Source organism: Juglans regia, chromosome 15, assembly GCF_001411555.2.
Source record: "Juglans regia cultivar Chandler chromosome 15, Walnut 2.0, whole genome shotgun sequence".
Classification (NCBI taxonomy): Eukaryota; Viridiplantae; Streptophyta; class Magnoliopsida; order Fagales; family Juglandaceae; genus Juglans; species Juglans regia.
In genome coordinates, this window is record NC_049915.1 from 11,801,626 (window position 1) to 11,862,573 (window position 60,948).

The following is a 60,948-nucleotide window of genomic DNA, read 5'->3' on the forward strand; positions in this document are numbered from 1 at the left end:
GCATGATGGTGTAGTGGTGCAAGTGGGCTGCAAATAATCCCTAAGAGTGTGTGGTGCAGGTGCAGCCATGGTTTGTTCAATTTCAATGTCCTCGTCTGTAGAAAAAATAGAAGAGCTATCTATCTCTAGACTGTATATACTACTCTCAGTGCTCAATGTAACTCCAACCAACCTATTTGAATTGTCCCTCATCCATAACATGAAACATGAGTCCAAATAACATAAGTAAGGTTCAAGTGACTGAGTAGTAGGTGACAAATGAAATGTGTAATCAGAGATAAGATAATGAAAGAAACATTTGAGATAAAAATAAAAATGTAAATAACGAGTCTAAATTTACGTCAAGCAACTATCCCCGACAATGGTGGCAAAAACTTGACTCACTCAAAAATAAGTAATACAAAGGCTATCCCAAGTGCAGGAGAATGTCGCGTAATAATTAAGAATAAATTCCTAAATCGTTTCCTCAGGAAAAGTTACTTAAAATCAAACTCGTTTAAAATAGTGAAAATATTCACAAAGAGAAAATAAAAATGATGGTATGTGCAATGGATGGAAGAGTGCAACAAGAATGAAAAGGGCAATGGTCATGGACTAGATTCATATTTTTTTATTTTTGAGTGTCAAAATGAAATGTAAAAGATTAACAAATTGAAATTAACAATCAAAGAATCAACTAAACTGAACAATCTTAATTAATCTAAAAATTAAACAATAAAACAGAAATTATTTAAGTCCTAATTAAGTTTTAATCGATCTAATATGCAATGAAACTGAGAGATTAATAAAACTAATCTAAGAATTAAACTACATTAGAAAGTAATTGACAAAATACGAACTGAAAATTGAAAAGCCCCAAAATCAAGATTCTGGGGTTCATCCTTGTATTCAAATCACAAATTCTCAAAATTAATCCATAGTAATTGTAATCACTGTTAAATGAAAGTTTAAAGAAGCGAGAAAAATAAATAACACGAAGTAAATAAACTACAAATAAAATGAACCAAAATCTAAGCCAAATATCTCAAAAATACATCACAAACTTTAAACTAAAATTAAATAAATAGTAGAGAGTGAAAAGAGCAAGCTAAATGAATGGAAATGGAGGTGGTAGGCAATGGAGGAGACGGCTGTAGCAGCAATTGGACCCTGGAAGAGTTCTTCAATTGTGCGGCACTGCTCTGCAAAAAGTCTCCAATTTCGTGCTAATGATCTGCTTAAATAGGGTAGGAAAGAAACCCTAATGTCTTCATATTCCCGCACACAAAATTGCTTAACTTTTTGGACTCAACTTGTCAGCCATGTACGTGCTTCAGGAGTTCGATTTGGAAATCCTTATTAGTTTGTAACCCTTTAAGATAGCTTTCCAACACATCAATAATTGTATCAATTCGATATTTGAGCGGAAAGTTATGATTAAAATACTAAAGTATGTCCATTCTGTCTCCTAACGCATTTTGGACTCTGATCTGAATTAATCTCAAACTCTATCATTATCTTTATTTGAAGAGTCGTACACTTGTTGAAAGTTCTTAGGTTATTCTAACGTCTTCCCCACTTGAAAGTCCTTTGAATTTGAATGGGTTAGACTTGCTCTTTTTTAGACTCTGAAATTAAACATAAAAATCTACTCAAGAGTATCCCAAAGTAAATAGAAACTTAATTCAAGAATACACATTAATTTCAATGATTTCTATTAATATTTTAACATTTTAGTCTAATAATAGGGTATTTAGAATGTACTTTTGTACACTCATCACACCCATCAACTTGCTTATTGCTAGTTCCTAGCAATTTCTATGCTAAAGAGATGAAAGAGATGATAATCACTAAACTAGGCCACCAACTCATGCCTTTTCATTTCTTGATCTATAAAAATAATAGAAATTAGAAATAATATAAAATAAGAATAATAGAATATCAAAAATATATTGGTTCTAAATGTATAAAATATGCAATAATTCAGCTCAATCAAATTCCCTCCTCCATGGTTCTGGAGATGCCACGGAGTGAAAACGCAGTGAGCTCCGATGGCACTACGTCGAGGGTCGCTCTCTTTCAACTCATGTTCGCCAAGAGCCTTTGCCTCTCGTTCTACAGCCCTGTTCGAGAAGTCTTGTACTTCCTTGGGTTGGCCCTGGCATAGCTCCATCCGAATGTGTGGTGCCTCTTGATTTTCAGTTGCATTATCTACATGATGGTTCTACACAAGACCCCCGAAGAGTATCCCGACCTGACGCCGGCAACATTTTTAGCTTCCAAGCCCGATCCTCTGCTCGCAAGTTCTTCTTCGTGTCCGGCCCGGGTTGGTTATACCCAGAAGGGGAGGCCCCCCACAAAGAGTTCCCCGTTTTGGCATGTTGGGGGTACCCTCCATCAGCCGAGAGTTTCGAGCTTACCCTCAACCGAAGGGAGGAGGCTCGATATGAGTTGGTTATGGCCTGGGCGAGGGCTCACTCGGGAGAGTCGAATACCGACGTTATACTTTCAGATGAAAACATCTGCAACTACTTGTCAACTCTTGACCGCTTGTACGCCGTGGGTAGTGTCACCCTCCCGAAGTTCGCCCCCTTGTCGAAAGAGAGCTGCTCACCCTTCCAATGGTCAGGCCAAGCGACTGAGGGTGCGCCACGACTCTCCCTTGCTGAACAGTGTCGCCAGGGGTTCTACCCCTTCCAAGGGTCGGGTTGGAGAGTTCGAAGTGCGCTCCTGCTCATCTCATGGCCAGGGATCCGTCCGAGCGGATGTTCCAACACCCTCATCATGGGGGACCACATCCTTTCTGAGGGGTCCCAGTCCTGCTGATGGCCCCTCCGCTCCAACCAGTTCCCGTGCTGCTGAATCCTCCCAAAGCCCGTTGCCTCGCTTCGAAGAAGACTTGGAGGCTTGCGATCTCCAGGCAGCGTTCTTCGCCTCTCTGGCGCACCCCTTTCCCCAAGAGCCTAGCTCGTTTACAACCTTCTCCTCCTTTGAGGATACTCTTCAAGAGGAGACCGCCACCGAGTCCCTTCGGGCAGATTCGCCGACTTGGCTATGAACTGTAGAGATGCCTCCCTCTGGAGATCTAGCCCTTGGAGAAATCAAAGATGAGGGAGACGAGATGTTCTTGGGGTCCAGGCCTCATGAGGGGGAGTGGAGCTCTTCGCTAGCCTCTAGTTCTAAGGGCAGCAAGTCGACCCCTGCGCCAAGCCCCTCCTGAGTCCCTGCTGAGACAAATATTCCCAAGGGTTAAATGGGAGACGAAGGTGTCTCGATTCCTGAACCAGGGTCTCGGGAGACAGAGCCTGGCCCCTCCGGGGCCGGAAGCCCTGAAGTTGGGCCAGGCAGGTTCCCTTTTCAGGAGGAAGAAGGATGGATTGCAGGAGGTGGCGATGGTGAGGATTCGGTTCCCGACGCCTCTCTAGCTACGATCTAGAGCTTGGTGGATGATCCTCCCCAAGTTATTGACCTGAGCGACGACGACGATTCCCGAGCTTCAACTCCCGTGGCACCCTGACCGTGTGACCAGACTTGGGAGTCTCCCCAATTTTTCTTGGCAGTTGGTGACTGTTGGTCCCTCGTCCTCCTTAGGAGCAGAGGGTTTCCTACCTCCGACCTCGGGTCTGGATAAAGCTCGGGCCGATGCTTTCGAGCGCCTAGGCCGCCTGTTGAGGCCCCTATTCGCCCAGGTATGCTTAGCTTTCCTAGACTTGTTTCTTTCTTGTTTGCGGCTAATATCGTTCCTCACCGAACCCCTTTTTTTCCTGTTTTTTGACTTTATAGGTTGTAAACCAACTAGCCGGGATGACAGGGAACAAACTGGGGGAGCTGGAGGAGACCAACAGGGGGCTCGGTTCCTTGGGAACAGAAGACCGAGCAGAAAGAACTAGTGAAGGAGGTAATGCTCCTGAAGGACCAAAACTGAGACTTGGAGGTTACCGTCGTGAGGCAAAAGGAGAAAAAGAAGAGGCTCAAAGGCCTTCTGCACGATGTTGAGTAGGACCTATCCAACCTGGTGTCGGAGAAGAAGGGGCTCGAGGAGGTCCACATTTCCTCCTAGCAGAACTTGATCACTTGGGAGGCTTAGCTAAGTGCCACCCTGGCACAGTTGGAGTCGGCTCAGGAGGAGTTGCTGAAGTCCCAGGAGGAGACGGAATCTCTCCAGAAGGAGGTTGAAGAGTTTTGCCAAGGTCGTGCTTCAGCAACAGGGCAGCATTCAAAGTTTCTGTTTGAGACTTTTAGGCATTCTCACGAAGCTCGACACTTAAGAGATTAGTTATGACGGGCGACTGTACGCCTCAGCGAGCTCACGCAGTCGGGGATCCAAAAGAATCTCGATCTCCTGTCTCATGACTGGGAGACTGCCAACTTGAAGTCTCAACTGGGCGATGTTGACAGGTTCGCCAAAGAGATCCGGTCCCAGATCGCGAATACTAATGCCACCGGGACACCGCTTGGTCATATGGCTATAGTGATGGCCTGAAGAGAATGCAACAACATCTGCTACAGCATCCCGAGCTGGACTTGTGGACCTTGTCCTTAGCGTCTCTACCTCCCTGTCCTATGGAGCAGGCCTTTGTTAGAAACTTCGAGAAGCCTAGATATCCTCCGTTCCTTCCGGGCACTTCTTTAGCTCCTACGTCCCAGTGATAGGCTTTTTTGTGCACTTCTTGTAATAATTTGTTTTTTGGTGGGCACAACCCCTTGTACTTTGTATGCTTTGATAATGTTAATGATGGCATGTTTTCGATTCCTTTCGCATTCCTTTGCCTTGTACTTTTGGTGCTTTCACAATTTGAATAAAACCTTGTTTTTGTTTCCTATGAATTCTTGATGGGGCTCGAGCTAGGCCTCGAGATACGGGATCCCCTTGGGAGTGTTCAGACTCGACTTAGTTGGGGCAGGGGCTGGTTCCGAGTCCTGGGACTAGGAACAAACCCTGCAGCGAGTCAAGGGACCCATCTTCTTACAAGTGTTTGGACTCGACTTTTATCGAGTCAAGAGACTCATCTTCTTGCAAGTGTAGGGACTCGACTTTTATCGAGTCAAGGGACCTGTCTTCTTGCGAATGTTCAGACTCGACTTTTATCGAGTCAAGGGACTCGTCTTCTTGTGAGTGTTTGTACTCGACTTTTATCGAGTCAAGGGACCCGTCTTCTTGCGAGTGTAGTGACTCGGCTTAGTTGGGACGAGGGCCAGTTTCGAGTCTTGGGACATGCAACAGACCCGGCAGCGAGTCAAGGCACCCGTCTTCTTACGAGTGTAAGAAATCGACTTTTATCCAGTCAACGGACCCGTCTTCTTGCGAGTGTAGGGACTTGACTTTTATCGAGTCAAAGGACCTATCTTCTTGCGAGTGTAGGGACTCGACTTAGTTGAGGCAGGGGCCGATTCCCAGTCCTGGGACAAGGAACAGACCGCACAGCAAGTCAATGGACGTCTTCTTGTGAGTGTAAGGACTCGACTTTTATCGAGGCAAGGGACCCATCTTCTTGCGAGTGTAGGGACCTGACTGAGTTGGGGCATGGGCCGGTTTTGAGTCTTAGGACTAGAAACAGACCCCACTGCGGGTCAGAGGACCGTCCCCTTGCGAGTCAAGGGACTCGACTTAGTTTTGTTTGTACAATAGGAGATCTGTAAAAGAAACATCTTGTTGTTCTCATTCATTGATAATTGGTCATACATGCTGTTGCCATACATTCATCTCCATTCATCTCTGTACATAGAACCTTTTCAAGTGTTGAGCGATCTAGGGGTGAGGTAGTTTGCGCCCTTGGCTATCTTTGAGGCGGTATGAGCTGGGTCGGTTGCTTGCGGTGACCACTTAAGGCCCCTCCCATCGTGACCCCAACTTTCCTTCTTCTGGGGTGGTTACTCCCGCTTCTCGTAACACCATGTCGCCCACTCTAAAGGACAATGGCCTGACTCGTTTGTTGAAGTATTGCTCTGTCTTTCACTTGTTATTCGCCGTTCGGATGGCTGCTTCCTCCCTTCTCTCTTCCAGGGCATCCAGGTTCTCAGTTAGCCTCTCGTTGTTCATTTCTGGGTCAAAGTGTTGGATATGGAAGGTGGGCATTCCGACTTCCATTGGAATTACAACTTCACTCCCATAAGTGAGAGCGAAGGGCGTTTCGCCGATGGGGGTTCGGACAGTAGTTCGATATGCCCAAAGCACGCTCTGGAGCTCTTCAGCTCATGCTCCTTTGTGTGCCCCGATCCTTTTCTTGAGGGTGGAGAAAAGAGTCTTATTAGTTAGCTCGACCTGCCCGTTGGCCTGGGGGTGGCCCTGTGAGGAGTACTTTACCTTAATCCTGAGTTCTGTACACCATTTTCGGTAGAGTGAGCAATCAAACTGTTTCCTGTTGTCTAAAACAAAGCTCTGCGGTATGCCAAATCGACAGACTACCGACTTCCACAAGAACTTCGTCCTGTATTGTCGGAGGACAGAGAACGCTTCTCGTAGGTTTGCTAAATGCTTCTGGGTTTCTTTGCTCTTTACTAACAGGTTGTCTACATTCACTTCCATGTTGCGGCCAATCTGCTGTTTAAGCATTCGGTTGACCAACCGTTGTTAGGTGGCCCCTGTGTTTTTCAGTCCAAAGGGCATTGCTATGTAGCAGTAGAGCCCTCGGTCGGTAATGAACGTCGTTTTCTCTTCATCATCAGGATTCATCCTTATCTAGTTGTACCCAAAATAAGCCTCCGTAAAGCTAAGGAGGGAATGTCCCGATTTTGAATCCACTGTCAGGTCGATGCTCAGTAGATGGAAGCTATCTTTTGGGCAGGCCTTGTTCAGGTCGGTGAAGTCTACACACATTCGCCACTTGCCACTAGGCTTCTTCACCAAAACTACATTTGAGAGCCATTCAGGATACTGGACTTCTCGGATAAACCCCGCAACAAGGACTCGATCCACTTCTTCAACTATTGCCCTGTAGTTCTCAGCGCTGAAGCTGCATCGTTTCTACTTGACTTTCTGTGCTGTCGGGTCGACGCAGAGCCAGTGCTCAATAATGGAGTTGTCAATCCCGGGCATGTCTTCATGGCTCTAGGCGAACACATCTCGATGTTTGATAAGGAGAGATATCAGCACTGCTCTCATATCCGGGTCCAATCTAGTGTCGATCTGAACTTGCCGTCCGGGCTCCTGCTGGTCTACTATCACGAGCTCCAGGGGTTTGTTAAGCACAGCCTATCCGAGGGCCTGTTCATCATAGACTTCCCCGTCCCACTCGATCAAGACTGGGGGTGATATGGGCTCGAGAGTTTCTTCTAGTACATCAATGGCCGCCACGACCCTTGCCTCATGTCTCATTTCCTTGTCATAGCATTCCCGAGCTAGGACCTATTCGCCGCAGATTTCGCCGACTCTCAAGTTGGTGGGAAACTTCACCTTAAGGTGAAAGATAGACGTCACTGTCTTCAAGCTGTTCAGGGTTGGGCATCCTAGAATGGAATTGTGCGAGGATGGGGCCTTGACAACCAAGAAGTTGGTCATAGTGGTTGCGGTTCTAGGTGCCCTTCCCGCCAAGATTGAGAGAGTAATGACCCCAAGTAGAAGAACGACGTCCCCTGTGAAGCCCTTGAGAGGCATTGGGGCCTGGCGTAACTGATCCGGGTTAATGCCCATTTTGATAAAAGCGTCCTAAAATAGGATATCGATCAAACTGCCGTTGTTAATCAGGATCCTCCAGGTCTTGAAGTTCGCCACTTGCATCGTTACCACCAATGCATCATCATGCGGGTGGAGGATGCCTTCTTTATCTGTTTCTTCAAAGGTTATCGCAACTCCTCCAACACGTCGTTGCAGTCTGCTTACACCCCTTTCTGTACTGAAGACTTCTTTGTAACGTGCCTTTTGGGCCGACGATGTGGCTCCACCTCCCGCAAACCCTCCTATGATAGTGTTGATTTCTCTGAGTGGCCCATCCTCCAAGGTGGGGCTTCTTCGCCTGCCGTCCCTGACCTCTATTCTTCTTAGGACTTCTTCCAGCCGGAAGTTCAGACTCCTACCTCCAGACCGGTCTGTTGTATTCCCTGACCGACGTGCTCGGTTCTTTTGTTCTTCTTCTTTAATTTTCTTCAGGGCGTAGCAGTTGCCCGTGCTGTGTCGGTTATTCATGTGATACTCACAAAACGGGCAGCTCTCCACCTCCCGAGGGTGCTCTCCTTTGGGACCCACACGATGGTTCCCTTCTACTGCCAAGTTGGTGTGGGCACGGCTCTGTCCATGGGTCCGAGCTGGTGCCTCTCTCTTCCTCTTCACATCCGATGCTCTTCCCCTCTCTCCTCCATGGTTGTCATGGTTGGGTCATTGTCCTTATGCCTTTATGTCGACCCGCTCTAGCTCAAACCCTCGAAGGGCGCTCAGGGCCTCCAGGGTGTTTTCTGCATTAATGAACTCATCTACCCTGTCCATGAATTCTCTCAGCGAGGTGGGGGTCTTCCATGCTATTTTGTACATGAACGGATTCAGTGGCCAGATACCCGCTAGGAGCACTACTAACGTGATCATCTCATCTTGATTGTTCGTGGTCATGCGTTCCCAATTGAACCAGAGAGGTACAACTTCAGATTTTCACTGTCCTGCTGCTTGACCGTTAGGTGGTAAAGCCGCGGGGCGTCTCTTCTTATGGTTGGCTAGGAATTACATCATGAAGAGACGAGCAAGCTACTCGAGGCTTCCTATCGTTCCTCCAAACCAACTTCGGGCTACTCTTTTCAGAGTTAGGGGGAAGGCCCGATAGGAGACCTCTCTAGGGAAGCCGTGTAAGATCATGTTGGCCTTGAAAGTTTCCAGGTGCTCCAGCGGGTCTTTGGACCTGTCGTACACTTCCTTCTTGGAAACCTTGAACTTGGGAGGAAGGGGCATAGCCAATATTTCTTCACTGTATGGGAGGTCAGAGCTGACTAGCATCTGGTCTACAGTTGACGGGGGTGTCTATCTTCTTCTCCATTTCCGCACATTTGTCCCTTAGCTCTTGGATTTTGAGGTGCATTTCGCGACTTTCTTCTTCCTCCACAGTGTCCGCCGGAACCTTTCGTGAACCCTCCTGCTCGTTTCCACTTGGTTCTACCCCTCCCACCAGCTCCTTATTTGTGAACTTGAGGGTTGCGTTCTCCTGGCGGAGCGTCCCAACTTCCTCCGTTAGTTTCCTAATGGTCTCCTCCATGCTTGCGAGTCACGCTTCCATCATTTCTGCCTCGCGATCTTCCCTTCTTGTAGCCTGGGATCGCGTCGCTGCCGGCATGCGAAATACACGTTTTATGGAAAAATCTATCTCATAGACAGCACCACAGTTGATGTTGTGTTTCGCAGCCCGAATTGTTCTGCAAAGCCCAAGCTCTTTGGTGCCTGCAAATAAGAAGAAAGAGAGGCTCCCATAGTCTCCGAGGTCACTCCGATGCCTAAGTCAGTGGATAGGTCTCTGGTGAAGAAGAAGGAAATATAGAACAAGGTCGAATTGTTATGCAGATTGAGTCGAGAGTCTCTCGTAGGAGGGTTCTCCCTTATTTATACCTGATTCGGGCTTTTCTGTAGAGGGAGATCATGGCGTGTCAGACGTCAGGCTTGCCACCATTCGTTCTCTATTGCTTTAGTGGGTGTCAATCCGTGGCCTAGCGGGAGATTGCATCGTGCCAGTCGTCCTACGACTGTTTGGCCACCACTTCACTGCCATGCCAGTAGGTGTTAGATCATGGGCGAGCAGTCCTTGGCTCATGGGACGTGCCATCGCGCGCCGGATTCCCTAACACTAACTCGGGTTGGCTCGTGCCTTGGGTCTGTGACTCTGGGAACCGGGTGCATGCCGATGTAGTGCTCATCCGGCCTGGTGATTAGGCTTGTTAATTCGTCGACCCTCGAAGCATTCCTCCTGATCCTCCCGAGCCTTGAGTCAACAGGCCAATCCTGATTGGGTTTGTGCTCACTTCCTGATCCTCTCGCCCCAGGCTCCCAACTTCCTCCCTTGGACGTATAATTTTGTATCTTGGGCCCTTCTGCAAGGTGTTGCACACTCGGTCTTTTGATTCTGTGCCCCAGAGTCTTTTAGCTCCCCCCTCTTCTGGCCCAAGCTTCGTGGTTGGGCTTTCCTAGGCTCGGGCCCTTCCGAGATGGGCCTCCCCTTACAATAGGTTTTAACTCTATATTGTTTTGATTATCAAGCATGAATCGATTTTAAGCATATTGGTGATTAAGGATTTCTTAGCTTTGATTAAGTGTTGGGATAAACTTGATTACTCAAGAATTAGACTTCATAATGTCCCTAAAGATTCTAGTGATCATTAATGATTAAAAAAAATCTCATATGCATGCATTCATAGGGATCAATAGTTGAAATACACAGGCATCAAATAGGATGCATGCCACGGGTTGGGACTAATTGGAAAAGTTCCACTTTAAAATTTGAAAATCTAAAGGCATAGATAGTTTTAGAATTCCAAAAATATGAATTCCACGAAATTTGGTTAAATTTGGAGTTCGTTTGCAATTGGTGAAAACTTAGGGCATAAATGGTAATTTTTGAAAGTCTAGGGATGTTTTTGTAAATATCCATTTTTTGAAGCTTTTGATTTTGAACCTATCCATAAGAGTATTAACCCTAACTTAGTATACACGATTTACGTAGCTACACGCTAATTTTGAATTTCCTCGAAAATTTGTAAGTTGGCCTCTAACTTACACTTAGATAAATTTCTTATGAATTATTGATAAATGCTTCATTTATTCTTCAATTATCATTTTGGGTATAATTTATCATGCTATATGACACATTGAGTGCATACTTACATAACATATGAAATTTTCACCACTTTTGCATATTACATTTATAAAAGTCATTTTTTTTACATGAAATTTACTACATTTGCACATGTCATGAAAAATATTTTTTTTAAAGCATAACATAAAAATCATTTTGTCACGACCCCAAAGGCCAAGAGGTAGGCCGCTCGGCATCTCCTCTTACGACTGGCCAGGAATTGCGTCATGAAGAGATGAGCGAGCTCCTTGAAGCTTCCTATCATTCCTGATGACAACCCCCCAAACCAGCTTCGGGCCGCTCCTTTCAAAGTTAGCGGGAAGGCCCGACGGCAATCTCTCCCGGGAAGCCTTGTAAGGTCATGTGGGCCTTGAAAGTTTCCAAGTGCTCCAGCGGGTCTTTGGACCCATCGTACACTTCTATCTGGGGAACTTTGAACTTAGGAGGAAGGGGCATGGCCAAGATTTCTTCACTGTATGGGAGGTCGGAGCTGACCAGCAACTGCTCTATGGTTGACAGGGTGTCTATCTTCTTCTCCATTTCTGCACATTTGTCCCCCAACTCTCGAATTTTGAGGTGCATTTTGCACCTTTCTTCTTCTACCGCAGTGTTCCCTAAAACCTTTCGTGAACCCTCTTGCTCATTGCCACCTGGCTCCGCCCCTCTCACCAGCTCCTCATTTGCGAACTTGAGGGTTGCGTTCTCTTGGCGGAGCATCCCGGCTTCCTCCGTCAGTTTCCTAATGGTCTCCTCCATTCTTGCAAGTCGTGCTTCCATCGTTTCTTCTTCGCGATCTTCCTTTCTCGTAGCCTAGGATTGCATCGCTGCTGGCATGCGAAGTACACATTTTTATGGAAAAATTGATCCCACAGATGGTGCCATTGTTGATGTCGAGCTTCACATCCCAAATAGTTTCGCAAAGTCCAAGCTCCTTGGTGCCTGCAACTAAGAAGAAAGAGAGGCTCCTGTGGCCTCCGAGGTCACTCCGATTCCTAAGTCAGTTGATAGTTCTCTGGTGAAGAAGAAGGAAATATAGAACAAGGTTGAATTGTTATACAGATTGAATCGAGAGTCTCCTGTATGAGGGTTCTCCCTTATTTATACCTGATTTGGGCCCTTCTATTGAGAGAGATCGTGGCGTGTCAGACGTAGGCCTGCCACCACTCATTCTCTATTGCTTTAGTGGGTGTCAGTTTGAGGTCTAGTGGGAGATCATGCAGTGCCAGTAGTCCTATGTCTGTCTGGCCCCACTTCCCTGCCATGCCAGAAGGTGTCTAATAGTAGGCAAGCTGTCCTTGGCTCGTGGGACGTGCCATCTTGCACCGAATTCCCTGACACTGACTCGGGTTGGCTCGTGCCTTGGGTCCGTGACTCTGGTACCGGGTGCATGCTGAAGTAGTGCTCGTCCAGCTTGGTGATTAGGCATGTTAATTCGTCGACCTCCGAAGTGTTCCTCTTGATCCTCCCAAGCCTTGAGTCGACAGGCCAATCCTGATTGGGTCTAAGCTCACTTCCCGATCCTCTCGCCGCGGCTCCCAACTTCCTCCCTTAGACATATAATTTCGTATATTTGGCCCTTCTGCAAGGTGTTGCACACTTGGTCTTTGATTTTGCAGACCAGAGTCTTTAGGTCCCCTCTTCCAGCCCGAGCTTCGTGGTTGGGCTTTCCTAGGCTCAGGCCCTTTTGGCTCCCACTTATCCTACACATCTCAAGTCATTCCACAAAGTCGGACTAGAGTCAAGCTCAACAGGGTCTTCTTTCTCCACTGATTCTGCCAAGCCTGTTCCCTTGGTTGTGGTTTTGTTGGATAGTAGACAGGGACAGTGGGAATCTCATTAATCCATTCATGCGCGTCACAAATTAGATGACGAGGCATTTGGCTACCTTAAGAAAGTCATAGTTACTCCCGCCGTTTACCCGCGCTTAGTTGAATTTCTTCACTTTGACATTCAGAGCACTAGGCAGAAATCACATTGCATGAGCATCTGCAGGGACCATTGCAATGCTGTGTTTTAATTAAACAATCAGATTCGCCCTGTCCGTACTAGTTCTTAGTCGACTATTCAACTTCTGGGAAAGATCGCCGAAGCGATCGGGAGCAAAACCACAAGGGAGGCCAATGTTTGCCCCGCACCCCACACAGCATAAGAAGTTTTTGGGGTTGGGGCAACGATGTGTGATACCCAGGCATACGTGCCCTCAGCCAAATGACTTCGGGGCCAACTTGCGTTCAAAGACTCGATGATTCACGAGATTCTGAAATTCACACCAAGTATCGCATTTCGCTACGTTCTTCATCGATGCGAGAGCCGAGATATCCGTTGCCGAGAGTCGTTATGTATCATGGTAAAGATGTCACCAACAACATGCACACCATTTCCAGGGTGCCCGTGGTTACTCCTTGTTTAATTTCCTTGGCGCAGACCGTGCCGAGAAGATTGACCAACCACACACGAGGAGCAGTGGGCAAATTTCAACGTGCCCTCCAAATTTTTTTTGGGAGGGGGCATTACACCCCCACCCAGAAGATTATTACATGTTCACAGATCGTTCTGCTAGGCACGACAATGATCCTTCCACAGGTTTACCTACGAAAACCTTGTTACGACTTATCCTTCCTCTAAATGATAAGGTTCAGTGGACTTCTTGCTTCGTTGCCGGCCGCGAACCAGTCAAGACCACCATCAAAAACCGCCCTAGGATATGGTCCTAGGCATGCATCGACAACCAAGATTAGGCCACTTCCGGAGTCAAGCCCAACATTAGAGGACTTCTCGAGGGATCTAGTGTATTCCCTAGGAAGATTGCAAGAATGGCACGGGTCAATTAGAACATGGCTTACATTTTCCACCGTGATCGTGCCGTGGTTCAGCCTTGACGCCCCTTGACACAGCCACTGACATGCCATGACAACCCCTTGACACTGATGTTGACATGCCTTGACAGCCCCATGGCACATGCTTTGACGCTGTCCCTGACATGCCTTGGCATTCCCAACAGAGTGCCCAGTTGTAGCCTAGTGCCTATCAGCAAGCCCAGCAGCCTATCAATATGACCAGCAGTCTGCCCCAATGCCCACCAGCCTGCCCAGCAGCATCAGCAGGCCATCTGCATGCCCAGAGGCATGCCATGGCCCCTGCCATGCATGCCCTTGATAGCCAAGGGTGAGGCTAGTGACATGCCTCAGCGCGCACCAGCAGCACATGGCTTGGCCATCAACACGCCAAGGCTATGTCAAGACAAGCCCGCGCACAGCACAACACACGCATGCCCTGCGCACGCAGCAGCCCTATTAGACCCTCACGTTGAGTTGCCTCTACAGATGCCGCACATGCCTTAGTCATGGTGGGGACATTTCCCTTGGCTCGTGAAGTGACAAGCACGAGGCTCCCAGCATGCATGCATACCTTGGCCCGCGCGATGACACACACGAGGAGCCCAACATGTAGGCCGGCAAGGTTAGTGGGCGCAGGCATGCGCCGTGCACTCATGTGCACAGCACTGTGTCGCTCACCCATGCTCGTGGCATTGCAAGCAGCACTCTGCAGCGCTCATGTGCGCAGCATTGCACAGGCCCCTGCACCTTCCTATGCACCGCGTGGCCTTACATGCGCCCATGTGCTGCACAACCCCACGCGCAATGCAGCGCAGCACTACTAGCCTACCTACCGCAAATCAGCAAGGTTAGTGGCATGCCTCACAAGCATGCCATCCAGTGCATGGCTCCAGCCCATGCCTTGCAGGCTAGGCCAGTGGCATGCCATCTAGTGCATGGCTCCAACCCATGTCTTGCAGCCTCAACGTCCAAGACATCAGCTTGGGCCATGCAGAGCTAGCGCCCAAGCCACCAACCTAGGCCATGCAGCACACACATGGCTCACCATTAGCAAGCCATGCCGCACCACTTAGCCATGGATCATCCCGAAGACCACCATGCATGCCACGGCCAAGCTTGGTCCATGCCACTATCCTTTTTGTTATTATTTATTTATTTTAATTATTTATTTTCAAGGGACTTATTGGAAATTTCCAAATTGTATTGCTTATAAATAGGACATCATTCACTTGCTTTAGAATCTTTTGGAAAAATTCGTAGAGGGAAAACTATTGTTTGAGAGATCATAAATAATGCCTTTGCACTTGGGCTTTTTGAGTGAAATTCGTGAATCTCAAGTGTTGAATAAATCTCATATATTAATCAAAAGATAATAACAATGATAATGCAACTTGGATTCACGAATTGCACTAAATTACAAGAACAAGATAAATGAGTCACACATATTCAAAGAATTGCAAGGTGTGATCCTCTCTTTGGGATTCAATAATTTCACCCAAAAAGTCCAAGTGCAATGGCACCGGTTTGTGATCTCTCAAACAATAATCCTCCCTCTAGGTTATTTGTCAAAAGATTCTAAAGTAAATGAAAGATGTCCTATTTATAAGCAATACAAATTGGAAACTCCCAATAGGTCCCTTAGAAATAAATAATTAAAAATAAAATAAATAAAAGAAATAGTCATAGTGGCATGGGCCATGTTGGTCGTGGCATGCATGAGCTCATGGTGGGCTAGGATGGTGCATGGTGGCCTTCGGTCTGGTCCATGGCTAGTTGGCTTGGCATGGCTTGCTGATGGCCTGAGCCAAGGTCCATGTGTGCTTGCTGCATGGCCTAGGCAGGTGGCCTGGGCGTTGAGCTACAAAGCATGGGCTGGAGCCATGCGCTGGATGGCATGCCTGGTGGGCATGCTATTGGCCTTGCTTGCAAGGCACAAGCTGGAGCCGTGCACTGGATGGCATGCCACTAACCTCGCTAGTGTGCGGTAGGTGGGCTGGGACATGAATGTTGTGCGGCGTTGGGGCACGCGCATGAGTGATGTGAGACGCATGGCCTTGCGGCACCTGGGCGCGCGCAGGGCCACGCGGCTCAAGGGAATGCACAAGGGCATGTGCATTCCTCGTGCATGGGCACCTGGTACAGTGTTGCCCGCATGGGCTTGAGCATGCCAGGGTCACTAACCTCGCTGGCTCTAATGTTGGGCGTCCTGTGCATGTCAACACATGAGCCAAGGCATGCATGCATGTTGGGCGTCCCGTGCATGTCACTACACGGGCCAAGGCATGCTTGTGGGCTGGCCAAGGCATATGTCCCCACCATGACTAAGGCATGTGCGGCATCTCTAGAGGCAACTTTACGTGCGGGTCTAACAGAACCGCCCACATCGCCTCGATCCAAACACTTCATCGGACCATTCAATCAGTAGGACCGACGGGCGATGTGTACAAAGGGCAGGGACGTAGTCAACGCGAGCTGATGACTCGCACTTACTAGGAATTCCTCATTGAAGACCAACAATTGCAATGATCTATCTCCATCATGATGAAATTTCAAATATTACCAGGGCCTGTCGGCCAAGGCTATAAACTCGTTGAGTATATCAGTGTAACGCACGTGCGGCCCAGAACATCTAAGGGCATCACAGACATGTTATTGCCTCAAACTTCCTTGGCCTAAGCGGCCATAGTCCCTCTAAGAAGCTGGCCGCGGAAGGTCACCTCCTCATAGCTAGTTGGCAAGCTGAGGTCTCGTTTGTTAACATAATTAACCAGACAAATCGCTCCACCAACTAAGAACGGTCATGCATCACCACCTATAGAATCAAGAAAGAGCTCTCATTCTGTCAATCCTTACTATGTTTGGACCCAGTAAGTTTTCCCATGTTGAGTCAAATTAAGCCGTAGGTTCCACTCCTAGTGGTGCCCTTCCATCAATTCCTTTAAGTTTCAGCCTTGCGACCAAACTCCCCCCGAAACCCAAAATCTTTGATTTCTCATAAGGTGTCGGCGGAGTCCTTAAAGCAACAACCGCCAATCCCTGGTCAGCATCGTTTATGGTTGAGACTAGGACAGTATCTTATCGTCTTCGAGCCCCTAACTTTCGTTCTTGATTAATGAAAACATCCTTGGCAAATGCTTTCGCAGTTGTTCGTCTTTCATAAATCCAAGAATTTCACCTCTGACTATGAAATACGAATGCCCCTGACTATTCCTATTAATCATTACTCTGATCCCAAAGGCCAACACAATAGGACCGAAATCCTATGATGTTATCCCATGCTAATGTATACAAAGTGTAGGCTTGCTTTGAACACTCTAATTTCTTTAAAGTAACAGCATCGGAGGCACGACCTAAGGCCAGGAGTGCATCGCCGGTAAAAGGGATGAGCAGACCGGTGCACACCAGGGGCGGACCGCTCTGCCCAACCCAAGATCCAACTACGAGCTTTTTAACTACAATCACTTAAATATACGCTATTGGAGCTGGAATTACCGCGGCTGCTGGCACCAAACTTGTTGTCCAATGGATTGTAACACCCCACTTAATTAACTTTTGATTAACCCTTAATTACTCTAGATTTGGCTTTTAATTATGGCTTAATCACTTTCATTAAGGTTGAAAGTGGGATTAGCATTAATGTTGGTACTTAGTGTTAATGAGCTAAGGATTAGAGAGGCAAGCCCATTAGTAATTTTGGTGAGGCTTTTTAGGACCCAAGTACATTCATGGGCCTAGCCCAAGAAAAAAAACTTGAACCAAGCCCTTAGGAAATGAAGGCTGGTCTTGGTCCAAGTATAGGAAGGCATAAGGCTTTTGGTGTAGATTGGACCATTGGCCCTTTTCAAGCTCATATGGCCCATAGCCATTTTGGACTCATTTTACCATTCAAAAACCAAAGGCCCACTACACCATACCCTTGGTTTTCTTAAACCCAAATCACACTCAAAGTACCCAAATTAAGTTTTGAAAATTTGCTAAGGCCATTAACCATCATACTTGAGGTTAGTGCACTTTAAGCTATGCTTTGAAGCTTAATCATGCTTAATCTTTTCTTAAACTTTTTAATTCAAATTTTCTTAAATTAATACTCCCTTAAACCATGATTAGAACATGTTAATACTCTAGCTAAACCATTCCACATGTCATTAAGAAAAAATGACATAACAAGCCCAAACCATGCTTCAATCGGTTTTGTGCATTGCCCTTTGTAATGCTTGGACTGTTTTGCCCTTGGATTCAACATTTTTGTGGTTTATCCTCAAGGATAATATGGTCTTTAAACACCTTATGAGAGCCTCCAAAACTCAGTTTGAGCCTTGGACGAAATTGGTTGCATCAACCAACTCAAAGAACCAAACCGGGTGCACCTTGGTCTAGTTTGTGTAGGAACCAATTGGATTGAGTTTGAACCAGCCTCTTGCCATGGTTTGCTCCACCGCCCCTCACCACCTCCTTCTCCACCCAATCACCAAGAAGTCCCATGACCATCATGAAGGATTTTGACTCATTTTTGCTATCCAAAAAGATCCAAAACAGAACTGATTTTTTGCCACCACAAAACCACCTTCATCCACCTGTTTTCAAAAGTGGTTTGAGAGATCTTCTGCCATCCAAATGATGCCCCACAACCTGGAGTCATCTACAAGACCCTTGCAGCTACTGTGGTGAGGAAATGATAGTGGTTTAGGGCACTATTCCATTCTGCACAAGTGACCTAAGCTCATGCAAGCAAATCTGGAAATTTTCCAGATTTAAGCACCTCCCACTTCACCCAATCACCAAGCACCCAAGCCAACGTCCCTCACCCCTTGGCCACCTATAAATACTTCCCTTCCCTTCTCATTTCACCCACACCACAGCTCCAAGCATCATCTTGAGCCTTGAGAGCATTTCCCCCTCTTTGCGATCAAAAGAGTGCAAACCAAGTGAGTTTTGGTGAGTTCTTGAGTGTTCTTGTGTAAGGCAGTCTAGAGAGCTTGGAAGGCCATGAAATTTGTAAGTTTTCTTCCTTTTGATCTTAGCTAGCATGTCAAGATTTTTTTCCAAGTGTTAGTACGAAATTTGATTGAGTTTTGAGAAGGTTATGATGCTTAATGCAAAACCGGGTCAATTAAAGGAATGTTTGAATGATTGAATGTTTTTAATTGGAAGTTTAGCTATGGCATGTCCTAAGTATGATTTTATATGATCTATAAATATCCTAACATGATTATGGAAGGTTAAATTTGTGATTAGAAGCATGTCATGATAGATTTTAAATCTATCTTGTTTTGATCATCAAGCATGAATCGGTTTTAAGCATATTGGTGATTAAGGATTTCTTAGCTTTGATTAATTGTTGGAATGAACTTGATTACTCAAGGATTATACTTCATAATTTCCCTAAAGATGTTAATGATCATTAATGATTAAAGAAAATCTCACATGCATGCATTCATAGGGATCAATAGTTGAAAATACACATAGGTATCAACTAGGATGCATGCCACGGGTTAGGAGTAATTGGAAAAGTTCCACTTTGAATCTTGGAAATCTAAGGGCATAGATAGTTTTAGAATGCCAAAAATATGAAATCCGTGAAATTTGGTTAAATTTGAAATTCGTTTGCAATTAGTGAAAATTTAGGGCCTAAATGGTAATTTTTGAAAGTCTATGGGTATTTTTGTAAATATTCAATTTTTGAAGCCTTTGATTTTGAACCTATCCATAAGAGTATTAATCCTAACTTAGTATACACACGATTTACGCAGCTACGACGCTAATTTCAAATTTCTCTGGAAGTTTGTAAGTTGGCCTCTAACTTACACCTTGATAAATTTCTTATGAATTATTGATAAATGCTTCATTTATTCTTCAATTATCATTTTGAGCATAAATTATCATGTTATATGAAATATTGAGTGCATACTTACATAACATATGAAATTTTCACCATTTTTGAATATTATATTTATAAATATCATTTTTTGCATGAAATTTACTACATATGCACATGTCATGAAAAATATTTTTTAAAAAGCATAGCATGAAAATCATTTTTTTCACGACCCCAAAGGCTGGGATGGGGAATTATCCTGGTGGAACTCCTCCGTCCACTTTGGAGTGTTTAATAATGGAGTGGTAACCCCTGGGTTGACAAAGAACAGTAAATAGGTTTCGAATTGGTTCTTTTTAAAGAACGCCGAAGTAAAGTCAATATGTTATGACACCTAACGTTGGTGGGTGTACACGTTATAATTTTTATGATGTTATGTTATTTACCAATGCATTGAGAACGAGTCTATAGACAACGTAGTTTCGTATATACTACAGTCACCGGCAGGTTTTCATAGTGCATATGGGGAACTGTGACATTACCACACATTATGTTATTAATTAAGATAATTATGTAAGTCTATGATGATGAAAGTTTATGATGAAATTTTTATGAAAAAGTTATGTCTTATCAAAATGATAACGAAATTACTTATTGAGTAAAATCCCGTGTCTCCATATTTTAAAACAAAAAAGATGTTGAGAATCTAGATGGGAGATATGCATTCTAATTTTTCCACATCTCATGCATTGCATATCTATCATTTTTTCATGATTGATTTATCTTTGTGTCAGTTAGTTGTTTGACTTATTGAGATTTCGAGTAAATCTCACCCTTTTATAGGTCCACTATCATTCTACTCAGAATGATAGAAGTTGTGGCAGGAATTGACCAGGACGAGATTGATGGAGCACTGGATTCGCATGATTGAGGAGGAGTTGGATCTGGAGAGGAAGCTGGACTTAATTTTGATGTTCATAGCACAAGTCCTTTATGCTTTAGATCACATTAAGAGAATAAAATGACTTTATATATAAGTCTATGCTACTTTAGAATTTCGAACATGATGATTATCTAATGAATTCGGGATGCTTTAGTTATTCTGGCATATTTTTCACCTTAACCTTTTTTATTTCTTCTGCGATTATTGCATACTGCTAGTTGCATACTATGATGCATTGCATATTAACTGTCATGAACGGGAGTTATGTAACCTTGTGTTGCATGTCCCGATGCTCTAAATCTTCATTCTATCTTTAGCGGGGATTGGGGGTGTCATAATGGATCCTCATTAAGGAATTTAGATTGTACTCATTCCAATAACCAGACTCGTAAGAGCCCAATATTGTTATTTATTGTCACTACCTCCCCGTGTCAGGATTGGGTAATTTGCGCGCCCGCTACCTTCCTTGGATGTGGTAGCTGTTTCTCAGGCTCCCTCTCCAGAATCGAACCCTAATTCTCTGTTACCCGTCACCACCATTGTAGGCCTCTATCCTACAATTGAAAGTTGATAAGGCAGAAATTTGAATGATGCATCGTCGGCACAATGGTCGTGCAATCCATCGAGTTATCATGAATCTACAGAGCAACGCGGCAAAGCCCATGTGGACCTTTTATCTATTAAATGCATCCCTTCTAGAAGTCGGGGTTTGTTGCACGTATTAGCTCTAGAATTACTACGGTTATCAGACTAACAGATACCATCAAACAAACTTTTACTAATTTAATGAGTCATTCGCAGTTTCGCAGTCTGAATTATTTCATACTTACACATACATGGCTTAATCTTTGAGACAAGCATATGACTACTGGCAGGATCAACCAGGTAGCATTCATTCTTGATGCCGACACTGCACGTAAACCTACCACTCCAGAAGGAGGATAACATTAAGAGGCGAGCACAACAATCGTTCGTGTCAAACAAGAACGCTTGGTTTGGGATAAAGAGGCCGAAGACCCCCATGTCGCAGCAAAATATCATGGGTCTAATATTGTTTGGGTGCAAAATCTATGTCGGCATTTAAGGTCGTCGCTTCTATATTTTGCTTGTTGATTTGTTTCAGGGTTATGATTTTCGGTAAGCTCTTGTTGATTCTTTGGTAGTACACTGCATCTCCAATACCTTGTTTCTATCATGTTTTTGGTTCTCTTTGTATTCTCATCGATTCTTTGGCTTGGTTGCTTGGTTATCTTCTCCTTATTTTTCTTCTTTTTACGGCCTCGAGACTTTGCGATCAGACGAGTTTGCTCGAAACCATATCTTTCCTCATTGCCACCATTTCCCTTAGAAATCGAGTTTGGGGTTAGTTTTCGAGGTATTGTTTTCTATCCTCTCACTAAGGCAATTGATATAATTACGAGGAGATCCGTATTCTCATCTGCTTTGAGTGAATCTCAAGTTCATTAATGGCAGTTTTAGATATTTGTACATGGGAATTGGCGGGCGAGGGGTCATTCATTGTTTTAATTGATATTGTTAATGCTTGAAGTGGTTTGCTGGATTCTGAGGTCATCTTTGTTGTTGATTCTCGAAATATGTATCGAAACTCTAGTGGTGCATGTAAGAGTAACATGTACACATGTTAATAATTAGTAAATTCTTTCAAGTTAAGGTTTATAGATCATTCTTATTTTGTTAATTAAAAAATTATTTGATACAAAGTAAAGGTTTCATGTATTTTTTTTACTTGATAAATTTCTTTAAACCCATGATGAACAAACTTCGTAAAATGATCGATGACAAAGATCGCAGAATTAAATTACCAAACTGAAAATTTGATTTTTAGTACCATCATTTATTATTGTTAATTTGTCTGTCTATCAAGTGTGAAAATCTTCCTTTTTAAATTATTGTTGTTTCATACGTGAGATCCGTTGTCTAGGTGGGTATTGTCAAATTTCATGTAGACTATGTCATTGTCTTTTACTTAAAACTACTTTTCATGCCAGGATAATAGTTTCACCATTTTGGATGTAGTTAAATTTTGGAAAGTGGTTCTTTGGCTGTGCGAACTGTTAGGCACAACCAGTAGCGAAGCATTCAAAATAAGGCTTGAAGTTCTAGTATGGATTTTTGGTAAAAAATTTTAGAAAATAGTGAAGTGGGTATAGAATATTTTTGCTAACAGGTGTTGGACGAAAAATACTAGTGAACTTACCTCAAACTTACAGTTCAAACTTACCACTTGATTATTTTAGTTTTATTTATTTATTTATTTTACTTAATTATTAAGAAAGTGACTAATAGTGAAGTTGTGTATTTTTTTTCTTAATAACTAAAGATGTTAAAATAATGCTGAAAAAAAAGGAAGTAAAAAAAGAAAAACTAATTACCCACTAGAAGGCTGAGTAGCATTTTCCTATTAGTAATATTCTTTTACCGATAAATAATAAAAAATATATATGATCATAAGCAAACTTGTTAGAAGAACAAAAAATGATTAGAACATGGTAGAATAATTTATAAAAGTGATCAATTGTAATTGGTGTGTTACTTGGGCACGTGTCTTTCGCAAAAGTAATGCATTTGTTTCTGTACAAAAATGCAAAACAATGGTTAATGCATATCTTGAAAAATAAGATGTTGTCGAATAAGTTAAAACAAGGAGTTGTAGAGGTTTTTTAGAATTAGTTCAATACCTTTGATGTACAATTTTGTTTTTTTGTTTTATTTCAAGTCATATAATCATGTTTACTAAATGCGTATAGAATATAGAAGATCAAGACGTCCCTAATAATGATCATGTGAAGTTTAAACCACCCACACATCAAGACATTCCTAATAATGATCATGTGTAGTTCAAAATCGTCATGGAGAAGGCTATTTCTGACGATATATTACTGCCACAAATAATATCACCAAAAAAGACCATAAATTTTATATTGTTTGGGTGTAAAATTTTTGTCGACATTTAAAGTCACCGTTAAAAAGAGGTTTTACAGCTATACATTACCGTCGCAAATAATATCGCCGAAAAAGACCATAAATTTACTACTGTTTGGGTGTAAAATTTTCGTCAGCATTTAAGATCGCCGCGAAAAAGAATCTTTCCGGCGACATATTGTCACCGAAAGTAATATTGCAGGAAAATATCATGGGTCTAATACTGTTTGGGTGCAAAATTTCTATTGGCATTTAAAGTCGCCACTTCTGTATTTCGCTTGTTGATACGTTTCGGTGTTGCGATTTTCGGTAAGCTCTCGTTCATTCTTTGATAGTACATTGCATCTCCAAAGCCTTGTTTATATCGTGTTCTTGGTTTTCTTTTTTTATTCTCATCGATTCTTTGGATTGGTTGTCTTCTCCTTATTCTTCTTCTTTTTCAATACGACCCCAAGACTTTTTTGTGATCAGACCGGTCCACCTCGAAACCATCCCTTTCATCATTTTCACCATCTCCCTTTGAAATCGAGTTTGGAGTTAGTTTTTGGGGTATTGTTTCATCTCCTCTCACTGAGGTAATTGCTATAATTGCGAGAAGGTTCGCATTCTCATCTACTTTGAGTGAATCTCAAGTTCATTAGTGGCTGTTTTAGATATTTCCAGATTGGAATTTGCAACTAAAGGGTCTTTCATTGTTTTAATTGTTGTTGCTAACGCTTGAAGTGGCTTGCTGGATTCTGAGCTCATCTTTGTTGTTGATTCTCAAATTCTGTATCAAAATTCTAGTGGTGCCAGCAAGAGTAACATGTACACATGTTAATAATCAGTAAATTCTTACAAGTTAATATTTATATATAATTCTTAATTTGTTAATTAAAAAATCATTTGATACAAAGTAAAGGTTTCGTGTACTTTTTTTACATGATATATTTCTTTAAACCCATGATCAACAAGCTTCGTAAAATGATTGATGACAAAGATCGGAGAATTAAATTAACAAACTGAAAATTTGAATTTTAGCACCATCATTGATTAGTTTTAATTTGTACATCTATCAAGTGTGAAAATCTTCCTTTTAAAATTATTATTGTTTCATACGTGAGATCCATTGTGTAGGCAGGTTTTGCCAAATTTCATGTAAACTCTATCCTTGTCTTTTATTAAAAGTAATTTTCATGCTAGGATAATAGTTTCACCATTTTAGATGTAGTTAATTTAGTAAAGTGGTCCTTTGGCTGTGCGAACTGTTAAGCACAACTAGTAGCAATCCATTCAATGCATTCATAATGAGGCTTGAAGTTCTAGTATGGATTTTTTGTAGAAAATGGTAGAAAATGATGAAGTAGGTATAGAATTTTTTTGTAATAGAATGTCGCCGACTTCTTTTTCTTGGGTTTTTTCTTTTGTTGGTGTTAGTTTTCTTGGAAGAAAAATGCTAGCGATCATAAGCATTTTCCTATTAGTAATATTCTTTTACCGATAAACAATAAAAAATATATATGATCAGAAGCAAACATCTCAACAGAATAAAAAATAAATAAAAAAAAAGAGATTAGAACATGGTAGAATAATATATAAAAGTGATCAATTGTAGTTGGTGTGTTACTTTAGTCGTTCCTTTGGCAAAAGTAGTGCATGTATTTCTGCACAAAAATGTAAAACAATAGTTAATACACACCTTGGGAATTAAGATGATGTCAAATAAGCTAAAACAAGGAGTTGGAGAGATTTTTCATAATTAGTTCAATACCTTTGATTTTTTTTGGTCGGTTCTTTTTAGTTTTCTGAAAAAAATATGACTTTAATTCTTTTGGTTTGTATGTCATCATGTTAGTGTGTTGATCTGTGTGTTTTTCCTTTTGGAACTATTTCTTTTCCCCCGCCCTTTTGTGTCGATCGTTTTTATGTGGGTTCTATTTTTGTATTTCTATGGATATTTTATCATAGCTATCTTATCATTCTTCTTAAAAAAAATCTTAAGAATTGGACTTAACCAAACATGACTAAATTTGTTTATACTATTTGGGTTGATGAACCTATCATTTTTATTTATTTTTTGGTTTGTCAAAATTGTGAAAGTATTTGCAACCCATGATGGTAAAATCTTATTCTTAGTAATAAATCACAATACTTTCTAATGTTAACATGGCATCTTATTAATAAAATCCTATTCTTCTTGAAACCTACACTTATTGGCATATTTCATGACTGGTCAAGACACCTTATGATGACACTCTCTGGTTAATAACAGATTTTTATGGCCACCCTAACACTGTCAAAAGAGTGCAACCTGGCATCTCCTTAAAACTCTAACCCCTTCAAGGAATGCGCCTTGGTTGTGTTTCAGGGAGTTCAATGAGATCATAAGTCTTGATGCAAAATTTGATGCAACTTTTCAACCCTATAGAGAGATATCATATGTCAAGAAGACTTTAGAACATTGTGACCTGAATGACCTTGGTTATGATGGAGACAGATATACATGGGCTAATAATAGAGAGTAGGGGCGTAACCGGTCCGGTCCGGTCCAGTTTTGGATAAAATCTAGGACCGAACCGGTATGTACCGGTTTTGTATTTTTCAAAACCGATTACGCACCGGTTACCCTCCTAAACCAGTACTTCCGGTTTCCGGTCCGGTCTAGTCCGGTTTTCCGATTTTTTTAAAATGTAAATTTCACAATTTGTCATTAAAAATTTGTTTATAAAAAAAAAATTGATTTAAAAAAAACTGTTTTATACTTTTATTAATATATTAGACTATATAATAGTATTAATATTAGACTATTGATATAGTTATAAGTTATATATTAGTATTAGTTATAAACTTTTAGTGATTTAGTATTAACATTTTATGTAATAATTTATAAATTATAATAAGAAATTATTTCATAAATGAATATATATGTTATATATAAAATTTCACATAAAAATTTATAATTATACATTATATATAAAACTTATATATATTAATATTTAATATATATAAAATATTTTGTATAAAACTTATATATAAAAATATTATTTTTTATTTTTTTTAATCAACCGGTCAGGTCCGGTCCGGTTCCGGTTCCGGAACCGGACCGGAACCGGCCGGTTTTTACGTTTTAAAAATCGGTTCCGGACCAGACCGGTTCAAAACCAGTAAAACCGGTCCGGTTCGGTCCAGTCCGGTCCGGTTTTCCGATTTGAGTTTACACCCCTAATAGAGAGAGAGAGAGAGAGAGAGAGAGAGAGAGAGAGAGAGAGAGAGTCTTTCACAAAAGAAAGATTAGATAGAGCTCTAAGAAACTCTATTTGGGTTGAAAAGTTTGAAGACCAATTTGTACATTGAAGACCAATCTGTACATCATCTAGCAGTAGCCACCTCAGACCACAGGCCCATCTTGATCCAAATCCAAAAACAATTTATTAGGGAGAAAAAAGGAAGAGTTTTCAAGCATGAAGCCAATTGGAGTAACAAGGAGGGTTGTGAAGCTTTGATCAAAGAGGCCTGGGATTGCCATCTTGGACAGTTAGACTCTTTACACAACACCCTTCTTAGCTTAAGAAATTGCCAAGAGGGTCTGAAAAAATGGAGCAGGGATCTCAACAGAAACCAAGGGGAAATCTTGAAAGCCAAATCTGATCTGCTTCACCAACTGAAAGATTCAAATGAGGGTCAATTATATGATGAGATTCGAGTCCTAGAAAGAGAAGTGGATCTTCTACTTGAAGTAGAAAACACAAAATGGCAACAAAGAGCAAAACAAATCTGGCTAGGGGAGGGAGACAAGAATACAGCTTTCTTCCACAATTATGCAAGTCAAAGAACGAAACGTAATACCATCACTAAGATCAGAGGTGAATCTGCACATGAGTTTACAAGTCAGAAAGAAATAAGCCAACTCTTCCAAAAAAATTTCCAAGACCTTTTCACCTCATCGAGTCCCACTGGCATTGCAGAATGCATATCACCCTTGCCCAGAAAACTCACCACAAAAATGAACCTCACCCTCTCCAAACCCTTTACAGAACTTGAAGTAAAAGAGGTTTTGTTTAGTATGAATCCACTGGGTTCTCCTGGCCCAGATGGATTCCCTGCTGTGTTTTACCAAAAACATTAGTCCATAGTGAGGATCAGAGTCACTCAAGCAGCACTTGATGCACTAAATGGTGGAAAATGGACTAGTGCCCTGAATGAAACCAACATTGCTTTGATTCCCAAAAAATTCTCCCCCTCACAGGTGACTGACTTTAGGCCCATTAGCCTCTACAATGTTCTTTACAAAATCATTGCAAAGACCTTGGCCAATCGACTAAAGAGTGTCCTGACAGAGATTATATCCCCCACTCAAACAACTTTTGTCCTTGGCAGGATGATAACAGACAACATCATAGCTGCTTTTGAGTCTCTACACACTATGAAGACCAGACTAAAGGAAAGGGATGGCTTCATGGCTCTTAAACTTGACATGAGTAAGGCCTATGATAAGATAGAATGGCCTTTTTTGAAATCTGTCTTGTAGCAGTTTGGTTTTGATCACAAGTGGGTGGAATTGATCATGAAATGTGTAGGGACAATTTCCTATTCTATTCTCCTGAATGGTGCTCCTCAAGATAGATTTCATCCCACGAGAGGGCTGAGGCAAGGGGATCCACTATCCCCCTATTTGTTCATAATGAGCACAGAGGTCCTCAGTTGCATGCTTAATAAGGCTGAAAGGTCTGGGATCATCACTGGGTTACCCATAAGAAGAAAGAAACTTTCAATTAACCAATTTTTTTTTTTTTGCAGATGACAGCCTTCTATTTTGCAAAGCTAACTCAATTGAATGGAGCAGACTATACTACCTACTTGAAGCCTATGAACTTGCCTCAGGTCAGAGACTTAACAAGGAGAAAACTTCAATTTATTTAAGCAAAAATACCAGTGAGGAGTCCAAATGAATCATAACCAGTATTGCAGGGATACGGGGCACAAACTCATATGAAAAATACCTATGGCTACCAGCACTCATTGGGAGATCTAAAGCCAACTCCTTCAAGTGCATTCTGGACAAGGTGCAGGTAAGAATCTCAAATTGGAAGAATGAATTCCTCTCTCAAGTAGGCAAAGAAGTACTCATCAAGGCCATCATTCAGGCCATTCCAACTATAGCGTGGGGATCTTTAAGTTACCAAGACAACTTGTCCATGAATTGAATAAAATGGTAAGGAATTTTTGGTGGGAGCAGCAATCTCAGGAAAAAAAAAGATCCATTGGGTCCATTGGAATCAATTGAAGAGGGCTAAATGCCAAGGTGGTCTAGGACTAAGGGACTTTGCCAACTTTAATTTAGCTCTCCTAGCTAAACAAGGGTGGAGAATAGTCTCCAACCTGACTCCCTTGCTGCCCAGGTGCTTAAGGAAAAGTATTTTCACCTGGGATCTTTTCTTTCAGCTAAACTAGTACATAATACTTCCTTCCTATGGCAGAGCTTCTTAGCAGCTAGATCTTTGCTTACTGAAGGACTAGTTTGGAGGATAGGAGATGGTGAAACAACTGAGATATGGAATGACAAATGGCTCCCAAGAAAGACCACCTTTGAACCTTAGAGATCACTTAGTTTTCTGTCAGTCAACACAAAAGTCTCCATTCTCATTGACAGAACAGTAAACCAATGGAGAGAGGACTTTGTCACAATTATGTTCACTAAGGAGGATGCAGACGTAATTAAAGCCATACCCTCAGTCCTTATCCAAAATCTGACAAATTGTATTGGAGGTGCACCACCTTAGGACACTTTAGTGTTAAAACTGCCTACCACTTGCTCACTGACATGAAGAATCAAAAACTGGGACAACCCTCTAATCCTAGCACTTCTCAGAACCTTTGGAAAAAACTTTGGAACCTCAATATCCCAAATGCAGCTAAAACTTTTCTTTGGAGAGCCTGCCTCAATGCCTTGCCAACCCGAGATAACCTCATGAAGAGAAAGGTCACTGCATACCCTAACTGCCCAATATGCAAGCAACAGGCTGAATCCATTGAACATATTCTTTGGGACTGCCCCTTAGCAAGAGACATATGGGCGCAGAGCACTAGGAAACTACAAAAAGCAAGCCCCATCTACCTTCATTTTGCTGAATTAGTAGAAAGCTTTTATAGAGAGCCTGGACTTGGAGGAATTGATGACATCTGCAATCACCTCGTGGCTAATTTGGAAAAGGAGGAATGAACTGGTGTTTAGGGGACTCTTTTCCCACCCAACCAGGATTGTCCAGCAGTCAAGCCAATTGGTGGAGGAACTATCACAGTTCACCGAACAGAAGAAATCAGAGTTTTACATCAACAAACAACACACTCACTAGAAAGCCCCACCTCAGGGACATCTAAAGTTGAATTGGGATGCGGCTCTAGACAAAGTTTCATGTAAAGTAGAAGTGGGAGCAGTAATAAAATATTGGGAAGGAAGAGTGCACTACAGGCATCTATGTTCTACAAAGCTTCTGGTTTTCAAAATTTTATCTTGGAGGGGACTCTTTGTAGGAGGTTTCAGGCCTCAACTCAACTTCAGAGTCCATCACATATGTAGGATAGTTTATAGCAGACACGAAGGAAACTTTAAATTCATTTATCTTTTGGTCAACAAGGCATACCGTTAGAGCAAATAATTGTATTGCTCATGCCTTAAGCAAGGATGCTCTTAGCATCAGTGGTTATACCACTACATTTTCATCAATTCCTACTTGTATTCAGACTCTGGTTTAAGTTTATTAATAGAGAAGTTGTTACTCTAAAAAAAAAATGAATGTAACCACTTTGTCTAAATATTTGTCTCTAATTGAATGTAGAAAGTAAAATTTTGGATAAAATGCAAGATAATTATGGTTGACTTGTGCCAAATATTTTTTTACATGTCATCATGCATTGACTGTAACAAAGGAACGGGCTATGAACATAATGAAACCTTTTTTTCTTACCATTGCAAACACAAGCATTTCGCAAGCATTACCATTCTTCAAATTTTCAATCTTACTCATTTACGTAACAAATTTAATATATAGTTTCTATTAGTTCTAACACAAAATCATATTTTCATCACTTATAGTTATCGAACATATGTTGAAGTTGATGATGGTATAGGACAACTAGCTACAATTTTGTTTGGTCAAATTGTAGAAGAAGCATTAGGGTGCTTAGCAATTGACTTCATGAATCACACTAGCGAGGTATTTATCTTCTAAAATCCTTATTTTCATATTTATTCTAATTTTAAGAATTTTTAGATTTTACACTATTTTATGATTTGAAATAAAAACATTCTATTAACAAAAACCTCATATAGAATTATTTTCTTTTGAGGCAAATATAAATCATTATCTAAAATCAAATTTCAATATTCGCATCTTCTTCTATTTGGAAACAATAATTATCACAACAAAATATCTTATTTTTATCTACAACATGTATAATAACCTGACTATAAGCCTTCTATTACAACATTTGTATTAATTTAGACTATTTTGAATTTTCTTTATATAGATTCTTTATTTTCCTATTAATCATACCGAATTGTGAAATTTTTATCATGTAGGAACATTTACCATATTTGAAGAATATTGCAACACAAGCTTCACAAAAAAATTAGATAATTCAACTTGGTACGGAGCCTAATCAACTCAATCAACAATAACAATACAAAACTCTTTTCTCCCTCTGCGCTCTCTCTCGGTTTGCCGAAAAAAAACTCGGTCATAGATCCGGCGTGAGGGGTGGGAGCTTCGGCTCCCTTCCCCTCCCTTCCTCCTCCTCCTCCTCCTTCCCTTATCTTCTTTGTAGTTTTTGTTTTGTGTTTTGTGTTTTTTCAGGAGAAATAAGTGTGAACCGCCGATCTAGATCTTCCCGCCGCCACAAGCCAACACGCGCCCCGCCATGGTGATGCCCTGCCGCCGATCTTAAAGACCACCGAATACGGCACCGAACGGAGCGGCGAGTAGCCCGCACGCGCGGCTCGAAGTTACGGCGTCGGTCGACGCGTGGCCTCCACGCACCACCCAGGAGCCCTCCGCCAACACCACGTGCGGCGTTTCTGGAGTCTGTGAGTCCGAGACCTCCAAGGTCGACTGGCGGTTCCCCCCCAGAGTGGCGCGTGCACTGCACGCGCCACAGCAGCTCCTGTGTTCTGTTTTGTTGCAGTGTTTTTTCTTTGTAGTTTTCTTTGTGTAATGTAGTCTCTAGGATAAATAAAAATTCAAAAAATTAGTACCTTCGGATTTTGGTCCGAATGGAGTATTAGTCCCCCCTCCGCGTTGACGGAGTTGTTGGGGTTTGGGATACCCTACCCTGCTTAGTCAGGGTATGGGGCTTTGTAATCTCTGTCCTGGACAGAGAAGGTATTCTCTCTGAAGATTTAGGTCTTTAGAGATTTACTGTCTGGACTAGACCATGTCAGTCACGAAAGTGTACTGGGGAGTTAGTAACGTTTGTAATTGATTTGTTTTTCAAATCAACTTTGTAAGTCCTCTCTTAATGAAGGTTGACACCTGTTTACTCAAAAAAAAAAAACAAAAACAATACAAAAACTTCAATGTCCTCTCAATTGATCCCGTACAAAATGATGCAGAATGATCAATTGCGCAGCAAACCAACCACTTAGCATTTTGGACTAATCTATTTGTTAAACTTGCATTAAACAAACTTAGCAAAATGATTAATTTGCAAAACTTGTATTAAACTATGATATATTTTGAACTTATCTTTTTGTTTTCTAATATATCCAAAGATTCCAAACATGTAATTATTATATTTTACTAACTTATCATTATCTAAAGATATATGCTAAAATTTATTTTTTAGACATTAAATTATTCAATAATCAAAATTTTTTTACAAAACCATATAATTTTTGTTACAAAAAAAATTCACCCAACTAGGCTACCCTTTTTTTTTATTACCCAACTAGGCTACCTGCTTTGCACATTGCTACCGGCCTGGTATTAAAAAAAATAAAAATAAAAATAAAAAATTCTATATACCACATTGACACGTTGTTATTATATTTTTATTTTATTACTATTATTAATATTATTCATCAATTCTTTAATGATTTTTTTAAAATTAAATTATGATATAAGGATGATGTAAATTGGGACACGTTTATAAAATGAAATGAAAATATGCATAAAAAGAGGAGGAAAAATAAGAAAAAAAAAACAAAAACTCTATCGTACTGTGCGTGGACGTGGTGGATCTTCGCGACTGGAATACTGCAGACCTGTACCTCCAGGGCGAGAGACACATATGGAGGGTGGCCTGAGTCTGCTTCGCAACGCCCGACCTTCCCTCCCCTCCGCTTCTTCCGAGATTCAACCGATACGGCATCGTATCAAGGCGGAAATCCAAGAAATCCGGGTTTGCACGAACCGGACATGTCGCAGGCAAGGATCCTTGCAGACCTTACAAACTCTCTCCGCTCTGGCTCCTCCCAACGTCTCCGTCAATTCCTGCGGCTGCCTCGGCCGCTGTGGCGCCGGCCCCAACCTCGCCGCCATCCCGGAAGACGGCGGCAGGGTCATTCTAGTCGGCCACTGTGGGACGCCGTCCCGAGCGGCCCAGGTATTGGTGGGATTATTATCTTTCGGTCTTGATTCGGACGACGGTGATGCCAAGACTGGCTTGGAAGCGCTTGCGCTGAGGAAGAGAGCAGAGAACGAGTCAGATATGGGAAATTTGTCCCTGGCAGAGCAACTGCTCTCGCAGGTACAGTCATTCCCTTCGACACGTAGAATCGAGAGTTGCGATTTTTCCGGTGGAATGGTCTTGTTGCTGAATGCATTTTTTAGCACGATTGGCGAATTTACATTCTTCTTGTTCATATTGATGCAGGCTATACAATTAAAACCGTTTGGTGGCATCCATGTATTATATAAAGACAGGTTCGTTCAACTATATCTTATCCGCTACGGGTGGTTAGTCGTTTGAGTTGTTGTTTTGTTTGGTGGAATCATGGATGTCTACTGTAGTTAGCTCTCCAGTAGTTACCCCACCACAATTGTGTCTTCATATACGTGAGTGGCGTGTATTCTGTCTTGTCTCCCGGTGGAAGTTGAAGGTGTGCATGAAAAAGAAGTATTATGTTTTCAACTGCATGTCCCAGTCCTTGTAAATGGTCCGCTATGCTATCTAACAACTATTGCCTTCTACATAGTGCCTGTTCTGCTATCAACGTGTGCCTATCGTGATACAAACGAATTGTTTATGAAATTCTTTTCCTCTCCAACATCCAGGTCTATTGCACGGTTGGCATTGGGAAATTATTCTGGGGCTCTTGAAGATGCCAGAGAAGCTTTGACACTTGCTCCACGGTACCCCGAGGTGAGCAAAATGCCAACTATTGTAGTCACCAAATAAATGGGCCCTACTTCTGTTGCTCTTGAATCTGGCTATGTGAGATTTATGGTTTTGGTTTCAACACCAAACAACTTTTTATATACCATTAGACTCCCAGAACCCTCAGTACAGAAACCGTTACAATTTAAAACCTGGAAGAAGGAAATATAAAATGAACTACAATTGAGGCTAGCTATGACATTAGTCCAATGATTCAAGGGTCTTAAAAGATTTTAGCGAATTGCAATGAGCTTAATACCATTAGTGTTCGATCATTACACAATAACCATGGAATCTGCATGACAAAGAATAATGTCGCACTCATAGTTTATTGGTTGCATTACAACTAAATTGCCTTTTGAGCATCTCCGCAAATTGAATTACATACATGTCTAAATGCTTATTCTATCAAGTATGGAGTAATTAGAAGTCCTGACTTCCATTTGTTGTTTTTTTAATAAGTACACGGTTAAATTATATTAATACGAATAGGTATAGCCCAAGTACACAGGGGTTATATACACAAGAGATAACACCTATTTAAGAGAAAGAAATAGAAACAAGAAAATCATAAAAAGCAAGGCTATTGAAATCTACAGCTTTGGCTCAAAGAAAAAAAGTTCTAACAAATAATAATCTAATCTCCTCCAATGAATGCTCCTTGTCTTCAAAGGTCTTGTCATTGTGTTCCTCCAAATGCACCATAGAAAACATATAGGAAGCACCTTCCACACGACTGAAATTTGTGGGATGCTGCTGAGATTTGCCCAACATGCCAAAAGCTCGACCACTGTAGCAGGCATAACCTAGGCTAGTTCTACCCTTCTGAATACATTGAACCATAATGCTCTAGCGATCTCGCAATGGAGTATAAGATGGTCCACAGTCTCCCCACTTTGTTTACACATACAACACCATTCCACCACTATCACCCCCCATTTCCATAAGTTATCCGTTTTCAGAATTTTCCCCAGAGACGTTGTCCAGTCAAAAAATGCCGCCCTGGGGGGGGCCTTGTTTCTCCAAATTCTTCTCCATGGAAAGTCATTATTCTGTGGTTGTGTCAAAGCCTTATAGAAAGAACGAACTGAAAATGTACCTTTCCTGGTAGGTGTCCACCACAAACTATTAGCTCTTTGAGTGCGCAGTCTCATAGAGTACCAAAGCTGAAAAAAATTCTCAAAATTGATGACTTCCCAATCTTGGGCCACCCTGGTGAAGTTCACATTCCACTGCAATAAATCCCCAACCCTCTCCATGAGCTCTGCCACTGAAGATCTTTTTCACGTGCAAGTATGAACACTGCAAGAAATAAGTCCCTGAGAGCTCTATGTCCACACCATATGTCATGCCAAAATTTAGTTCTTGAGCCATCTCCCATCGCGATTCTAGCATGACGAGCAAAGACTCCCCACCCTCACCTAATGTGCTTCCATAAACTCACACCATAAAACTCGCTTACCTTCTTAGAGCACCATCTCCCCCCCCAATCCTCCATATCTATAATTTTTTTTATAAGTCCTCCATATCTATAATTAATCACCAACTTCCATAAAGCTTTGATTTCTATATTATAGGTCAGAGCCATTTCCCAAGTAAAGCCCTGTTGAACACCCTCAGGTTTCTAACTCCCAAACCACCAAAAGAGATTGGGGAGCATATCGTTTCCCACTTGACCAAATGAAATTTAAATTCATCGCCAAGTCCACTCCAATGGAAGCTACGATGCAGTTTCTCAATACGTGCCGCCACACTTGCAGGAATTGGGAACAATAGGTAGGTAGATTGGAAATAGTGCTTTTAATTAGAGTAATCCTACCACGTTTCGACAAATACAATCTCTTCCAACCTACCAATTTTCGTTCAATCTTCTCAATTATTGTATCTCAAATAGATTTAGCCCTGGAGTTGGCCCCCAGAGGAAGCCGAAGGTAATTCATAGGGAAAGAATAGATCTTACAACCGTGGGTGTTGGCCAATAACTGGATATTACGAACGTTGCCAACTTGAACCAGTTCTGACTTGGATAAATTAACTTTCAACCTAGAGACCGTCTCAAAGAAAAGTAGGAGTGCCCTTAGTGCCTGAATTTGGTTTAGATCTACCTCGCAAAAAACAAGTGTATCATCTGCAGATAACAAATGAGAAATGTGGATAGTACCTCGATGTGTGTCACCGACCAAAAAACCAGCCAAAAACCCACTGTTAACCATCGCTGAGATCATTCTGCTAAGTGCCTCCATGACTATGACAAAAAGAAGTGGGGACAAGGGATCCCCTTGCCTTAAGCCTCAGAAACTGTTAAAAAAGCCAACTGGGCAGCCATTCACCAAAACTGAGAATCGCGCCGTCAATATGCACTATCTAATTCATATGCACCATCTCTCCCCAAAACCACATCTCCCCAGCAAATGCAACGAAAAATCTTAGTTGGCATGATCGTAAGCCTTCTCCATATCTAACTTGCACAAGAGACCCAGCTTACCTGCTTTTATTCTACTATCAAGGCATTCGTTGGCGATGAGAACTGAATCCAGGATCTGTCTTCCACGTACAAATGCATTTTGAGGTTTCGTAATTATCTGACCCAACACTCCTCCTAGTCGATTTGCGAGTATCTTGGAAATGATCTTATACACTCCATTCACAAGGCTAATGAGCCTACAATCCTTAACCTTCAATGCCCCAATCTTCTTGGGAATAAGTGTAATAAAAGTGGCATTGAGGCTTTTCTCAAATTTTCCCACCAAGAAGAATTCATGAAATACCTTCATTAAGTCCTACTTCACCACTTCCCAGCAGGTTTGGAAGAAACCCATAGAAAATCCATCAAGCTCTGGTGCTTTATCTTTTACCATCTTTCTTATCACTTCATGAACCTCGGCCTCCTCAAACGGCCTCTCCAACCAGGCGACATTTTGCTATTCAATGGGCTCAAAAGCTAGCCCATCGATCTTCGGCCTCCAGTCCTCAAGTTCAGTAAGTAACTGCTCAAAATAACCAGCCACATGGTCCCAGATCGCCAAGATCTCCGAACAAACAGCTCCATCAATATTTAGCATCTCAATGGCATTAGTTCACCTATGGGAGTTTGCCACTCTATAAAAGAACTTCATGCTACGATCACCCTCTTTCAGCCACAAAGCCGGTGATTTCTGCCGCCAAGAAATCTCCTCCAATAGGGTGACCCTCTCTAGATCTGAGACTAATTCTGTCGTCCGAGCAAGTTCCTCCAATGAAATGGCTCGTCCCTCTAGTGCCCTTTCTAGCTCATCAAGCTCCTCCAGTAGTGACTTCTTGTGGTTGCCTATATTACCAAATGACTACGCATTCCAAAGCTTTAAATCCTTTTTCAAAGCTTTCAATTTTCTTGCAAGAATGAAACTAGGGGTACCTTGGATCTGGTAAGAGGACCACCATTGTGTAACCTATTTCACAAAGCCTTCCGTCTTTAACCACATATTCTCAAATTTAAAGTAATTCCTTCCTCCTTGAATTCCCCCACAATCCAACAAAATAGGGAAATTGATCAAAACATAGGCGAGGCAATCTTTTTTGACATTCCTCTGGGTAATGAATTTCCCACTCGGAGGAAATTAAAAATCTGTCTAAACTTGACCACGACTGATTATTGGACCACGTGAATGCACCACCCATAAGAGGAAGATCCACCACTCCCAGATCAAAAATACAGTCTGAGAAATTCGACATTGCTGGCTGCAACCTGCTATCTCCCGACCTTTTAGATGGAAATTTGACAACATTAAAATCTCCACCTATACACCATAGTAGGCCCCACCAGCTGTATAACCCAGCCAACTCTTCCCATAGAAGGGTTCTATTGCTGTCCAATGCTGGGCCATATATTCCAGTAAATGCTCATCTAAAATTATTCTCCACATTTTGAAATGAGCAAGCCACTGTGTACTCCCCAATATGCTCTATTTTTTCACCACCCACATAACTAGTACTCCACCTGATGCTCCAATCAAAGCCAGGAAAACCCAGTCAACTTATGGACAGCTCCACATGCTTCTAACATTACTTCTTGAAATATTTTCCATCTTGGTTTCCTGCAAGCACACAATATCTGCCTTCCACTTTCGGAGCAAATTCTTTATCCGCAGGCACTTATTTATCTCGTTAAGCTCTCGGACATTTCATGATATAATCTTAGGCTTCATGGAGACAAAGTCAACCCCCTCCCTTTTGATATCTCTCGACTTGAGCTGCCTTCATAATTGATAGACCAAGTTAATCTCTTGAACTCCTGCTGTTTTTTTGCGCCGGATTTCTTGATCTAAATATTTCCAATTTCAATGGCCGTTAACAAAGCGATAAATTGTTCTTCAAAACCTTCACACTCAATCCCCACACAGCGCTGTATTTCCTGCACCTTATCCATACTTCAGCCCGAAACAGTGCTCTAACTTCCATTTGTAGAACTCATTTACTTCCTATAAGGTAGTCAATGACGTGAAGTTAAGACAATTTGAAATCATGTACTTATGTTTGCTTGCATCTCTAAAGCTCCAAATCTAAAATAATATAACAAGGAGTCATTTTTCCTTGTAAAGGGATGGGCTAATGTCTGTTAAAGATTACATAAAACAGTGTTTTTGGGACAAACCTTCTGAATATGTCATCGTATGAGGTTGTGGTAGAAAATTGTTTCGGTGGAAATTTGCAAATTGGTTGGGTATGTGTGAGTGGCATTCCAATGCTGTATCATAGCATTTCCTGGTCTAAGTTCCATATGTTAGAATCCCGTTTCCTTCTGTCTTCTCTGATCCTAGCCACACGGCCTCCCCCTCCTGGTCTCAAGGCTAACGAAGCAAAAATCCGTTAGCCACATCACGGAATTAGATTTCAGTTTTTGTTGTGGTTCTTTCCTTACTGTCGGTAGTGATTCGTTAATGGCTTTTCCTTTTTGAGGGGATTAGCGTATCACTGAAACATTAGGGTTGTATAGTTTGTGGGTTGGTTTAGATGGGGTTGTGTAATGAGGTGTTCATTGACTAGAAGCTTTTTGAGTTCAGAAAGGAGAACGTAAGGTGGTGGAGGATTATAGAAAGTAATCGTTGTGTGGTGAAATATATTTCAGTGGATATGGAAACTCTGGGTTGGCTGGGTTCTATGGTGAAGGAATGTGCAGTAACACTGGGTTCTCACGATTTTTTGCAAACTCTTAGAAAAGGAGACACTGTGTTAATAGTGAGGAAGGGATGTAATCTCAATGGCAGTTTCATCTCCCTCTCAGAATTTGGTCACGATAAGAGGAGAGGTTTGCTTGTGATTCCGGAAGGGAGAAAGGGGGAGGGGTGGAGGAATTTTGGAGATACTTTAATGGAGATTTGTTCATCCTCTGTTTCAAACACATCCCAGGCAGTTTTTGCAAAGAAGAACAGATAAGAGGGAGGTGCTCCATCGTCGTGGGCAGGAGGAGCAAGGTCGTACAGTGAGGTGCTAAAGAAGGTACCGCCTCATGCTGTGAGAGACGTGGTGCCAGGCGCAATCAGTTCTGAGGATGTGCAAAGGTATGGTGGAGAAGACAGCAGACTGTTGGGGTTAAATGAGGAAAGTGTCTTGAGGATGTTAGGTTGCTTGGAGGAGAAAGTGGGCATCGTGTTAGACGAAATCAGTTTCTTAAAACGCTGCGTTAAGGGCAAGGCTAAGCTGAAGGATATTGTGGGCCGTAAGAGTGGGCCTTGTTCTATGGGTCATGTGTTGGGCCATGGTACGGGTCAAGCCTCAGGCCCTAAGAAGGCCTGCCTGGAGGGCAGTGGCAACAAATGGGTCAGGGAAGGCTTTCGGGTCTGAGCTATCGGACCAGGGATTGCGGCATGCTCCTGTGGCGCCGATAAGCACATTACCGGCAACCCTACCGGCACAGAAATTGCCGACGACCTCAATTGACCACCCTGGTGAGCCAGTAAAGATGCTCCAATGGGACGATTTAGAGGAGGGGGAGATTTTGGTGGAGCCGATAGTGCAAGAGAGTTTGAGAACTGCTTCCGTGTCCTCGTCACTAGGGATGTTGGTGGAGAATGGGCATTCTGAACCGTGCATGGTGGTCAAAGGATTTGAGGCTATGCAAGTGCAGTCTATTTCGTTGGAAAGTGGGATTTCATATCGGGGTGAGGCTATGCAGGTGCAATCTGATTTTCCGTGTGGTTCCTCACCAATGGAGTTGAGTATTCTTGGTGGGATATTTTCTGGGGATGGCATTCCTCTTAATAATATGGTTTCAAGTGGTGAAACAAATAATTTGGGTGTTTCGGAACTGATTTTGATTCCCGATATCAGTGTTGGTGAGGAGGGGGCTCTTACTCCTCTGTGTACACTCCCTCCCAGTTCTGATTATGGGAGTTGTTCGTTGAATTGGATTTTTAAAAAGGTAGAGGAGTTACAAAATATCTTTGGGGTCTCTTTTGGAGGTTATGAGGAACAATTTATGGCCCTTCTTGTGGTTATTGAAGCTAGTCGTTTGAAATCAGCTACTAAACAAGACAGGGAACTCAAACGTTTAACATGCTCCATCAATTATGATGTTAAGGATGGGAGTAGCGGAAGGGTTAGATCGAAGGGAGGGGAAAGTTAAGTTTTAATGAAGCCTAAGATTGTTTCATGGAATGTACGGGGTCTCAATGATAGTAATAAACGTCTCTGTATCAAAGCTTTGTTGAGGTTGTGGAAGGGTGATGTGATATGTTTGCAAGAACCAAAGTTGGGTTTTATTGATAGAAGATTTGTGCGTAGTATTTAGGGATGTTCGTATGTGGGTTGGTCCTATTTAGCCTCTCAGGGAGCATCAGGTGGAGTGTTATTAATGTGAGATAAAAGAGTAATTGAGGCGATTGAGGAGTGTGTTGTTGAGTTTTCGGTTTCGGTGTTATTCAAAAATGTGAGTGATGGGTGGGATTGGGCTTTTGCAGGGTCCTATGGTCCCAACATGGATAGAGATAGGCAACGGTTGTGGGAGGAGTTGGCGGGAATATACTCTTTATGGGATGTGCCGTGGTGTATGGGGGGTGATTTTAACATTACTCGTTTTTCTAGCGAACGATCGGGGCTTCATCGGCACACTCTGGCCATGGCGGAATTCTCTGAGTTTATCTTTGATATGGACCTTCCCTTGGTGGGTGGTGAGTACACATGGTCTAACGGCTGTGCTTGGTCGAAATTGGACAGATTCCTTGTCTCGCCGTTATGGGAAGCCCACTATCCAGAAGTAAGTCAGAAAAGGTTAGCTCGAGTCAATTCAGACCATTTTCCCATTCTCTTAGATTGTGGGGGCATTCACGGGGGTCGCCGGTATTTCAAGTTTGAGAATATGTGGCTTAAAGTGAACGGGTTTGTAGAGATGGTGAGTACTTGGTGGGCATCGTACCAGTTTAGTGGCACTCCGAGTTTCATTCTTGCAGGCAAGCTGAAGGCTCTAAAACAAAATTTGAAGAAGTGGAACTTGGAAGTTTTTTATCACACTGACAATCAAAAGTCCACTTTGTTGGAGGAATTGCAAGAGTTAGAGGGTAAGAAATTATTGGGAGGGGCCTCTGAGGAGGAGTTATTGAGAAAAGCCACGGTTGTGGCAGAGTTGGAAAGGGTTTTGTTGTCAGAAGAGACATCATGGCGCCAAAAATCCATAGCCCTATGGTTGAAAGAGGGTGATAGGTGTACGAAGTTCTTTCACAAAATGGCTAATTCTCATCAACGTAATAATGCGATCGAGTCGCTACTACCTAGGTGCTATCCTCTCCCGCTGAACTTGAAAGTCATATTGCACATTATTATGAGACTCTTCTTACCGAATCGGTAACTTGGAGGCCGAAGCTTGATGAATTACCGTTTGAGGCAATTGATCTGCAACTTGTGAGTGTCTTGGAGAGACCTTTTGTTAAAGATGAGATTTTCTAGGTCATCTCTGGTATGCTAAAGACAAAGCGCCGGGTCCTGATGGTTTCTCAATGGGTTTCTTCCAAACTTGTTGGAATGTGGTGAAAGATGATGTCTTGCAGGTGTTCAGTGAATTTCACGCTTTTCAAAAGTTTGAAAAATCACTTAACGCGACTTTTATTGCACTCATTCCCAAGAAACATGGGGCTTCGAGTATTAAGGATTTTCGTCCAATAAGTTTGGTTAGCAGTGTCTATAAGATTATTTCAAAGGTTCTTGCTAATCGGCTTAGTCCAGTGTTGGAAAATATTATCTCCAAGCCTCAGAATGCTTTTATTCGAGGGAGACATATACTTGATTCGGTGCTCATTGCAAATGAGAGTCTAGATGCTAGATTGCAGGAGGGAAGTCCAGGTATTCTTTGCAAGCTAGACATGGAGAAGGCTTATGATCATGTGAACTGGGAATTCATTTTGTATTTGCTTAAGAGGGGTGGTTTTGGAGATAGGTGGATTTCTTGGATGCGTCATTGTATTTCAACGACCCTTTTTTCAGTACTAGTTAATGACACTCCTGCTGGTTTTTTTTATAGCTCGAGGGGTTTGCGACAGAGTGATCCGTTATCTCCTCTTCTCTTTGTCATAGTTATGGAGGCGTTGAGTAGGATGGTGCAGGATATTGTTGGTGGGGGTTTTTTATCTGGTTTTTAGGTGGGAAATGGCTCTGGTAGCCCTTGTATCATTTCACATCTCCTTTTCGCAGATGACACTCTGTTTTTTTGTGAAGCGGAAAGGAGTCAGATCCAAACTTTACATGCATTATTACTTTGTTTTGAAGCAGTGTCAGTGCTTAAGGTGAACCTTGGCAAGTCTGAGATGGTTCCGGTGGGTGTGGTTCCTAATATATGCAGTCTAGCAAGTCTTCTGGATTGCAGTGTGTCCTCTTTCCCAATAAAATATTTGGGCCTTCCGTTAGGTGCAACTTTCAAGAGTAAAGCAATATGGGATGGGGTGGTAGAGAAGATAGAGAAAATGTTGGCTGGATGGAAAAATGTGTATTTATCGAAATGAGGTCGTCCCACCCTTATCAAGAGCACCTTCACTAACCTTTCCACTTATTTTTTATCTCTCTTTCCTATGCCTATAGGGGTGGTGATAGGATTGAGAAACTCTTTAAGGCTTTTTTATGGGGAGGCATAGGGGAGGAGAAGAAATTTCATTTGATTAATTGGAAGACAGTATGTGCCTCAGTTGTGAATGGGGGGTTGGGTGTTTGTAATTTGAGAACTTTTAATAAGGCGTTATTGGGGAAATGGCTTTGGAGATATCATTTGAAAGGGGGATCTTTGTGGAAGGAAACTATAGATGCTAGATATGGTGTTGCTTGGGGTGGTTGGTGTTCCAAAGAAGTGAGAGGAGGGCATGGAGTGGGGCTATGGAAGTTTATAAGGAAGGGGTGGACAAGTTTTGTAAATCATATTCGTTTTGTCGCAGGTGAGGGCAACCGAATCAGTTTTTGGCGGGACGTGTGGTGTGGAGATCATGCATTGGAAAGGGTGTTTCCGGCTTTATATTGTATTGCAGTTAATAAGGAGGCTTCAGTGGCGGATGTGCGGTTATCTACTCATGGTTTGCATTAGTGGAATATTCTGTTTATTAGGGATATTCATGATTGGGAATTATCTATGGTTTCAAACTTTTCAGCTTGCTACACTCCTTAGGGACTACTATGGCACAACATGATAGCTTGAAATGGAGGTTTCAGGATCACAAGAAATGCATAGTAAATGCGTATTATAAAATCTTGATTACACAGGATCACACCTCATTCCCTTGGAGGAACATTTGGAGGTCTCGAGTGCCCTCTAGAGTTGCTTTTTTTGTTTGGAATGCCGCCCTTAGGAAGATCTTGACCACGGACAACTTGAGGAAGAGAGGATGTGTTGTGTTGGATTGGTGTTACATGTGCAAAAAGAATGGAGAATCGGTAGATCATCTTTTATTACATTGTGATGTAGCGAGAGGGTTGTGGGATAAGATTTTTCGAAGGGTTGGTGTGGCTTGGGTAACGCCTATGAGGGTGGTGGAGTTGATAGGTTGTTGAAGAAAATTGCAGGGCAGTCATCAAGTGGCAGCAGTTTGGAGAATGATTCCATTGTGTATCATATGGTGTATTTGGACGGAAAGGAATGCGCACTATTTTGAAGACAAGGAACGAACAATGGTGGAGCTGAAGAATTTTTTTCTACATACTTTATTGCTTTGGTTTTCAGCTATTGTATTAAATGGGGATGATATTCATGAATTCTTATCCTTAGTTCATCGCTCTTAGAATGTATTTAGGTGTTATATTGTATACTTCCTGTGTACTTGGTACATGCCTATTTCATTCACATCAATAAAGTTTATCTCTTATAAAAAAAAAAGATCCATCTGTCAAGAGAAAATATAGTAAAACCATAAAGAAAATGTATAGTTTATTGCACAATCTGTGTACACGCTACAGAGGACCATTTATATAATGGATGTGGGCATGTACAAATAAGGAAATTGGTTAGGTGAGAGTCAGTTTACAAAACCCTGAACTTCTGAAGGTCTTCTAAGACTATCTATGTTGGGCTTAATTCCATATGCTTTTAATAGCTGGTCCAAAGCGTCATTGAGAAAAGGTTATGCTTGTTTAATGACAATGAGGCAAAGCCTTTTGATTATCGTTTGTACATAAATCATAAAAATCTTAATCAAATGCTAAAGCGGATATGTTCTTATGTAAGCTGAATAGTGTAACAGGATGAGCCTATCCATTCTTTTTTTCTTTTTATTTCTCTCTCTCTTTTTATAAAGAAGTCAAGACTTTACCAGTAATCAAAGGTTGTTATCCATGTACATGGGCACATGCATGATAGACACATAATCAGTAACTAAGAAAATTAGTAGAAAAACCGCAAAAGTAAAAACTGAAAAACAAAATTGAGCAGCCAGACATTGGTATAGGGTTTTGATGAAAAGATCCTTGACTTCTGCCACTGACTTCTCACAATTCCATGTTTCGATCATTCCTTGCTCTCATTAAGCATCACATTATGCATGACAGATCAACTTCCATGGAGTCTCCTTCTGAGGGCTAGCAAACTTTTCTTTCCAATATTCCAATAAATCTACCACTCTATAAGGCCGAAACAAGCCAAAAATAGTGTTCCATAGAGCACTAACTATCTCACGGTCAAGCAATAAGTGAACAATCAATTCCCCACTCCTTTTGCAGATACAGCACACACCTTGGTGCTGTCATTTTCCTATTTTTCAGATTTTCGTAAGAATCTTCAAGAAAGCCGTTGTCCAAATAAAGAACCACTTTTCACAAAACTCTCCAAATTTGTTTCCAAGGGAAAAAGAGTACCACCCTGATAAGAAAATACTTGATAGAATGATCTGACTTGAAACTCCCATCACTCTAAGGGAACACAACAGAGCCTGTCCTCACTGCCCTTTATCAAATCCATGGAGCAAGGAACATCAGAAAAGGAAGTAATAATCTCACCTTCCAATCATGAACCTCTTGAATAAATTCAACATCCTACTATAAAATCCCTACAGACATATGGTAATGGTTCACTAGTGAAGCTTTCTTACAACGAGTAATAAGAAAAAGTTCCAGAACCTACCAATAATAATAAAATAAAATAAAAAAAAACACTTCTGGATAAACTACCTGAAGTGCCTTATCACTACCTGGATAAACCCCCCCCCCCCCCCCCAAAACACCTCAAATCTAATATAGCGGGAAAACTCTTCCAACCCTACCGTATGTTTTCCCAAAGACTAACACCATATGAAGTATTAACTTCAAGAGAACACCACCCATGGAATCACCACCATTCTTCCAAAACTCTCTCTTAGAAGCATATTGATCACTTACTTCCCCAATAAAGCACGATTAAACAAAAGAAGGTTTCAGATCCCCAAACTTCCCTCAAAAACTGAAAAACACACCACATGCCATTTTACCAAATGAAATCAATACTCTTCATTCACACCCCTTCACTAGAAATCCCTTTCTAACTTCTCCAATCTATTAACAACACCCAGTAGAAGGGGACATGAAATAAGCAGGAAAATTTGACAACGTGCTTTGGATCAAAGTGGCCCTTCCACCTTTAGACAAATACATCTACTTCCATCTGACCAAACAACAGCCCATCTTCTCAATAATTCCATACTAGACAGATTTTTCCTTAGTCCCAAAGGAAGACCCAAACCTGTCATAGGCAAAGAAGAAATCTATTACCCAAGGATAACATTTTCTATTTGAGCCAGCAAGAAGCGACTCATATTTAGCCAAGTTGATCTTCAAACTGGGCACTGCTTCAAAATATGAAAGCAAACATTGCAATGATAAAAGGTGATTGGGATTTGCATTAGAAAAGATTAACGTATCATTTGCAAACAAAAGGAGTGAAATAATCAAATCAAATACATTTTTTCGTCCCACAAAAAAACATGATAACAAATCACCATGCACTATAGAAAATATCATTTTACTCGATGCTTCAATTTTTTTATCGGTAAACAAAATTTTATTGATCATAAGAATAGGCAAAAGTCCAGGTATATGGGACACATACAAGAGCATCGCATGTGCATGCTAGTTTAGTGATACAAGAAATTCATGGAAGGTCATTCAATTAAAATCAATTACAATTGACCATTGGAATAATGTATTGAAAAAAAATCTAAGCTCATCCATTGTTCACTTTCGATCTTTGAATCTTCTTTCGTTCCTCTCCCTCCAAATGCACCACCATAGGCATATTGGGATCTTCCATCTTGCAGCAATCTGAGAGTTACCCTAAAGACCTCTCCAAGAAGCTAGGAGATCGATCATCCATCTTGGTATCATCCAAACTAGCCCCACCCAAGTGAAGAAATCATTCCATAAGGTCGTGGAAATCTCGCAATGAATGATCAACGAACTCCCCACTCTTTTTGGACATATAACACCAATTCATAATAATGAGTCTGCGTTTTCTTAAATTGTCAAGTGTGAGGATCTTTCCCAAGGAAGTTGTCCATACAGAGAAGAGTACCTTTAGAGGTTCCTTTGTTTTCCAAATACTCCTCCATGGGAATGGATTTGTATTATGTGTGTTCATGGCTTGGTAGAAGGAGCGGATAGTGAACTTCCCTTTCTTGGAGTGACACCAGAAAATCTTACTGTCAACTTACCCCCTTATGCAAGTAGAGTCACTAGGTTATAAAACTCTAAAAATGCGTCGACTTCCCAATATTGTGCAATTCTAAAGAATGTGACATTCCATTGAGGATCACCATTAGATAGAATCAAGAGGCCTGCGTGCAAGGCTTCTTACATTCTTGCTATACCATAGAATTTTGGATAAGCTTCCTTGAGTGCCCTATCACCACACCATTTTTCATGCCAAAATTTGATTTTGGATCCATCACCCACCTCAAGTGGGTATTTCTCAAGTATGTATCCCACATTCTTCTTATATGCTTACAAAGCCCCACCACATATAGCCTACTTACCTCATTCAAACACCATTATTACGGTACTTTAAACCTTACTTTGATTCCCCCCCCCCCCCCCCCCCCCATCCCCGACTCCACTGAACATTTCTCCGCAAGCCACTTTGATTCTATGACATTTCTTCTTATATGCTAAACCTTACTTTGATTCTATGATATCTCATTTGCCGATAGAATGACATTTCTATGGGCCGCAATATCTCATTCTATCAGCAAATGAGATATCTTGCATTCCAAAATGGTAGGCTGGAAGCCATGTTCTCCACTTTAGGAACATCCCCACCAGAACTACTTTTGATTTGGCCAAGTTCACCTTCAACCCCGAAACGGCTATGAAGCAAAGAAAGGCCCTCAAGGCTCGAATATGATCATGCCTGGCCCGACAAAATATTATAGTGTCATCGACAAATAATAGGTGAGATATGTTGAGTGGACCGATATTTGCCTCCCTCGATGAGATTTCAAGAAGGAATCTACCCTTCACAACTTCTACGATCATCTTGCTAAAGGCTTCCATAACAAAAACAAATAGTGGCGGGGGGACTAAGCCTTGCAAGCTTTTAAAGAATCCATGGGTGTGCCATTCACTAAGATAGAGAAGCAAGAGGTTGAGATGCAGTTGTCGATCCTTGAGCACCATTTCGTATCAAAGCCACATCGCTTAAGCATGCAAGCAAAAACCTCCAATTGACACGTTATTAAGCTTTTTCCACGTCAAGTTTGCAAAAAAATCCCGGCTCTCCCAACTTGAGTATACCATCCAAGTATTCATTGGCAATAAGCACCGAGTCAAGAATTTACCTACCTCTAACAAAGGTATTTTGAGGCTTTGATATTAGTTTATCTACCACCAAGCTCAATCTGCTTGCCAAGTGACCTTTGAAAGGGTGTTGTACATCCCACTCACCAAGCTAATGGGTCGATACTCTTGTACCTCTACCACACCGGGTTTTTTGGGAATTAGGGCAATACAAGTTGCATTGAGGCTTTTTCCAAACCTTCCATTTTCATGAAAGTCATGAAAGATTCCCATAATGTCATCTTTGATCACTTCCTAACAAGTTTGAAAAAAAGTCATAGAGAAGCCATCCAGACGGGAGCTTTGTCACCCACCATACTTTTTACTGCTTTTTGGACCTCCATCTCTTTGAAGGTTTGCTCAAGCCATCCTACTTCTTGTGAATCAAGAGCATAAAAAATAAGTCCATCTAAGTTCGACTTCCAAGAGAATTGTTTTGAAAGCAAATTCCCATAGTAATTTACAATGTGATCTGTGATCAGAGGTTGGTTTGAAGTAGCCACCCCATCCACCAACCATGTCTTTGTGGCATTGTTTCTCCTATGCGAATTAAGTGGAGCAATTTGGTGCATTTATCCCCCTTCTTCAACCATAAGGCTCTCGGTTTTTGTCTCCAAGATATATCCTCCAACAGAGAAAGTTCCTTGGACACTCGGATTTTATGAGCTCTCTCCACTTCAAATAGTTCCCCCACCTCCTCCACACCCTCCAATCCCTTGAGTTCTTCAAACAGAGAATTATTTTGGTCTGCCACATTGCAAAACATCTGCTTATTCCAAGCCTTCAAACCTTTCTTCAAAGACTTAAATTTAAATGTCAAGATGTAGCTTGGGTTTCCATGAAATTGGTAAGAAGACCATCACTAACGGACTCTCTCAATGAATCACTCTTATTTCAACCACATATTTTCAAACTTGAAATACCTTGGACCTCCATGAATACCTCCACAGTCAAGGAGGATGGGAAAATGGTTGGAACATAGCCTAAGTGAGCTGTGTTTGTGTGTGCGTGTGTTCTGTACATTTGCATGTTGCTTCTCTCTCATCCGTGAGCTGGCTTCAGATGCATGTATTGATTCGTGATTAGTGCATGACTATTCTGCAAACTAAGTGATAAGCGTTTAAATTGGATTCTTTCTGAAATGTGTTGGATCAGTCATCTAGCTCTGATTTTATTGTATGTCATATTTATCTAAAATGGGAATTTGAGGGAGCCGGCAGTAAGGCTTCTGCCATGTGGTGAGTTAAAGAATGTACTTGTTTCTACATTTATCAACAAATGCTTCTTGATCCATAGATTTCTATTTATCATATTTTGCCTTATTAAGTAAAAAGGTTAATCATTCAGTTATAATTTTCATTTACTCATGCAGCACAGTGAGCAAGGCATCAAGATTTAATTAATTTCTGATCTCTAATATATCTTTTGCAGGCTTATATCTGCCAAGGTGATGCTTTCTTGGCTATGGACCAATTTGATTCAGCTGAGAAGTCATATTTAATGTCTTTGCAGATAGATCCTTCACTTCGTCGTTCAAAATCATTTAAGGTATCTATTTACCTCTATGATTACCCACAGATTGCAATTACATTTTAATTTTGTTTCTAATTTATCAAAATATTTGGTTTCTTGCCTCCAAAATTTAGTTGAACAGTGGATGTAAAAAATAGAAGGATTGATCACTTTCTCCCCTTTTGCGAACCAGTCTTGATATTGAATATGGTCGATTAGCAAGTTCTGGCCAACCTTTATGTTCACCACGCTGATGGCCTTTTAGTTTGAACCAATTTTATATCTTTGATTTGCATCAGTGAAGTACCACTTATGGTCATGATAAAATCAGATATTCATTACCTGACTTACCTCCTGCAATCGCAGCCTTGTGTGATACAGGGTGTGTCTGGTATATTTTGCACTTTATGGTCGTTTTGATTAATTAGAATGAAAACCAAGAGGACGTTCTGTTAAAGTTTAGATTAAAGTATACCAGTTTTCATAACATAATTGCATATATATTACAACGAAAACGACCGATGGCAATTGAAACAGATCGAATGATTACTTACAACATAGCAATTAAATATCATCAAGTCTGTGGAACCTAAGGATTACAAAATAATACAGCTCCATTCCTAGATCAGTCCAAGTGAATCTGATATATAAAGTGGTTGAGGATTCCTTCACTTGATTGTCCATGGCTCTCCATGCCATATTTGAATGTCTTGAAGTTTGCTAATGTAATTGTCCTCTCGAGTTACTTATAAAAAAAATGTCCTCTCGAGTTTTCAGGAAAAGATGTCTTCATGAGTCCCGTAAGGTAACAAAGGCTGAAATGAAATGGTGGGCTTAAAACTTACAAAGCCCACATGTTTAATATCTTTAGATGAAATGTAATGCAAAGATTAACATCTTTTCCACTAGCAAGATAAAGATAACCACCGCTCTAGATAAAATAAAACTACTCTTAACACTTCCCCGCAAGTTGAGGAATATATATATATATATATATATATATATATATGTGTGTGTGTGGTGTGTGGAGTGAGGAGTGAGGATGATGAGTAGAATTTTTCATATATATATATATATATATATTTATACATGACCATATATCTTATCCTAACTTGGAACAATAAATACAGCTATACATGAACAAATCTGCCAATTGATCTTCTAATTTCACATACGTTGTGACCGTTTCTTTATTAATCAACTTGTTGTGAACAAAATGACGATCTAATTCTATATGTTTTAATTGTTTTGTGAAACTTTGGGTTTGTTGCTGTATGGATTGCTGTTTGAAGAAAATTCCTTAACTGCTGAAATTCACAAGAACTATGGGATGTATCTCGGTATCAATGTCCTGCACTATATCTAGAAATGTATAGAAATATCTAGCACAAGTCTATGAGGGTGAACCAGCATAGTCTGTGTCTGTAACCTTCAATACCCAAGTAATGATTACCCTTGTATGATAGCATGAGTCCTCATGACCCTTTTAAAGTACCTAAGAATACGTTGTTCTGCAAGCAATGCAGTTTTCCTGGTTTCTCAAGAAATTAGCTAACCACACTTGCACTACAAAGGAAATATTGTCAACATATACTGCCAATAAAAATATTTATCACCACAGAATATAGAAGATCAAGTGGCCAGTTTTACATCTTGACATGCCAAACTAAAGTATTGCCTCACTGGATTGTCCAAACCATGCCATAGGTGCCTGTTTAGACCATAGATGTGGTTTTTAAGATGCACACATTCCATATTCACATTTAGCAGCAATCTAGGAGGTTGCTCCATTTATACTTGGAAAAGATCCCCATGAAGAAAATCAGTTTTCACATCAAGTTCGATTAATGACAAGTGAAATGTATGACCATGAAACATATCATTCTTCACATTAAGTTAACCATCCAGTTGTAAATTCCAGCACAAGTCTATTGGACGACCATTAATACCCCAATGACTGCACTGTTTGGAATGACAACAATGTCTTGCTCCTCCCCCTGAATCTGCCAAACCCTCTACCCCAACAACCAACCTAATTACCATGACCATCACCATATCCAAATGTGACAGCAAGAGTAGATTGTTCAGTAGAGTGATTGGGATCTAAGAACTTGGAGTCCTTCAGCTCGAGAGAAGACTTATTTGAATATGACCTCAATGCGGATGGGTCATATTCACATTGTTTTTTCAATATGACCTCAAAGCTAACAAAATTGTCACTTGGCTAACAATTAAGCTGCAATTTGATCTTCATTTAAGATCCGAAAGTTAGGATTGTGTTGTATCACCTATCTTTTGTCCATCTTAATGGCCATATTGATGAGGGTGCATATTGAAACATGTTTTGAATTGAGGTGCCTGGCGACAACTTCATAGTTTTAGGGTCAAATTGCAAAATTGGTGGTACTTTTATTTTTGGGGTAGGGTCAGCGTCTGTGGGGGAGGGGAGGGGGTAAGTGTTCTTTCTCGCAAAACTTTAAATAAGAATGGAATTGCTTCCTAAAATTTGTGACTTGACAGGTTCGTGCTTGGAATGAATAGCAGAAATAAATTGGATGACATGCATGTTTTCACACTGTTTTCCCATCTGCTTGATGTCAGTAGTAGTTGGCTGGTACTGATCAAGCTCCTCAGAAGTCCAAACTATTAAAAACATATGACCCCTCCAAGTCTTTTATTATCTTCTTGGAATGAAAAGCACTCATGAGATTTCTAATGAACTCCGGTTATATTATTGACACCATATACAAGTCAGCAGCATGACCCCCAACTTCCTTAACTGTCCGAGCAAAATAAGATCAGCTGCTATTTTTTTTTACCACTCTATGACCTGTCAAAATAAGTCTGAGTTCTGTTTGAATGGCCGAATCTCTTGGCTTTGTGATCTCAGTTTATTATATAAACTGTACAAGAGTTCTATACATGGAAAGAAATAAGTATATGCTATACAATCTGTCAAATATTACGCTAATTGTACAAAAGAGTTCAAGGAAGTAAATAAGGAAACAAATATGGACAGCAAAGCTGTCCATTGACAACCCCCCTTAAATTGATGAGGGTTGATCAACAAGCATCAATTTGCTACTTAGGAAGCAATGTCAATGATGAGTGAGAGCCTTGGTGAAGATATCAGCAATTTGTAGTTCAGTGGAAATATGGGGAAGAGTGATAACACGAGCTTTAAAGGCTTCATGGATAGAGTGACAATCGACTTCAATATGCTTTATGTGCTCATGATAGACAGGATTGACCGTGATTTGAATAGCACTTATATTATCGGTGTGTAAAGGTGTAGGATCGGTCTCAGAGAAGTCTAACTCAGCAAGCAAACCTTGAAGCCAAATAATTTTGGAACAAGCAAGAGACATTGCCTGGTACTCAGATTCTGTAGATGACATAAAAATTCTGTTTTGCTTCTTACTCTTCCAGGAGATCAACGCATCATCTAAGAACACGCACCAACTAGTAATGGAGTGACGTGTATCAGCATAACCAGCCCAATCAGCATCACTATAAGCAGCAAGACGAAGAGAATTACCTACATGAAAGAATAAGCCACAGGCAGAAGTGCCCTGAACATAGAGGATGATTCTACTGACCGTAGCCAAATGAAGATGATGAGTCGTCTGAAGAAATGGCTGACTTGCTGTACAGCAAAAGAAATGTCCAGTCTAGTAATGGTGAGATAGACAAGGCTACCTACCAATTTTCGATATAAACTGGGATCAGCAAGTAGGTCACCCTCCTCTTTGCGAAGCTTGACGTTTAATTCCATGGGAGTATCGACAGAAGTAGCCTTCTGTAGTCTAGCGGTAGCCACCAAGTCATTAGCATACTTATGTTGATTGAGTGAAATACCAAAGGGACTACGATGCACCTCAAGACCAAGAAAATATGTGAGAGACCCAAGATCTTTCATCTGAAAAGATTCTGAGAGATGAGTCTTGAGCTGGAAAAGTAAAGCAGAATCGGAACCAGTGATCACAATATCATCAACATAAACCAAAAGAACAACAATACCCATGTTTGATTTCTGAAAAAAACAATGAAGTGTCTTACTGGCTCTGCTTGAATGAAAATTGTAGTAAAATGGTGCGGAATTTATCAAAGCAGACCCTCGGAGCTTGTTTGAGACCATAAAGAGAGCGACAAAGTTTACACATGTGAGGTCGGAGAGGAAAACAATCCCGGGGGTAGTTTCATATAAATACACTCTTTAAGATCCCCGTGAAGAAAAGCATTCTTGACATCCATCTAATGTCGTGGTCAATCATTGGAAGCAGCAAGAGCTAGAATCGTACGAACAATGATCATCTTAGCCCTAGGAGCAGATGTCTCTTCATAATTGACACCATATTCCTGATTATTCCCAAGTGCAACAAGTCGAGCTTTATAATGATCCAAACTTCCATCAGATTGAACCTTGATTGAGTAAACCCATTTGCAACCCAGGGAAACTATGGTGGAAGGGCAAGGCGCAATGTCCCAAGTGTGATTGGCCTTTAGAGCGGCAATTTCTTCCAGCATAGCTCGCCAACAATCATGCTTGACAACATGTGAGTAGCATGTGGGAATATCAAAATTGGACAATGTAGCAGTAAGAGTTGAAATAGAGTGGCCAGAAGAAAACTCATACCTATCTGAAGGTACAGACACTCGAGGATAGCGATGTACCAAAGGCTCTGGAGGTGCTACAAACTGACTGGGTTTAGAGCATAGGAGGATCAAATATCGAGTGAGCCACCGAAAGAGATTGTGGGCAGGAGCGTCTCATATACACAATACCTGTTTTAAAGCGAGAGTTGACTTGATGAAGATCTGAGAACTACTGCTCAAAGGAGGAAAGGACCACAGTAGAAGAAGAGGGCACAGAGGACACAAGAAAGAAATATTGATTTTCAATGAAAATAACATTTCCAGAAATGCGTGTACGATGTAAAGTAGGATCATAGCAAACAAACCCCTTTTGACACATTATATCCCAAGAATGCACATCTAACAGATTGAGCAAATAATTTATGTCGCTCATGAGGAGGTAAATGAACAAAACATACACAACCAAAGATACGGAGATTATCATAACTGGTTGTTTAGCAAACAAGCGGAAGTAGGGAGACTCCATGTGTAAGACTTGAGAAGGTAAATGATTAATCAATTGAGTAGCAATTTTTAGGGCCTCGACCCAGAACATGGATGGAACAGAGAATTCTAACAAGAGAGTACATACCACATCAAGAAGATGATTTTTGCATTCGGCTACTCTATTCTGTTGGGGAGTAGCGGGACATGAACGTTGATGAATAATACTTTTAGAAGTCAAGAATGCCTGAAATTCAGTAGACAAATATTCACCACCAAAATTGGTGCGTAATGTCTTAATAGTCGCAGAAAATTGATTGTCAACATACGCTAAACACACGGTGAAAGTACTAAAAATCTCAAATTTAGAGCAAAGAAAATAAACCCAAGTAAATCTACTATAATCATCAATGAAAGTCACGTAGTATTTAAATTTTTCATGTGAACTAATCGGGGAAGGTCCCCAAACATCACTACGGATAAGATCAAAGCAGTGAGAAGCTCTACTAGTATACAAGGGAAAGAGAAGAGTTTTGCTTTTACCAAGTTTGCAAGAATCACACTCAAGAGATAAATAATGTTCTTTATTACCAAGAAAACCAGAATGCAATACATGAGATAAGATCTGAGTATTAGGATGGCCTAAACGACGATGTCACACCATACTCAAATCGGGAACATTATTACAAGCAAAAGACTTAATAGAAGAAACTGAAGAAGGTGATGGAAACAAGCGCCCCACTTTAGGTCCCTTCACGATCGGCTCCCCCGTTACCTAGTCCTACACAACACAACCATCACCAGAAAAACTAAAAGCACAATTGTTATCAACTAATTGACCAACAAAAATAAGACTCGTGGAAAGCTGAGGAGCAAGAAACACATCAGTAAATTTAGAAGAGGCATCTCCGACAACAGCTATTGGCAAAGAACTACCATTGGCAGTCTGAATGGCAAATTGACCAGCATAGCACCGAATATGACATAGAGCGATGGGAGTATTCATCGTGTGATTAGATGCCCCCAAGTTTACGTATCAAAGTTTAGTAGAATTTTTAGCTTGGAACTCCATTGTAGATAATGCGGAAATTAGTACCTGTTGCACCATTTCTGGTGTGCAGTAATTTGCTGCAGGAGGTGTAGGATCAAAGGAAGCACCTGAGGAAGAGCCATGTGCTACAGAAGTCGCTGTGGGAGGGACAATAACAGAAGCTTGAAATGCTTGGGCTTGACGATTCTAGGGGCGGATACAACATTCTTTGATAATATAACCCTTCTTCTTGCAATAAGAACAATATTTCTTAGGACAATTGGTAGCAATATGCCCATATTCCTTGCAGCAGAAACATTGCAAGTTTTTAGAATTCATAGGTGATCCTCTTCCTTGGGCAGCATAGCCACAGTTGTCGTCCCAAAACTGCCATGAGATTGCTCCAGAATAGCTTGAGTACTAAGACGTCGTTCTTCGCGAAGTAACTCACCAAAAAAACTATCAAGAGAAGGAACAAGAGATCTGTTCAATAGAGAGAAGCAAACATATTCATATTACGGGCATAGTTTCATAAGAAACTGATCACGCCGGCTAGTCTCGTGAATAGTCAAAAGAGCGGCAATAGGAACATCCGCTGTAACCAAATCAGTATATTCGTGCCAAAGAGTCAGAAATGCCGAGTAGTAGTTTTGGATGGAAAGACTACCATGTTGAAACATTGTAATCGCATATTTTAACTGAAAGCGACGAGCATCATTAGCTTGATAATAAACCTTCTTCAAGTAATTCCACATGGATTGAGCGGACCGATGAGGCCTGCAACTTGGTAACAATATGTGAAGAAGAAGCTCCGAAATCCTTGGATTTGTCAATAGTGGATGTTTGGGCGACATCTGTGCCATCAATATGACCCCAAAGATCTTTTTCCTTGAGGAAAAGTTCAAATTGAAATGCCTAAGTAGAGTAGTTTGTGCCCATAAACTTGACACAAATCAAAGATAAACCGAGAGACCCACAAAGAATTTTTGAAATTACCACAAATAAAATGGCCAAAAAAATTACCGCAGACAAAAAATGCCGAAATTACCAAGACAGAGAAAATGGCCAGAAGGGACAAGCTGCGTCTGCGATAAAACGAAGGCACAAAGTGCCGAGATGCCCACCAGAAGGATGCGGCTGCCGAGATGTGAACAGAAACTGCCGAAAAACTATGCAAACCAGGAACAGACATGTCGAGAGGCCCACCAGAAAGGTGCTGTTGTCGAGACCTGAACAGAGACTGCCAAAAAACTCAAACCTGGAACAGATGGCGCCAACAACACCAACAGACCGAAAAACAAGAGAGCTTTCACACGAAACAGCATGTAGATCACGTTTGGTCACCAAGAATAATCTAGAAGATGCCAACACACCAAACCGAGAAGAGAGAACAAAAAAAAAAAAAAAGTAGTCAAGCGGCTCTTGATACCATGTCAAAATAAGTCAGAGTTCTGTTTGAATGGCCGAATCTCTTGGCCTTGTGTACAGAAGAGTAAATCAACGAAATAAATAAGGAAATAAATATGGAAACATATTGACATGACCAAGTCATAATAATCTGTACATCTTCCCGCTCCCAAGCATTAACAACCTTTGGGTCAGAGGAAGGCGGGTCAGAGGAAGGCAGATAGCAGTTAAATGGATTTCCTTATCCTTTGGCTTGCCGAAATATCTCCAAAGACTAAATGCGGTTACTTCCATTATGTTTAATGGAAGCCATTTGAATTATGGATCAATCAAAAGGAACCAATGTACAGGACTTTGTCTTCATAAAGAGAAAAAACAGCAACCGAGTTCAATAAAACCAGCCACTCAACTAGAAACAAGCATTTTGTAGACAGCCAAATCTCCAACCAAAGCGGAAGCAGAATATGTTGCTGAATGAAGACATTTGGTAGAAAAATACCTTGGATTGCCCAAAATATACAGAAAACCATGAACTGATTGAAACCAGCTGAAAAATATCTTTGGACCAGACTAAGTTGGAGTTGAACAGGCCAAACGGAATGGAGTCGAAGAAAAACCAGCTGGGTTGAGGGAATCATGTGGGGCCTAATCTGACTGTACCCAAACTGGGTAGCAATCAGGGTTGGCCCAATCTTTATTGACCAGGACTAGTCATGAATCGACAAAATTAGTAGACACTACCTCAATATTCCCTTTGAGCATTAAACTTAAGCGATTGCTCCATCTATAATTCCAGCAAGTCACCCTGGTGAAGCTGATGGGGACAACTGGCAGCACTCTTCTTAAGTTTATTAAAGGCGTGGCAAAGATTCTTCCCAGGCCCAAACTTTATGTTGGCATGTACTAGTTGATGTGCCCACTTGGGAGTAACATCATGTTGGGCTATTGAATTGGCAAGACTCGTTGAATTGGCTTTGAAAACAATATAGTCTAGAACACTTACTTATGCCTTGTTTTTCCTGGTCGGTTTATGGCAAAATTGGGGGCTTAAGGGTTCAAAAATAGATATGATCTTCACTCATTTTAGCATTGGTTCAATACAACCCCAGCAATTTGGTATTGATGCAGTTTTGGAAGGGATATCCAATGTTGATCTTATCAAATAACTCTGTATGTGCTTTGTTATGTATTATGAAAAACTAATATTTGTGCACAGTTGGTCATGCTGTTTATATTGTGTAAGTACAGTACGTTTCAGGCTTGCAATTAGTACGCTCATTCATTTTGCTTTCTATTTTGTTGATTATATAATCACCTCTGAATACAAAGATTTATTTGACTAGTGTGTGCATTGATTGTCTATGTCTTAATCTTTTTTCCCTGGAGTTCTTGTTATCAATATCATATTGTGAGGTGTTCTTGCAGGCTCGGATTGCTAAGCTTGAGGAGAAACTTGCTGCTACTGATATGCCTTGAGAACTTTAATGTGACTGAAGTCAATGTTGAATCAATGAAAATAATAACACAAGGAAGTTAAGGTTCTGCTTTCCAGGTTAGAACTTTAGCTTTAATAATGTTTTAAAACGTTTTGCCAAAATATGTTTCTATGCATCTGGAGCATAAGAGGAAATTATAAATTCCTATTTACAATTATGAAGCACTATGAGATTTCATATGGCAGTGTATTGTGGCTCCGTTTCACTAGTCACTCATGTGTAGGTATCGCGCTTGTATATGTCCCATGTACTTGGGCTATGCCTATCAATATCATCAATAAAATCTTGTTTACCAATAAAAAAAATTACGGAATAAGACACCCCATAAAAGTTCTTCCACTGTTTTTGTTTGGTTGCATTTCTTTGCCAACATGTTTTAGCAGGCACCTTGAAAATTGACCAAGTTTTTAACTGGACTAAGTTTTAAAGCAGAATTGGCTCCTAATATATAATTTTTTTTTTTTTTTTTGTTATATTATGCATATCTGCGAGCACCTTGAAATAAGGTGGGTGAGAGGGGAGTACCATGGCTGAATATCATGATCAGCTTTACAAGGATCAGTGTAACTATGTTGAATCATTAGGGTGGAATGACATGGGATTTTATGCCCATTTCAGTCGAAGTTCATGTTAGTGTCAGTCAGGTCTCATACCAGGAGGCTTGAAAGATGGGCTTGCTTCCTCTTTAAGCGCAAGAAGTGGTCCCAAGCCCAAGAAGTGGACCTCACAACCCAATCATACAGAGACGAAAGTGTCATGCCTTAGAACCCACCTGAGCCCTGGGAGCTGACTGACTCCTCTGAATCCTCCATCAATCAGAGTGTGGTTAATAATATTACAACAGAAGTAAATGTTGCACTGGGATTATAAAACAGCTAACCTACAGGCTACCTCAAAGTCATTTTTTCACGTCTCTTACACTATCGTTAGATTTCAGTCTCTTCTTCACAAGGGATCCACACTCCAACTTTCACCCATGTAGGTTCACTTAAGGAACCTTGGCTTCCTTGGCCAAGTAATAAGCCCAATCCGAGTCCCATCATTAAGGGTAAAGACCATTACACACAGTGTCGTGTAAAATCGCATAATTAAACCCCACACTAACTCTTTGTCAACCATTAAAATGTTTAGGTCCTAATCATCAAGTATGTGTAGGGGTTTGTGGAAAGTATTTGACAATGAATGGTATGGCCTTGAGAGTTGATTTCGTTTGTGTTAAAAACCAAAAAAAAAAAAAAATTGAGTTATTAGTCATATACAAAAATTCAAATTTACATGCATATAGTGTTGGTATTGGAATGTATACTACTTATTTTATGCTACTCCGGATATCCTTGAAAAGCAAGGATGAAATTGTTTTCATAATCTATGAATTTTGCAATAAAGTTGCATGCTAGATTTTTTTTTAATGTAATATTGCTCTAAATTTGCTAGAAATGATTGATGCTTTGCAAAGCAGGAAGTTCTGAAATTGTCTCAATCCAACACACTACCTAGCCTTTCTCAGCAAAGATACAACTTCGAATTAAATATGTTGGAGATACTGTGAGTCCTGTGCAAGGATCTGAGGATGATAAGATTAACTTGTGTAAAAGGCTTAGTTCTGTAATCTGGTAGGCTTCAGTTTGAGGTGTTTTGATGTACATTATGATCAGAGATGATGTTCACTATTGACTTCAAATCGTAATATGTTGTTGATGCAAAGACAATTTATTGTAATTTGTTATGTATTAGATTTGTTATTGTGAAAATTTTGGAGGATGAGAATTTGCATTCTGGGTGAAGTTGTGAATATTCTCTTGCTATGTAACATCTTCCCAATAAAAGTTAGGAATGTTGCTTATCGAGTTCCATAGACTTCCAGAATTTCGGGCATGTATGACTAAACGATTTGTTAAACCATTCTGGTAGGGCTTGGTGTTTGTTCTTTTGGATGTCTAAAGGACGGAAAACATAATTCAAATCATAATAGCACTTGGGATTTCGATTCTGATTGAATTCTTGGTGCAAATCTTGGAACCAACTTATGTTTCAAGTCATGGCAGCATAAACAAGAGCTAGAAATCCTCTTCCTGAAATCAGGGCTGGCAGAAAATCTGGACAGAATTGTAGTAAATGATTTTGTAACGTTCTTGATGACAAGAACACTACTGCGCAGCTTGGAATGAAGCACCAAACCCCAAGAATAGCAAGAACAGTCAAGAAAGAATGCGAAGAACACAAACACAGAATGATCAAATGCAAGATTCCATTAATGAACCTTGATAGGTAATTTTCGAGGAACTCCCAACCTCCCAAGACTCAAAGCTCAATGATCAAAGACGGATCTTCTACACAGGCCATGCAACTGCTTTTAGAATCGCAGAGCATGAAGGAAATCGCAAAACGCAAGACTAAAAACATGAAACGCAGCTTATAACATCTAACAACCCAAAACGCCCCGTTTAACTAAACTCACTCAGGACTCAAACACATTAAATGACACTTACAAAACAGCAGCTTATTAATTAAAAGACACTTGCTACAAGTCGCATACTACCCAAAACTCCATGT

The 60,948-nt window shown here is 41.2% G+C and overlaps 1 protein-coding gene across 2 annotated transcripts; it reads left to right on the plus strand.

Annotated features, from left to right (window-relative positions):
• Window positions 1–32,440: 32,440 nt before the first annotated feature.
• On the plus strand, window positions 32,441–60,252 carry LOC108981612. 2 transcript variants are annotated; one of them, XM_035686113.1, is made up of 6 exons: window positions 32,441–33,000; window positions 33,127–33,176; window positions 33,528–33,615; window positions 49,303–49,419; window positions 58,325–58,451; window positions 59,830–60,252. In XM_035686113.1, exons 1-5 carry the CDS (start codon window positions 32,542–32,544, stop codon window positions 58,373–58,375), a joined length of 765 nt encoding a protein of 254 aa, XP_035542006.1. In that variant the 5' UTR covers window positions 32,441–32,541; the 3' UTR covers window positions 58,376–58,451; window positions 59,830–60,252. The 2 variants fall into 2 exon arrangements, with proteins under 2 accessions (XP_035542006.1, XP_035542005.1); XM_035686112.1 differs by having other exon boundaries at window positions 59,855–60,252.
• The last annotated feature ends 696 nt before the right edge of the window (window positions 60,253–60,948 follow it).

Bases quoted from the DNA above. Each gene is read 5' to 3' on its own strand.
- LOC108981612 (XM_035686113.1), top strand. From the start codon at position 32,542: ATGGAGGGTGGCCTGAGTCTGCTTCGCAACGCCCGACCTTCCCTCCCC. The intron at 33,177-33,527 runs GTTCGTTCAACT...TCCAACATCCAG, and splicing joins CATGTATTATATAAAGACAG to GTCTATTGCACGGTTGGCAT. The intron at 33,616-49,302 runs GTGAGCAAAATG...TATCTTTTGCAG, and splicing joins TTGCTCCACGGTACCCCGAG to GCTTATATCTGCCAAGGTGA.